Source organism: Oryza sativa, chromosome 10 (assembly GCF_034140825.1).
Source record: "Oryza sativa Japonica Group chromosome 10, ASM3414082v1".
Taxonomy (NCBI): Eukaryota; Viridiplantae; Streptophyta; class Magnoliopsida; order Poales; family Poaceae; genus Oryza; species Oryza sativa.
The window spans coordinates 6,490,132-6,561,797 of record NC_089044.1 but is presented as its reverse complement, the minus strand read 5'-3'; the positions used below and the strand labels follow the sequence as shown (position 1 = coordinate 6,561,797).

The window sequence follows — 71,666 nt, the reverse complement described above, 5'->3', positions numbered from 1 at the left end:
TGCCATGCACCGGGAATGATGACGACCTCAACAATTTAATAGATAATGTGTTTCCGATGCTTGATGCTAATCTAGCCGACCCAAACTATATCACATCTCGGGCCATCTTGTCAACACGAAATGAGTATGTTGATCAAATAAACATGAAGATGATCGATCGTTTTCGAGGGGAGGAAATGTTATACCACAGCTTCGATCGTGCCGAGGATGATCCTCACAACTACTATCCTCCTGAATTCTTAAATTCGTTGACCCCTAATGGATTGCCTCCGCACATACTAAAGCTTAAGATCAATTGCCCCGTTATACTTCTAAGGAATATTGATCCTGCCAACGGACTCTGTAATGGGACGAGGTTGGTGGTTCGAGGATTCCAGAGAAACACTATCGACGCTGAGATAGTGCTTGGTCAACATGCTGGGAAGAGGGTGTTCCTTCCTAGGATACCCCTATGCCCCTCCGACGATGAGATGTTCCCATTTCGTTTTAAGAGAAAGCAATTTCCGGTCAGACTTAGCTTTGCCATGACCATTAACAAGGCGCAAGGCCAGACCATTCCAAATGTTGGCGTGTACCTCCCTGACCCGGTGTTCTCTCATGGTCAGTTGTATGTTGCATTGTCTAGAGCAACAGCAAGAATGAACATTAAGATCCTCGCGGTACAAAGCAAGGACAAGAGCCATCGTTCCATGTCTCGTGGGACGTACACGAGGAACATTGTATATAGAGAGGTTCTCACGTCATAGAGGTACTGATTTCTGAGCTAGCACCACTGTAGTATGTTGGTTTGAACAGCAATCCTCTGAGCTAGCATGCAAGTAGCTAGCTTTTGTCGTACCAGCACTATATTTATGTGCTGATGTTTGTTTTTACCTAATTTCAGATGTAAGATATGTATTAGCACTTAGCTTTCTACGCACTTATGATTTCCTGTAACATAATCACATAATTTGTATTATTCTAGAAATATCAGTTGAATTCATAGCACTATGGAAATGTTTGTGTCATGCGATGGTTTCATTTGTGAAGTGGTTCACAATTTATGTCTAACCGGTTGAGCAGCCCATGATATGGCCAGTGAGAAAAACAACCGGGAACCATCTCGAATTACCCCTCCCCACCTGACCTACTCAAACTAGCATGACCAGTCCACCCGTTCTATTCAAAGCCACCTTGGAAACACCACAAGAGGGATGGTATGACATTGAAGACACGCACCAACCACAGGACGATTCGAAATGAACCCTGCAGATCCAGAATCCCAGAAAATCCAGACTCGCCCCTTCCCAAGCAATGTTAATGGGAACCCAGCTGATGGGATACAGGAACCACTGACAAAATAGTGCCTATAAAAAGAACCTAAGGCAACTTCAAAAAGGGCACACCCCCCTCTTGAACTAAGCCAGTCAAAAAAACCTTAGCCCATGGAAAACCCTAATGGGTATGCCCAACAGTTGAAGTACCTACTCCAGCAAGTAGGGTACTTCCAGGAGCCGGTCTATTGTTTTGAGCGGATCACCCAAGGATCCTTGGAGATCTGGAAGGTGAAAATCTTCCTCCGCTACCAGGGAGATGGAGAAGAAGTGCTCACTTTCCAGATTCGCCATCCCCGGATCACCCTTGCAGCTGCTATTCGGGATGTGTTCCGTGAAGCCCTCCTACGGCTTTGCGGGATAAGCATTCCCTTGGATGTAGCCAACAGCTTTGGCATGCACCCGTACCACGAAGAAGATGACAGCCGGTGCCGCCTCCGCCTGACTGGAGAGCCTGAAGGGAGCAGATGCACCCTTCTCTCCGAGCTAGCCCACACCACCGAGAATGCCTACGAGCAAGCTCTTGAAGAACTTGACGAACTTCGGGATCGATATGCCAATCTGGAATCCCGCTATCGGCGCCTAGCTCAAGAGCACACAACCTTACTTCTCTGCCAGGTGTTCACGATAGCCCGCTACATCGAGAGCGGGAGGATGGGCAGGATCCGTCGGAAGCGTCCGTTGGAAGTTGATCCCCTCTCGCCCCCACCATCTCCATGATAAGGGATGTGCATAGGCCCTGTTTGGCACTACCCAATCCAGTATTAGTAGTTCCCTTCCCCTTTCTAGAGATGTATTACCTGGTACCTTGTTGTAAAAGAAAATTGAATATGGAGTAATGCAATCTCTTGCCCCCATGACTTAGTGGTTCAGAAATGGTTGTCCATAATCACCCTTACGCCGAAGTGCCCTTCTAACATTAAATCATTTATCGAGTAAGAATGGATTATCCCGCCGAATAAAGAGGATGCCAAACCTAAAAGCGCCTAAGAATGTTGAGAAAAAACTAGAAATCCCACATTCACAGGCAACACAAATCAGGCACATGTGTAGAAAGATTAAAGTAGAGATTATGCAAGTTGATACATAAGGGATACATGCCAAGACTTGGCAACCATTTCATAAATTATCTACTCCAGTAGCGCTTTAAGAGTAGAAACAAAAACAATCGGTGCCAACACAATGAAGAGACAAACTGCCTCGCATAAGTAATCAGAGTGGCCATCATCGATCAGATCTCGCCACCATTTCCAGAGCAAGACCAGCGGGCGAACCATCCAAGCTAAGATGGTGAAGATGGTTGCCCCGACAAATCGCATACTGGAGCACACCCAGCGCAAAACAATGGCCACCCCTGCCAGGAAGGTTTCCCCTCGACGGGAACGCTTAGGCACAACTGCTCCAGCGCCCTCGCCAACGGCAGCGCCACCCGTCACTTGCACCGGTGGAATAGCTCGCCGCTGCACCTCGATCTCCGCCACCTTCGGCCCCGACCGCCGGCGAAGTAAGCCCCCGCCAGCCCTCCTCTCCATTTTCCCCTCTCCTCTCTCTTGCCCACGTGCTCGACAAAAGCAGGCCAAAGTAACCACACCCGGACCCCCCTCCTCTCCCCTATAAATACGTGCTCAATGAGACGCGTACCCGAGCGCACGAGGCAATAGTAAGTATGTGTATAAACCAGTGCAATGGCTAAGTAACCGCTCTCAACCTTGTTTATTGCCATGGATAACTGTTATAACCACCGAATGCAACCATTATTGGACCACATTGAACAATATCTAGACCTATCAACTCCAGTATCGACGCCAAATAAACACCTAAGATCTTCCACAGAAACAGAAGCTACACCTGAGTTCAAAAATTTTAAGCGCCAAACAGTGGACCCTCGTGATAGCCAGCAAAGAAGTGCTAAGGACACCAAAACCATCGGCCAGTGCTAAAGTGAGAAGTCATTGCGTACAGTCCCGAAGATTACCCCCACATTGCTGTACAACTCTCTGTACGATATAAGATTAATTAAAATTTAAAATAAAAAATAAAATATATTTCCAAAATTAGAAAAAGAAGAGTTCAAATAAAAATGCAATTAGAAATAAATAAAATTCTGAATTAAAATTAAGTAATAATGGAAGAAGAGTCCATATAGAACCCACTACAACATTAATTAAAATTCAAAATTGCAAATATAATAAATTCCAAATTTAAAATTTAAAATTGAGAGCCTATAATTGAACTGAATTGTATACGTACAAATATAGTGATATCACTCCATTACAAAACTTATATTTATCATCGATTGCCACACCCATTTAATAAAAAGAAACTTAAAATCTCCTCCTTATCCCTTCCCAGAGTCTATCATCCACCGTCCTCTACGACTACAAATCGCGCTAAAAAAAAAAGAAAACGAAAAACAAGGGCCACCGAAAAAAATCGCCAGCCCCAGCGCATCTTCTCCTTATCCCCCGGCCGCCAGCGCCTCAGCGCTTCTTCTCCTCCTCCCCCGGCCAGCGCCGCCGTTCCACTTCCTCCGGCCGGCGCCCCCTTCCTCCTTCCCCGGCCAGCACGCGTTTCCCAGCCGACGCCCCTCCCTCTTCCGTGGGCTTGCAGGATTTGGATGAGGGAGATCTCGGAGGCGATGGCCCGGTCGAGCAAGGGCGACAGCGGGGCCAGCAGCGCGCTCCCCCTACCGAGCCGACGTCGTTCCCTCCGCCCCTCCTCCCGTCCTCCGACCGTCGCTTCCTTTGCTGTCGGCGGCTGCCAGTGGGGCGGAGCAGTGGCGGACAAGGGCGACGTGGAGGCGCAGGGCTCGGAGCGGCGGCGGATTGTGGGGACCACGTCGCAGCGGAGCACTCGTGCACCAATCGAATCCAGAGGCCATGTCGTCGTACTGTGAAGGACCTCACAAGTCACATTGGTAGTACTTGCCTGCAACAGGATCCATGAGCGTACAAGTCCTCTATGGAGTACTACATCACTCTCTGAATCCAAGGTAAGATCAGTCTCATCCATTCCAGTGCACGCTCCATTCAATCCCCCATCTCTAACAATTTACCCCACACCCTCCGTTGATTGGAAATCTAGCAGGTGTCTGATTCGCTGCATTCAATCCCCCTCTCTAACCACACACACTCCTTTGATTGGAAATGTAGCAGGTCTGATTGGAGAAGAGTGGTCTACACAGCATGTCTCTCCCTCTCTTAAGACTTGATAGATGATACTACCAAGGAGTACTGCTGGCTGGTATGACAGGAGCACGGGTTAGGGCAGTAGACCTCTCTCTTCATGGGGAAAGCACAAAATCGACCTATTATTTGGTCACAATCTGGGAGAAGAGGATGGCGGGCTTGGATTCTTGGCGGGTGGAGTTCAAAACTTCAAATATTCAAATATTTTCGGCTACAACTATATATATTATTTGCTTGGCACACTGCATTAGCTGCCTCCTAGGCTCACTGTCATCTTGTTCTATAGCTCATTCGAGGTACAACTCAAAAACCCCTTTTCATGTTCAGATGTAGTGGCTGTAGTAGGTGTAATGCTCCCCCTTTTCATGTTCAGATGTAGTAGTTGTAGTAGGTGTAATGCTGTAGTTTAGGTAATGGCAGTGCTGTAATTTAGATGAGTATAATGCTTTTTAGATTTCGTTCACTTCACCGTTTCAAAAGTTTTAGTTTGCAGGGATTTCTTGAATTTCAGCCTGAATTGCACTTGATTTAATGATCATGAGCCTATTGCAAAACAGTTAAGAGAACTTCATGAACGTACAGTAGTTTACATTATTTAATCAATGGCATTCTGCTTGATCCTATAAGTTTCCAATTCCTTGCTACAAATGGTTAAGTTATATGCCTCTGTATAATCCTTATCGTTTGCTGTAGCAACACATCTTTGTTGGTTTTCAGAACATTTATTTTTTGCCATTTAGGATGGGGTCGTTGAAGCGTAAAAGAGTAGAAGCACTACCTGTTCCAACATTCAGTGACGTACATCCTAGGGGCAGTTGGAGTCTAGGTGTTCGAGTATACCATAAGTACCATGTTGAGAGATTTGCTCCTAGCAGGAAGAGGCTCAACTTGGTTCTATTGGATGAGCAGGTCATGGTCTTGTATATATTTTGAGCTTTGATATGTTACAGTGCAATGATTTCTGTATGGCATTTGACTTTATCTATTATAAATAGGGCACAAAGATGGTAGCTATCATTTATGATGACCAAGTGGATCGTTTAGATCCCCTACTTCGAGAGGGTTCCGCATATTATGTGTCGAGGATGTCCATAGAGCCAGCTAGTATGATTTTGTATCAGTGGCTTGCAGACCATGCTTTTGTGTGTGTTTTCACACGTGATACTACTATTACTGAGATAGCAAACATGCATGAGAAGATATTACCATTACTCCCTCCGCTTATGCCACTTGATCAAGTTTTCGAGTTTACTTACCATAATGACATTTATGTTGGTAAGTAGTTCAACTAACCACCCAAACAAATATTAATTTGTGACAAATAGAAGTTCTATTAACACAATTTTCACATGTGCAGATGTTATTGGAATGGTCATCTTTGTAAGCTCTATAGGCTTTGTGGAAGGCTACAAGAAGAGGATCCCATATAGGAATATTCTTATAATTGATGGCAGGTATGCACATACTTTTTTTTTTTTTTGGGGTACATGTCTTTTTGTTTCTACCTTAATTTCTTATCACTATTTGCATTTGACATGTTTATTTTTATGTAGTTTCAAACCTGTGATGTTAGTTATTAAGGATAAAATGCTTACCGACCATTTAACTAAATGGGCGAGATGCTCTAATGAGCAACCTATCATTGTAGCAACAATGCGTAGAGCAAAGCGTGAAGAAGGTAAGCTGATGTGTCCTTGTTAATTTTATGTTCATCGATCTTATGATCAACAAAATTATGTAATATAATTGTTGTACCTTTTATTTCAGACCATAGCCTGCACACTACATGCTTCAGTAGGGTGCAGTTTGATCCTAATGTTGCAGTTGCACGTGAATTAAGGAAGAGGTAAATAGATTTTTGACCAAAATATTTATTTTATTAACTATTTTCACTTATATAGTTTATTATGAATGGTTTTGCAGCCTCAGTATGGAGCTTACTGGGAAGTCTTCTCCATGATACATGAAGGGAGATGGGAAGTGCATCCGTATCTTTTGGGGATTATTTCTAGCTATATGCTTGCTGGAAGTATAAGATCCCGTTCGGTGGAAGCTATTTATAGCAATGATGCTTGCTAGAAGTAGGTGGTAATCTTGCTAGAAGTAGCATGTTTGCTAGATGATGGTCAATGCTCTGTTGCATTGGTGTTGTAACTGTATTATGGGACCATTTCGTGGTGACACATGTATGCCTCGCTGTAGCGGTTTACATGACATCTAGCTATTATTGTACGTTGCCCATGCTTTTGTGGACTTCAAGTAAGGAATATATTGCCATGCTTTGTTCTCTATTTTGGTATACATGTATTTTACTGTTCATGTTTATACTTTTTGATATTTCAGTAGATTTTCAAACTTTGCTCCTCTTGATACCCCTGGAATCCCTGGAATTATTATGTGTTGTTTTATTATATTTGTATCACAATATTTCACTGTATCTGTTGCTGAATATGTAAAGATCATTAGATCAGATGTAATTGTTGTTTATGCTAAAATAATATTTTCTGTTGCGATGAACTGATTATTTCTTATCATCTCGCTAAGATTTAAAGTTGCCCTAATTTTTTTCCCATTGCAACGCATGGGCATCCAACTAGTCAATAGAAATATTTCTAATTCGTGAGTGCTTAGGAACATAACAATATTTTTATATACTGTTAGTCTTTTACATTGTCAGCTTCTATGGCCTGAAAGGGAGAGATAGAGAGTGTGAGTGAGAGAGAGATTGAGAGAGAGGTAGGGAGAGAGTTACATGTGATCTATCATTTTTTTTTTCAAAATGATCAGTTTGCAAAGTTTGTCAAATGCGTGCAATTGGGTAATGTTTTAGAGTTGAAGCTTGTTACTATGGTTTAGATCTCATTTCCTATGTCACCTTGATGTTTATATGGCACATGGCTATATGAGGTCCACATTTGCTGGAAGACATTCCCTTGCTTCAGATGATACATACAAATACTTCCTAAGTTAGCATTAGAGATATTGGATTGCATGTTCAATGGAAGAGATAAGTATGATCTCTTAGGCAATATAAGATTATTTAGAGACTGTGTCTACCATAAACTCAAAAAAAAATATTCTTTTTATTACTATTCTTTCCATTTTTTCGTCGTCATGCAACCATGTTTTCATATTATAGATGATAAGAGTCGCTGTTGAGCTGTTGTTACCTATAGCAATGATGTTAAGTCTATTTTCTTTCTCTCTTTCATGTCAATAAATATCCGTATTAGCAACACCAATAGACCTTTATTGACAACCATTGTTCATGTCCTTATTCTCTTGGTCCACTATTGTTCCAACATTCAGGGTTTGTGGAATTTTCTGTTCTTTTTGTTTATTCTCTGACCATTTCTGCACTTTTGTCTAAACCCAGTGGCAAACAAAATTACTAGCATGATATGCCCTAGTTCACTGCAAATTTCCTTGTACTTATTTGTGAGGGATGCATCTAGGAAAGAGTTGGATAACTAACAGCGCTTTGTTGAGGGATATATGTTAGATGTTGTACAAATGATTAAATGATTTGGATTGAAATATTGTGAAAATGAATTGAGAATGATAATTTAGCATGTGTACGTTTAGTTTTAGAATGAAATAAATTGTAGATATAATTACTATATGCTTCCATGTTGAGCTTTGTGTGCTTAGTGGGTTGATGTGTCATGCTTGCATGTTAAGCTTGAGGTGTTTAGTGGGCATTAGCTTTATAAAAAGAAGAGATCAGATGTTGCATCTACTTATTTATTGCTTGGGACTAGAGTTCTTAGAGTCCCTGTACATCTATAAGCCTAATAGGAGGTGGAGAGTATATTTGTTTTGTTTTTAATATTCTGATATATTTTTTTAATGAATTTGGTCAAATCTCAAAGAATTTTGACTTAGCACACACCCAAATATGTAATTAAGACTCATAGTTTGCCCTATGACTTATAAGACAATACCAATTTTGAATTTTAAAACTCGATTTTAAAGTTAATTTTGATGCTTTTTTGATGTAGTTTCTTTTTCAGTTTTGGCTTTTAAGGCGCTAAGAACACATAGACAAAAATTTTACTCACAAATCAATTTTTGATCACTAATAAGCCGTCACAACTTCTAATTAGCCGTAAGCAACCGATGGGGCCTCTTGTTTTTATGTCCTATAGTCCCATGCCGTGGAAGCTTGAACTACTTGATTTGTGGATCGGTATGGAACGGGGTATTTTTAAACTCTCAAGATGCTTGTAATCTCCGGTTTATGTTTCCAAAGTGGACTCAATACACCCTTAAAATTTTCAAACGGGCCATTGGATTTACAACTTCACCAAATTTTGGTTGTCTGTAGCCCTTTATTTCCATCCTCGCTGGCCAACCTGAGCTCTCCTGAGGCTCTAATGGTACTTGTATTAAAACTAGCCCCGAAATCAACATCGGTAACTAAACACAGAGAACTCTATAGAAGATTCAAACCGATGACAACACCGAGGCATCATATGTCGTAACGGAATTTAGCCGTATCCTACACAAGTGCATACCGCGATTGCACTACACGAATCTCTCTCGAGTGCTGAAGCACCCGCTGACACGGCGTCGTCTGCTAGGAGTCTGGTAATGTGATATTGATACAAGAAGAAAGATAGGATCGTGCTCATGATAGTCCAAGATCGATATATTTATTTGTTGGTAGAGAATTGGATAGTTACAATGGCATACATAGATTGGATGGCAAGTTTTAATAATATATATATTATTTATTTAATACGGATTCTCGATATGATCTATGGTTATGATAATATGATCTACCTAATCATTGGATGGATCTTTCTGATTAACGTGAGAGCTCGTAGGAAGTACCCAATTAGTATAAGTATATAATATATAGGTTAATAGCTAGATAGATAGAGATTTACATTATAGTTTTATTGTTAGTTATGCTAGTGAACTATTCTTTATAGCGACCATACTGTGCGACTGGTCATTTGGATGTATTTTGCACAACATCAATTAGATTGTACACAACAATATAAAAAATATCCTAGAGGAGGCATTGACTGGCATGACCGCATTGTGCCAGTAGAGGCCTCCCTATTTCTTCTGAAATTTCAACTTAATCCTGCTTGTATAATCCATGGTTTCAACTCGATGCTGACTTTAACTCGTGCCACCAAAAATATGTTAACTGCCCTGCCATGTCTATGTATTACATTGAATTTTCATGAGTAGGTGAGGAGCTGAAAGTTTTGTACTCCTGCCAGATTTTGTACTGACATGTCAGTTTTGGAATTCACAAAGATTTGAATATGATGATAAAATGAACAATTACAGACAATCTTTCTAGCTTGCGAGGTATTGCTAAATCAGCTATACAACTTATGAGAGCTTGATTATATCATGAAGCAAACAGAGGTCTTATTATTATTGTCCATACGAAGATGGATGGAAATACAAGGTACTACATATTACCGCCTCACACGGAAACACATACTTATTTCTTATTCATCTTGACTAAAGTATAAGGTAAATCATAAAGCTTCAACACAGAAACACAGAAGAAAACTCTACTAAGACATGGTCGATGGATTAACCAGGATGCATCCTTCTTCAGTTCGTTGCTTATTTTGTATTCCTAGTATTGTCATGAAATTCATCTTCTGTCTTGTAGATCACTCAGGAAGATCTTTGTCAGGAAAAAGTAAGTCCTCATCCTTATGCTTGCTCTTTTCCAAAGACTCATTCAGCGGAATGTTTTCACCAACAATAGCATCTTGTGAAATAAAGTTTTTCTGCTCCTGATGTAGCTGGGGTATATTGGCCTCATCAAGAGTACGAAAACTATCACCATGTCCAGCAGGAATGGGAATAACATAGTTATCTTCTAGGGAAGGACATGCATGCTGGGAAGAGAAAACTTGTGCTGTTTCGCCTTTCGGGCTATCAATAACAACTTTACTACTAGTAGCACCACCACCATTAGGAACTCCATAAGAGCTGTTGGTCATGCCCACCTTGTTGGTCGGCACCATCACTTCCTTCAGTGGGGATTTTTCTTTACTTGCCTTGTGAATAGATTCTCCTTGCATCATCAAAACATGTGTAGATGTTGTGTGCTGAGTACCCGATTGACCTATAGGAGGACAAACAGGAATATTGGGTGGATGGTTAGCTAAATCTGTGACCTGCACTGCTTGGGGAGGATGGCAGAGTGAGGTCATTTCATCTAGCTTATGGCGCTTCCAAGCAGAAACCCCTATCTCTGGTATGTTGCTTCCTAGCGCCTGGTGGCCATGGACTACATTAGCAAGAAAGTGATAGGATTCTGTGGTGGTGATTGCCTCAGCAATATCTGTGCCAAGTATGATTTCACGATTGTGTGAGTTGGCGCACACCCAAGCACGAAGGATGAGCTCCTGGACGAAAAGTTCACAAAGTTTTGTTACAAAAGCTGGGGTATCAGCAGATAACATCATACCACCCTCCTTTGCATGGATGATATTCTTGACACGGGAAATCGGCAGTATAAGCTCTTCGTTGCCTGCGGATTCTTCGATCTGTTCCTGGCTCATCCTCCAGAACTTCTCCATGGCATGTCGTTGTTGTGCAAGCAATTGCAACCTTGAAAATGTATCATCCTCTTGATTGTCCTCCACCCCGTCCTTTTCCGGGATCGGCATGCCTTCACACCTATATTTTGAAGTATGGCAAGAACAGAACATTGTTAAGTACTTCATCGAATCAACATGTTATTACACGCCACAAAAATATCTAAATTGAATAGAAACTAGATTTTTCTCATCTTGCAAACTTAGATAATAGCAATATGTACACTAAAATAGAATAACTAATAATGCATCTACTTAGGAATTAGAATAACTTTATCATACTAATAGAGATGAGTGACCTTTCTTAAATTGAGATGCTGAAATAGGGGAGCAACTATAGGATGATTGATGAGAGAATGGGAACCAGGAAAACCGGTTTATATAGAACTACAAGGTAGTGAAGATATTGTGGGTGCCAACTAGATGCACTTTAATTGATGAAAAAAAGTATAAAGGTTAGTTGTCTCTAATTGTTTCCTTGCGGGTTTGTCGCATGTGTTTTGTTAGCCTTCTTTGCATCTTTCCTCTTATACCACTGCATATCTAGACACTTGTACATTGATCTAATGGCGGAATACTAATTTTTTGCATCAACCCGCCCCTGGTGATCTAACCCTCCGTGCCATGCTTTGATGACTCTTCCAGCTCATCCTTACCAATGGATGGATACATCCTAACAGATGGATTTTGCCTGCATGCCAGAAAGAGCCTTCTGGAAGGCTCGGGAAACGGATAGTCCGCTGTAAGTTAAGCATAGTAGGGGATTATCTATGTCGTGTTGTGTAACAACATAGTTAATAAAGTAGTGTGCTATAATTCAAATGTTTGTGTCATATGATAAACCTTGTTATAAGACAAAAGAAATATAAAACTATTGCATTTTCCCCTTTCCTACTTTAATTTGTCTTTGTTATATGTTATATTTGTTTCCAGTAAGGACTATTTGGATAAGCCAAAATGCTGATAATCTTGCTGTGTAATTGTGGCGCAAGAGTTTTATTTGTAATCCTCTATTACTATACAATCGCAGCCTACTAATTAGCATTAAATATTTTCTATCTTGCACCACAGTCTTCCACGTAAGCATCAAATAAAAAATGTCGGATTCACTTCTACCTCAAAAACACGCTTTCAATTTTTTAACAGCTTTCTCAGTACTGGCCCAATTCTAAGACCTTGCCAACAGCCCAGCTAAACTCCTGCAAAAAGCCCAACTCACCCACACCCACATCATCGTTAAAAACAAAAAAACACCAGAGAGAGATGCACTATTCCTCTGTTTGTCGCAATGCATACCAGGAATGTATAACCATATATGTATAGATCATATTGTATCATTGTATTCCTTGTATTCTCCTCCATTTGAGGATCTTGTACCTTAGCTATACTATAACAATACATGGTCATCCCACAACATTGGGTGTGTGGTGTTCCTCTAATTCCTTCTACATTGTATCAGATTCCAGGATATTTCCCTCTCTTTCTGCACCTTCCTGGTTGCCGCGCCTACACTGTCGCCTCCGTAGCCTCCGTTGGTAGAATGCCGACATTCCAGCACTCCTCCGTAAAATTCTCGAAGGAACTCCGATATTTCAGGGCACTCCTTCCTGAACTTCCCCTCACTCTCTACTAAGTTAACAAATTAAATATGAAACTGTCACGTCCTGATAAATTCATCCCGAATTAAAAATCATTCCCTAAAAGGAATAATAGAATTAATTAAAATTCGAAAAGAAATTGACAAACACTAAAATACGTACCAGAAAAATTCGAATGTGGCCCGGAGAATTTTTGTTAAATTCTCCTTGGTCTAAAAGGAGCCCTCAAATTTTACTTGAATTTTCAGAGCACCGGAAATAATTATTAAGCAACAAAAACAATTATCAAAGTTTATTAAAAAGAAAACCTAAAAATAAATCCTCTTCCTCCTTTGGGCCAAGCCCAGCCCAAAGTCCTCTCTTCCCCCCCCCCTCTCTTTCTCCCCCTCCTCCCTTTGGGCCCCAAAGCCTCCCTCCATTCCTCTCAGCCCGGCCGAAAGTCTGTTTATCTCCCCCGTGCTACAGTGCTCCTTCTTCCAGCTCAGGCAGAGCCCGAGCTCTCCAGCCGTGCCGTGCACAGTGCCACCGCCTCCTCCTTCCAAATCTCGCCTCCCCGTTGCTCCTTTTTCCAAATTAGTTGCGGGAATGGAATCCTCTCAATCTCCTCTTCCTTTCCCCCAACTTTCCCCCTTTAATCCCGCCCCCAATCACCGGGATTTAATCCCTCTTCTTTGACCACCATTGATGCCGCCGGCCACCTCCTCCGGCGCCATTTTCGGCCTCTCCCGTGACCGGCACTCCGTCCTTGCCCTATAAAACGAAGCCCTCCTCCTTCCTTTGGTCCATTTTGCTCTCTCCCGAGCCCCTAGCCACCTCCCCATCACCTTCCCCTCTCTCCTGTGCCGACGGCCATCTCCGGCCGCCCCTGCCGCGGCGCCTGTGTGCCGGCCGGCCGTGCCGTCGCCATCCGCGACGTCGCAGCTGCCTCCTCTTCCTCGGCTTCGCCTCCGTTTCGCGGGGAAATCACCGGAGACGCGTCTTCGCCGGCAAAACAGTGGCGTTGCCGCCACTGTACCGCCTTCAGTCGCCCCGGTCGCCGCGTCAGAGCGTCGGCCGATGTCGCCGTCTCCTTCGTCGACGTCGCGGCGTCGCCCTCCACCCCGGCCTGCCCTCGGTTTCGCCGGAACGCCGTCGCCCGCGCCGCCTCTCCCTCGGTCTTGTCGGCACCCACTCCGGCAGCCCCTTCCGCCATGCCAGTGCGCCGGCCGACGTCGCCGTCTCCACCTCTGGCATCGCAGCGGCAAGGTCGTCCTCGGCATCGCTTCCCCTCCATCCAAACCCCTCCGCGGTCCATCATCGTCGCCTCTGTTCGTTCTCGTCGTCGACGTCCCGTCGGTCGCCCGGCTCGTCGTCTCGCGGCGTCGCCTCCGTCGTCGGATTCGCAGCGGCGCGTTCCACGTCGTCCCCGTCTCCGTGCAGCTGCTGCCGGCTGCCCTCGTCGCTTCCTCGCCGGCCCCGGTCGTCGTCGTCTTCGTCCTCGGCTCCGCGTCGTCAAGCGTTGCACCGGCCGCGTCTCGCCTTCGTCCAAGGATCGCCGCTGAAGTCGTCCCCTCGCCGTTTGTCTCCGTCGTTCCCGGCCGCCTCCGCCGCGCCCGTTCGTCGTTGTCGTTCCCACGCCTCGTCGCATGGTGGTAAGGATCTCTCCTCTCGCTGCCCCGTCCTCGTCCTTTCGGTGTCGCCCGTGCCCGTTGTGCGGTTGTCAGCCCCGGTATCCGTGTATCGGTATCGGTAGTCGTTCGCTTGTCCGTGTAGTGTCCGTGTTAGTGTGCCCACTTGGTAGCCGCGTTGTTTCCTCGTGTGCAACCCGTGTGGTGTCTAGTGGAGTCCGTTTGTCGGCCACTCGCCTCGGTTGACACACGGGGTCCGCTTCCATCGACCCGTGGACCGTCTCTGTGTACCTGGTCTACCGCGGTCCTTTAGGTTGACATGTGGGGTTCGCATGTCAACAGCGCAGCCTTCCTGTCTTTTCCAGGCTAGCGCTTACACATGTTTTATAGTCGCAAAGCCTAATTATAATAATCCGCAAATCTCCATATAACAGCATTAAACTTCGGATGATCATATCTTGGTCATACGAGCTCCGAATCGACCCGTTCAAGTCTCTTAATGTTTGTTATAACCTAAAGAACTGTGTGCTTTCTTTTTATGTGTTGTTATTGCTTCTTTATAGGCTTGTAGCTTTGCTTGTGTGCTTCGCGTAGCTTCTGTCGTTCCGGAGGTTCCCGAAGCGTGGTTCGTGGTCGTCGCCGAAGGTTCGGAAGGCCGTTCTCTCTGAGCAAGGCAAGTCACATCATCCTTGAGCATATTGAATCCCAGTTTATAAAATTATTTTGATTTAAATTAATGCATTATCGCTTTATTTAAATTCCTGCGTTATCACTGTTTTATTTAGCCATGCCTATTTACCTTTGTTATGACCTTATTATTATTGCTATTGTTATTATTACCTTGTTCACCCTAGAATAAACAAAACCCCAACTAGTGGACACTCTATTCATGGTTCCACTAGTATGAATTTAGGTAGATGCTTCGCTGTTTAATTAGGCAACATTAGGTGGTTTTATAACTTTAGACTTGGGGAATTCTCATATCACTTGGATACTATGGAATGGTTGGCTTATTGTGGAATTGGACATACCCCTCTCTTCCTCTTTCAAAGCCCCTAAAACCTGTTTTTCGGTGGGGTTTGGGTGCATGCTAGTTGTGGGAAGTAGCACCCCGGCCACTATAAGGATTAAGCTCGGGCCACTGTTGCAAAGCACTACCGTACTTCCACATGTCTAGTGGGTAAGGTTTAGTTTGTGGCTCAGTCTGGTTATAAACAAAAGTACACGGATGGAGATGGACGAAGTCGGGGGTCGATGGACATCTCTAGGACAAATGAAGGCTACACGAGCTGCGGCCCGGTAGTCGAGATGTCATGGCACAGGGCCGGTGTCCTGCTGCTAGGGGGCTCAATCCTGCCTGCCTGTCCCGGGGGTTCCGGCCGTAGGTGGGGTTGGGTCGGTACTCTTGTCTATGGCTAGGATGGGTTGGAAACTATGTCACGTCTTCCGTCCGTATACCGTGGTGGTATGTGGCACGTGGTTACACGTGAGGAAGATGTGTCTTGTGGGTAAAGATGTACACCTCTGATCAGAGTATAATCTATTCGAATAGCCGCGCCCTCGGTTATGGGCAAGCCGAGCAATGTACCCAAGTTAGTGTTTTAATTCTTAAAATTTGCTCAACAACTAAAATGTGGAATGGTTGGCCTGGGATGGCTAGGGACGAGCTGGGACCCAGGGTCGGGTTGCCAGTTCGGTCTAAATCATCGTAGGCCTTGGGTTAAGGCAGGTTCGTGCGGGTTCACGACCTTGATTAATAATACTGTGTAGCTTTAGGATCGTCTTTTTAAAATGGCTTTGGGCAACTAAGTGACTTTTAAATGCTGTTTTCTGCAAAACTTAACCCCTATATCATTACCCCTTGTACCCCCTTGCATTAATCGTGCATCCGCCGGTGTGGCTTGCTGAGTACTGTGGTTGTACTCATTCTTGCTCTATCTTTCTCCCCCCTTCAGTAAGAGAAGCTTTGGAGAAGAAGTCTTAGGTGGAGTCTTGGCTTATACCCCAGTTGAGCGCCTGTGAAGATGGAGCCGTAGGCCCGCTAGTCCGCTGCTGTTTATTTTTTATTGTCAGGCCTTAAGTGCCTTTGTAATAATGTAAATATTATCGATATAATAAAGATGTGTCTTTTATATCATGTTTGTATGGTGTACCCCGGCTTTTCCTGGGACGGGGATTAATACACTAGCGTTCGGGAAAATGCAATTTTCTCGGTCGCGACAAGCTGGTATCAGAGCCATCTCGACTGTAGGATAAGCCAAGTGGATAAAACCTAAGGACATATTTTATAAATAAAACTATTTGCGAAAGTTCCTTTTTTCTCCTTCCCCTAATGCTATTTGCAAAAGGTTTACTCCCTTCTTCCTTCTTCGAATTTCCACTAGTACTAGATGGTTAGTTTTGCGAAGAAGAAGATGTCGCCAATTGTTTGCCGAAGCTCCGGAAGACTGCAGGATCCGCTAGCGAAGCGAAGGAAGCAGTGAAGCCAGCTGTAAAGCAGGAGTGAAGATCTTGGAGAACCTGTCGCAGAACCTAAGCCACCCTCTAGGGTAGAGTCGTTAGTCGTGTGTTTCCTTGCTTGTGTGTGTAGCGCGTGGTTTTCATCAGTGGGGTGTGATGTAACCATGCTAGGTTGTTTGCTTAATCAACTTGCAGAATAAGTGAAACAAACAACACATCAACAAGAAGAGTTAGTTCCTTTAAGGTCCTGTCTCTAGTTCTGGTCTATTCTTTCCTAGCTTGTTTCCTCTCTCACCTCAATCCCTGTAACAGATGTTTAACAGAGAAAAAGGAAAGAATGTCAGAGGGTATGCCTCCAGTAACTCAAGTTTTCAACTCAATCCACCACTGGCCTCAAGAGAGTTAACAAGGGCACACCCTTGGTCCATTCCGAGCATGCTGCTTGGTTCACAGCTACCATTGGTTGGAAGTCAAGACCAAAATCAGTATGTGTTTGATCGAGCATTTGCCACCCAGGTCAATGAGCTTCCAATGCCAGAAGAGCATGTCCCCTTTTGTCATGATTGTAGAGAGTAAGGACACTATGCCCTGAATTGTCCATGGGTATATGTCAAAGAAGCCCCTTCCTTTGGTTTAGCAGGGCAGACATCGCTAAACCAGCCTCCTCACACCAAGTCAAGCTTGCAGCCTAGTGTGCAAAGTAGAGAGCCCAATGGAGAGAATCCATTGAATCCTGGGAAATGCTTTCCTCCTAGCCTTTCGTACCACGTGGGGTCACGTACTAAGCAAGCCAAAGGCAAGAAGAGTAAGAATCAGAAGAAAAAAGCACCGATGCGAACTGAAGAAGAAGTACGTAAGATGACTATAACCAGCACCGAATGGCCTCCAGCAGGGATAACTATTCCTAGACGTCAAAGAGGAAATACCTTCCGAGGTGCACGAAAGTTGACCCAGCACCTCCTAAGCCATGGCGGCAGAGTATCTGATAGTGAAGGGTCAGATCAAGTCTCCTCGGATTATGAAGATGAGTCTCTCCGACATCTCGGCGAGGAAGAGATGGAATCAAAAGCATGCCCCCGTTGTGGAGAAATTGGACACGTTGCTAGCATGTGTTTCACACTCTGCCCTCATTGTGAGGAAGACCATCCACCAGGTGAATGTCCCACCCGCAAGGTCACATGTTTTCTGTGCGAAGGTACAAACCATGTGCCCAAGGATTGCCAACTCAGTGTGTTGTTGACCAAGACCGCAGAAATCCAACGAACAACCCTACGATTGTCTCGTCAGTTAGTCAGCTCCAACAGCAACATCGACGATATCATCCACAGCACCAATGCTCCTCTTGCTGCACCTGACTCTGCAATAAATCATAGCAATAATACCTTCAGCACCAACCATTCTCTGCACCGACGGCCTCAGCAAAGAATTGTCATCGATGGAAGAAGTTGTGTCTCTCCCCGACCTACTCCAGGCCGAGCGAAGGGCAATCAACCTCAGGAGGATGATACGAAGCAGAAGACCGTTATTCGCTTCAACCAGCAATCAGAAGGAAGCTTCTCCTGTGAATGATAACAATATGCAGTCCTATCACATCATCACAGAACCAATCAAGGATGCAGTCACTAGAACAATGCCAGCTATATCTCTCCAGAATCAAAATGAGCAGCCATGTTTGTGGTTTTCAGTTCGCTACTTATCATTGTGTAATCGAAAGTTTGCAGCAATCATGTAATACATAAATATATTCATGTCTATAAACAGTGAGCTTGCTATGCTTATGGATGATTCATGTTGAGGATACAATGTACCGATGTTAAGCACCTTCCCTTTTTGTTTAAGGCAGTGCCTCGTATTCATGTAATATGGGAGAAATGTGTAATAAAAACAAGTTCTATGAGGACTCTTTCAGAAGATGCTGATATGGGATTATGTGTATAATTGTTTACTGTCAAAGGAGACCTAGGGTCTCATTTCAGAGGAACTATGTTCTAACCTCGAGTTAATAACCAACCTGATGATGGAAAAGAAAATCAAGCGATTAACCAAAGAGACATTTGTTTGGACTAAGAGTTTCAGATGTGTCTTTTTTGGATCAAAGGCAATGGCAGTCAGTATAGCTTTTGGCGAAACACTTCAAGGATTCACTGAAAGGCAGTAGACCAAAGGACCTCATCGCCACCAGAAGTGTCCGCAACCCACATTAAAGAGTACCACCTGTTAGAGATAGGCCGAAAGATGATTGATAAAAGATATTGGCAAAGAGGTTCTCTAGCAGGAAAGATGTAGGCCGAAAGGTGATTGATAAAGGATAATCAAAAACATGCTCTGCATCACTCAAGGAAGACCCCTGATAGTAATCGCCCTGCAACAGTCACCTTGTCATTGAGAGAAAAAAAAAGTCGTGAGTAAGCAAGATGACCTAGGTAAAAGTGTTTCTATGAAGGCAAGGAGTGAAATCTTCAACTCAGTATCAGATGCTACACGGAGTGAAAACTGCAAGCACCGGTTACCAGGCAATGCCATGTCTTGGGAGATGATCCAATGGGAAGGAACTCATCAAGGTCAAAGGAGTAAAGGAATACGTTGAATGCTAAATAATGACAACCTGAAGATAATAGTGGGAAGTAAACTGAATGTAAAGAACCAAGTGATATGTTCGAAGATAGTCTACAGAGGTCAGATTAAAATCACATCTAACAACGAAGCTTCAAATTTGGCAGGATAACGATCAAACAATAAGAAGTTCAGCAGTAAAGTCATTTGGGAAGACGTCAAAGCATGTCAAGTGGGATAATTTGGTTCCCTTGGGAAACATAATTCAAAGGCAAAGTTATCGACCCTCACAATGAATAGAGGAAATATCTAGCACCGGAGACCAGGAAAGCTAATATGAGACAATCAGTGGCAAGTTGTCAATCATGGTATTCTTAGTAAGCAGGATATCATAGTCTAAAGCATATGGTGGTAAGTTAGAAGTAAATGACAAGCATGGTATTCTCATGATGACAAGCATGGTATCCTAGTAATGACAAGCTGATATCGGCGCAAAACGTGAAGTGGGTAACTTGTATGAGGTTGACGCCAAAGATATGAATTATGAGAAGTTCTGGAACTGAAGCCCCATCTTCCAATGCCGCAGCCTAGTCGAAGTCAGCTAGAGGTGCAACCAGGGAAAAGTCATGTGAAGAGAAGATTCCATCTATAACAGGAGATCGAGCCAAGCAGTCCAGAGTGGAGAGGTTTTGCTAGGCAAGTTTGTTATAGAAGACGCGACGGAAGAAGTCAGATAAGAAGAGAAGCCCGCCCAACCTATCTTCTTGCTAGCCTCCTCGAATCTCGGGGACGAGATTCTTGTAAAGGGGGTGGATTTGTCACGTCCTGATAAATTCATCCCGAATTAAAAATCATTCCCTAAAAGGAATAATAGAATTAATTAAAATTCGAAAAGAAATTGACAAACACTAAAATACGTGCCAGAAAAATTCGAATGTGGCCCGGAGAATTTTTGTTAAATTCTCCTTGGTCTAAAAGGAGCCCTCAAATTTTACTTGAATTTTCAGAGCACTGGAAATAATTATTAAGCAACAAAAACAATTATCAATGTTTATTAAAAAGAAAACCTAAAAATAAATCCTCTTCCTCCTTTGGGCCAAGCCCAGCCCAAAGTCCTCTCTCCCCCCCCCCTCTCTTTCTCCCCCTCCTCCCTTTGGGCCCCAAAGCCTCCCTCCATTCCTCTCAGCCCGGCCGAAAGTCTGTTTTACCTCCCCCGTGCTACAGTGCTCCTTCTTCCAGCTCAGGCAGAGCCCGAGCTCTCCAGCCGTGCCGTGCACAGTGCCACCGCCTCCTCCTTCCAAATCTCGCCTCCCCGTTGCTCCTTTTTCCAAATTAGTTGCGGGAATGGAATCCTCTCAATCTCCTCTTCCTTTCCCCCAACTTTCCCCCTTTAATCCCGCCCCCAATCACCGGGATTTAATCCCTCTTCTTTGACCACCATTGATGCCGCCGGCCACCTCCTCCGGCGCCATTTTCGGCCTCTCCCGTGACCGGCACTCCGTCCTTGCCCTATAAAACGAAGCCCTCCTCCTTCCTTTGGTCCATTTTGCTCTCTCCCGAGCCCCTAGCCACCTCCCCATCACCTTCCCCTCTCTCCTGTGCCGACGGCCATCTCCGGCCGCCCCTGCCGCGGCGCCTGTGTGCCGGCCGGCCGTGCCGTCGCCATCCGCGACGTCGCAGCTGCCTCCTCTTCCTCGGCTTCGCCTCCGTTTCGCGGGGAAATCACCGGAGACGCGTCTTCGCCGGCAAAACAGTGGCGTTGCCGCCACTGTACCGCCTTCAGTCGCCCCGGTCGCCGCGTCAGAGCGTCGGCCGATGTCGCCGTCTCCTTCGTCGACGTCGCGGCGTCGCCCTCCACCCCGGCCTGCCCTCGGTTTCGCCGGAACGCCGTCGCCCGCGCCGCCTCTCCCTCGGTCTTGTCGGCACCCACTCCGGCAGCCCCTTCCGCCGTGCCAGTGCGCCGGCCGACGTCGCCGTCTCCACCTCTGGCATCGCAGCGGCAAGGTCGTCCTCGGCATCGCTTCCCCTCCATCCAAACCCCTCCGCGGTCCATCGTCGTCGCCTCCGTTCGTTCTCGTCGTCGACGTCCCGTTGGTCGCCCGGCTCGTCGTCTCGCGGCGTCGCCTCCGTCGTCGGATTCGCAGCGGCGCGTTCCACGTCGTCCCCGTCTCCGTGCAGCTGTTGCCGGCTGCCCTCGTCGCTTCCTCGCCGGCCCCGGTCGTCGTCGTCGTCGTCCTCTCGTCGTTCCCGGTCGTCGTGGCGTTCGTCCCTCCGTCGAGCCGTTCTCGTCCGTCGTCCGCGTTCGTCAAGCGAGCCGCTGCAGCCCCGTCGTCGTCTTCGTCCTCGGCTCCGCGTCGTCAAGCATTGCGCCGGCCGCGTCTCACCTTCGTCCAAGGATCGCCGCTGAAGTCGTCCCCTCGCCATTTGTCTCCGTCGTTCCCGGCCGCCTCCGCCGCGCCCGTTCGTCGTTGTCGTTCCCACGCCTCGTCGCGTGGTGGTAAGGATCTCTCCTCTCGCTGCCCCGTCCTCGTCCTTTCGGTGTCGCCCGTGCCCGTTGTGCGGTTGTCAGCCCCGGTATCCATGTATCGGTATCGGTAGTCGTTCGCTTGTCCGTGTAGTGTCCGTGTTAGTGTGCCCGCTTGGTAGCCGCGTTGTTTCCTCGTGTGCAACCCGTGTGGTGTCTAGTGGAGTCCGTTTGTCGGCCACTCGCCTCGGTTGACACACGGGGTCCGCTTCCGTCGACCCGTGGACCGTCTCTGTGTACCTGGTCTACCGCGGTCCTTTAGGTTGACATGTGGGGTTCGCATGTCAACAGCGCAGCCTTCCTGTCTTTTCCAGGCTAGCGCTTACACATGTTTTATAGTCGCAAAGCCTAATTATAATAATCCGCAAATCTCCATATAACAGCATTAAACTTCGGATGATCATATCTTGGTCATACGAGCTCCGAATCGACCCGTTCAAGTCTCTTAATGTTTGTTATAACCTAAAGAACTGTGTGCTTTCTTTTTATGTGTTGTTATTGCTTCTTTATAGGCTTGTAGCTTTGCTTGTGTGCTTCGCGTAGCTTCTGTCGTTCCGGAGGTTCCCGAAGCGTGGTTCGTGGTCGTCGCCGAAGGTTCGGAAGGCCGTTCTCTCTGAGCAAGGCAAGTCACATCATCCTTGAGCATATTGAATCCCAGTTTATAAAATTATTTTGATTTAAATTAATGCATTATCGCTTTATTTAAATTCCTGCGTTATCACTGTTTTATTTAGCCATGCCTATTTACCTTTGTTATGACCTTATTATTATTGCTATTGTTATTATTACCTTGTTCACCCTAGAATAAACAAAACCCCAACTAGTGGACACTCTATTCATGGTTCCACTAGTATGAATTTAGGTAGATGCTTCGCTGTTTAATTAGGCAACATTAGGTGGTTTTATAACTTTAGACTTGGGGAATTCTCATATCACTTGGATACTATGGAATGGTTGGCTTATTGTGGAATTGGACATACCCCTCTCTTCCTCTTTCAAAGCCCCTAAAACCTGTTTTTCGGTGGGGTTTGGGTGCATGCTAGTTGTGGGAAGTTGCACCCCGGCCACTATAAGGATTAAGCTCAGGCCTCTGTTGCAAAGCACTACCGTACTTCCACATGTCTAGTGGGTAAGGCTTAGTTTGTGGCTCAGTCTGGTTATAAACAAAAGTACACGGATGGAGATGGACGAAGTCGGGGGTCGATGGACATCTCTAGGACAAATGAAGGCTACACGAGCTGCGGCCCGGTAGTCGAGATGTCATGGCACAGGGCCGGTGTCCTGCTGCTAGGGGGCTCAATCCTGCCTGCCTGTCCCGGGGGTTCCGGCCGTAGGTGGGGTTGGGTCGGTACTCTTGTCTATGGCTAGGATGGGTTGGAAACTATGTCACGTCTTCCGTCCGTATACCGTGGTGGTATGTGGCACGTGGTTACACGTGAGGAAGATGTGTCTTGTGGGTAAAGATGTACACCTCTGATCAGAGTATAATCTATTCGAATAGCCGCGCCCTCGGTTATGGGCAAGCCGAGCAATGTACCCAAGTTAGTGTTTTAATTCTTAAAATTTGCTCAACAACTAAAATGTGGAATGGTTGGCCTGGGATGGCTAGGGACGAGCTGGGACCCAGGGTCGGGTTGCCAGTTCGGTCTGAATCATCGTAGGCCTTGGGTTAAGGCAGGTTCGTGCGGGTTCACGACCTTGATTAATAATACTGTGTAGCTTTAGGATCGTCTTTTTAAAATGGCTTTGGGCAACTAAGTGACTTTTAAATGCTGTTTTCTGCAAAACTTAACCCCTATATCATTATCCCTTGTACCCCCTTGCATTAATCGTGCATCCGCCGGTGTGGCTTGCTGAGTACTGTGGTTGTACTCATTCTTGCTCTATCTTTCTCCCCCCTTCAGTAAGAGAAGCTTTGGAGAAGAAGTCTTAGGTGGAGTCTTGGCTTATACCCCAGTTGAGCGCCTGTGAAGATGGAGCCGTAGGCCCGCTAGTCCGCTGCTGTTTATTGTTGATTGTCAGGCCTTAAGTGCCTTTGTAATAATGTAAATATTATCGATATAATAAAGATGTGTCTTTTATATCATGTTTGTATGGTGTACCCCGGCTTTTCCTGGGACGGGGATTAATACACTAGCGTTCGGGAAAATGCAATTTTCTCGGTCGCGACAGAAACTACAATTTAGTTGTACTCTCTGGAGCTCAAAAGTTGTGTGTTGAAGTGTGTTAGGTCTCCTACTTTCATAGCTGCCAATGATGGTTGGAATGGCGGTTAACCCCTCAGAACCATCATTGGGACTCCACTGGAGCCATCCACGTGTAAGGTGGAGATGAGGTGGGCCAGGATGGATTCTCTAGCAGCTTATAGGTGGGCCCCTATGGCGGTTTGGTCCCAATGTAAGTCAGTTTCGACTGACTTGTGGTCCGTCCAATCCTTGTACTCGCACATGATTGGTCAGAGGTTCATTTTTGTCGCATGGCAGATATATTTTCTCCTTAAATGACCTGCATACATATATTTACCAAAATTAGTTGAAGTGGTTAGTAGTAAACTCCTACCACTATGTTTTGAGAGTATATTTGATATCTTTTATGTAGGTGTTAACGGTTAAAGTTTGCACTTAACGACCTTCAATGACACCCCAACACTTATCTTCAACTCGTCCCTGAGTAAAGCTCATGAACCTACTAGAGTAATGACTTTTTGCTTCATGACATGACATACCAAATATTCCAAGACATACTTGAGGCTGTAAACATTGATGTGTTTACCATGCCATCTTTAGGCGATTGAAGAACGTAACAGTCCTCGAACCAAGTCCCCTCTACTACTTCTGATGAATTACCATAGGATTTTCTTTGATGTTTATAAAAACATAACTTTTACTGTACTTCTCAATTGACTCCCTCAAATCACTCAAAGTGTTTATTCCTCACCAAGGTATTGATGTTGCATTTTCTCATCCTACCTTTCTAATTAGGCTTATATGGATCTCAGGGTAGGGAATAAGAAATGACATACTTGCATCAGATATATAGTAAAGTCAAACAGAGGATACAACAAGATAACTAATCATATAACCATGACCAAGCTTGTGCACCTATGTTTATGGGTAGAAATGAAAAGGGTGAAAAATCTACAATAAAAAATGGGATGGTGACTCTTTTTATCTCTACCTTTTTTTCATCGTGCTCGAGTTTGATCATTTTCTTTTGAGCAGAGTTTTTTATTTTAGCTCATCTCTCATTTGGCATGGATCATGGGAGGAGAGACCACAAAATTTTTAGAGTCTTTATTCTGTGGATACATTGCTTAAAACATAGAAGTTTAGCATATAGATATGGATGGATTAGTTTTCTTTTTGGCTAATCCTCCAGTGTAGAGAAAAAGCAATATTTTTGGTGTCTAAGTGCACAAGACTTTGCTCATGAGAATATGAAAAGAATCTAAGATGGTCACAACCATTTGGCAAAACTCAAAATGATAGCAAGCAATTGAGTACCAACTTTCCGATAATGTACAAGGTTTCATCATTAAGATCGATATATGGCTTTGGTAGGAAGGGAACATCAATGAAGAGTACGCAAAGATATTTATTTTCTTTTTATAAAATCCCAAGGATTCATTATTAAGAGCAAGGTTCATATCTGTTGACGGTCGTTAGCGATCAGTTTCGCACGTCAATATTACCAAAATAAAGTAGAACTAAGTTTTGCTTGCAAAGCATATTATGTCAAAATAAGATATATTCCACTAGCACTAGGCTTTCTAACCTCTTGCAGAGAATAAACATAAAATGGAGGCGATTCGACAGTAAAATGGACGATCAATCAATCGGACGCTGTCGAGGATCAGACTTAGAGGAAGATGGGCCAAGAATTCAGAAAGAACACAACCAATGGGACAAAACTCGCAAGTCTGCAGAAACCAACAGAAGAGGAGGCCGCCAGCCGAAATTGGACTAATTTTGGCCCAGCCCATGGTTCGGCCGAACCCCCTTGAGCTCCGTTGGATGCAGGGGTTGGTTTGGACGGTGTGGATTAGCTCCGAATGATAGTTGGAGGGTATTTCCGACCATTCCAACAGTCACAACCGTCATTGGAGAGCTATATAAGGCCTTCACCTCCTCACCTCTTCCACACATCTCAAGCAAGAAGCTTCATACATTCTCTCAAGTTTAATATAGTTTCTAGAGTATAGTGGAATAGAAATAGAATATAATCTTCAGTCCGCAGAGTTTTTGGAAGAGTTCGGGTAAGACTCTAGTAGCTTTTCCTTCTTTTGTAAGACTTGTACTATTTATAGAATATTCTTCTCAATATATTCTCATTTTTGGGGGTTATATGCTGCGGATACGTCGAGGAGGGCTACTGATGGAGACAGCTCAGTATGGGTATTCCTCTGCGCGTGTATATAATCCTAAGTTATTTTTTTAGGGAGGGTACTCCTCCGTATTTAGCCCCAGTTGGATGGGCTTGACGGGTTGTTGTAAGAAACTCGGCAACCAAGGGTGGTCTCTCGAAACACCAGGAGGGCATCATAAGGGGGTATTGGCTATACGGTTATATAGTAGATAATATTGACTAAAGTGTATGTATGTATATTAGAAGTATAGGAAATGATCCTTTTCTTATTCTTTCCACTTAGCATAGAATTAGTAAGTATGAGAATAGTGAATGCTTCAGCTTTGTGTCACCCTACCCTTTGAATTGAACTAACCCCTTCTTAGACTTTGATTATTACAAGTAACATATAAGTATTAGCTTGGTTCTCTCTATTATAATTTTCCCACGGGATTAAAAAAATACGATACCCTTGGAATACTCTCGGGTGAAATGCTACAATTATCCATGTGCTTGCGGATGAAATCTGTAACCATAATATACCACGAGTGGTTTTGCACCATTGCTGGGAATTATATTTCTAGTAATATCGTTAAGAAATACCAACAAGCATTTCTAGCGCCGTTGCCGGGGAAGATTTATAAAAGAGATTACTAATATTTTATATTTATCTCTGTATAATCACTGTCCTTTTGCAGGCTAACCTTGGTTATTTTCGCTTTTGCTGTGAAAATAGGGCAGTGTATGACTAGTTTCAACTTGCCGGAAAATTTCAAAGAAAATCAAAAAGTTTTCTTCTGGAGTGTTAAGCCGCGCATCGTTCCTCCGCAGAAATCTCTCTCGGCAAAGAAATCAGCGTCACCGAGCTTCAAGTCTATGGCCGAGAAGACCCTTCAAGAGTTCGCTGCTCCCTCAGCTGAGAACGTGCCCGTTAGGCCACAAATTAACTTAGGAGACACAAACTTCGATCTGAAGTCGAGCCTCATCATGATGGCGCAGGCTAGCCCGTTCTGCGGCAAGCCTAACCAATATGCCAGCGCACACCTGCAGCAATTCCAGGAGATATGTAGCTCGTACACTATGAAGGGTGTCAGTCCAGACGCGTCAGGATCCAGCTGCTTCGTTTCTCCCTCCTGGGGAAGGTGAAGCAGTGGTTCTATGCCAACTGTGCTACAATCAACACCTGGGACAGATGCTCTACGGCATTTTTGTTGAAGTTCTTCCCGATGGGTAAGACCAACGCCCTTCGTGGAAGGATTTCTGGATTCTAGCATACGAGGGATGAGTCAATCCCCGAAGCATGGGCACGACTTCAGGAGTATGTGGCCGCCTGTCCTTATCATGGGATGGATGAGTGGCTGATACTCCAGAGCTTCTACAACGGGCTCACTCCCACGTCTCGTGACCACCTAGACGCGGAAGCTGGAGGAGCTTTCTTCTCTAAGACAGTTAGAGGAGCCGTCGACTTCATAGAGAAGATGGTCTCCAACATGGACTGGAGCAAAGAACGACTCCAGACCCGTAAGTGAGGAATGCACACCATAAAGGAGACCAAGATGCTCGCTGCAAAACTGGACCTCCTCATGAAACATTTGGACGACCACGAGAAGAAGCCCCAGGGCACTGTTAAGGCATTGGACTCACATGTAACGTGCGAGGTCTGCGGCAGCATGGGTCATTGTGGAAATGACTATCCGGAAACACGTGAAGAAGCGATGTACATGGATAACAACACAACGGGTTCCGTCCACAGGGAGGTCAGGGGTGAAACCAACCCCACCCATATTTCCAAGGAGCCAACAATAACGGTAACCTTTCTAACCAACCTTCCTTGAAGGATCTCGTCTTTGCACAAGCCAAAACAACTTACGCACTTAGCAAAAAGCTAGCTGCTAATGACAAGATACTAGAGAATATAAACGTCAAGCTAGATGGCTTTGGTTCTGCATTTCAGAACAAGCTTAGTTTTAAAAGATGATTGAAACCCAGCTGGCGTAGCTTGCTGCATTAATTCCCGCTAATGAATAAGGGAGGGTTCCGGAGCAACCGGAACCTTATGTTGAAAATGCTAAGGCGATTACAACGAGGGGAGGTAAGTCCACTCGCAATCTGCCATATCCTAACCCTGCAGGGACCGGCAACAACAGCAACAGGGAAGCACCATCTAGTGACACAACTGAAGAAGAGGTTCAGTCAAAGAAGACCGTGCTGCAGGAGTATTGTGACACGAGACCGCTGCCACTCCCCCAGAGATACAAGAAGCCGTCGGTGGACGAGTAGTTCGCTCGTTTTGTTGAGGTGATCCAAAAGATTCACATTCACGTGCCGCTGCTAGACGTCATGCAAGTGCCCACTTATGCACGATACCTCAAGGATATCCTCAACAAAGGCCACTACCGACGACTAAAGTGGTCAAACTAATGGAGGAATGCAGCAATGCCATACTCCACAAGCTCCCGGAAAAGAAGAAGGGTCCAGGGTATCTCATGATCACCTGCTCGATCGAGACACAGAAATTCAACCAGGCCCTCTACGACCTTGGAGCAAGCGTGAGCATCATGCCCAAGGATGTCTTCGACAAACTCAACTTTACAGTGTTGGCACCAACACCAATGCGTCTGCAGCTGGGCGATTCATTGGTCCATTACCCAACTGGCATAGTGGAATACGTACCGGTCAAGATACGGGATTTCTTCATCCCGGTTGACTTCGTGGTGTTGGATATGGAATCTGACAAGGAGACGCCAATCATCTTGGGGCGTCCGTTCGTTAGTACCGCAGATACTAACATTGATGTGGGAACGGGAAGCATCCGTTTTTGTATCAATGGGAAGGAAGAAAAGTTTGAGTTCCAGCCAAGGACCGAGCAATGCTCCATGGTGAGGATAAAGTATGGGCCAAACCCGCAAAATATTCATGTGGTCGAAGTGGAGCCACCCAAGACAGACAGCCTAGTAAAATTCATGCAGAATTTCCTGGAGAAGGGAATGCCGGTAACCAGGTCCCTTGAGAAGAAGACGCTGGTAAAATCTAGTACACCGGCTAAGAAACAAGAGAAGACGGCTCAAAAGAAGCCGCCACCTGTTGACGGTCGTTAGCGACCAGTTTCACCCGTCAATACTACCCAAATAAAGGAGAACTAGTTATGCTTGCAATGCATATTTATGTCAAATAATATAGGCAAAATTTGCTACAGGACACCGAAAAATTGCGGTCTTTGCTGCGAGACACCCGAAGATCGTGTATTTGCTCGTGGACACTGTAAAAAAGTGGTAATTAGCTCCTGGACACTCCTCCCATTATTTTATTATCTCCGGTCAAAATAGAGAGAGAAAGAGTTGTGTAATTACCAAAATGCCCCTGTACAGTGTTCTTTCTCTCACTTCTTTTCTTTTCCCCTTCTTCTTCTTTGCAGTGGAGTAGAGGGTGACGGCGGCCGGCCCGAGCCGGGACGGCTCGGCCACGGCAGGGCGGCGGCGGCGGCGCATCGCCCATGGCACCGCCGGTGATGCCCTCCGCATCGGCGGCGGCGAGCTCGACTTCTTCACGTCGCGCTCCCGCGCCGCCCGCCTTGCCGACCTGATCACCTTGCCGTGGCCCGCCTGCGTCGTCGTGTCCAAGCACGCTGCCCGAACAGCACGTCATCTGCTTCATCGAGGAAGCCGCGCACCGCGTCTGTGAGGCACTAGCAACGTCGTCGAGGCTGTCCGCCACGTGCGCTCCATCATGGGCGAAATCCGCACGCTCCGCGACATGGACGACGACGAGGTCTTCGCCTACGCCAAGCGCATCGCCGCGCCCTACGACCTCGTCATGCAGACCAAGCAGCTGGGCCGCCTCCCCGTCGTGCTGTTCGCGGCCGGCGGCGTCGCCACCCCCGCCGACGCCGCCCTCATGATGCAGCTCGGTTGCGACGGCATCTTCGTCGGCTCGAGCATCTTCAAGAGTGGTGACCACGCGCGCCACGCCCGCACCATCGTGCAGGCGATCACCCACTGCAGGTCGTTGCGTCCAAGCACGCTGCCGCCTCGTCGTCCTCGCTGGCACACCTTCGCCGTGGAGCTCTGCCCGGTGTGCCGTGACAGAGAAAGAGAGGAAGAGATGAACGGAGAGAAAGAGAGGAAGAAGAAGAACGGAGAAAGAGAGATTGACAAGTGGGCAAATTTGTCTTTAACCAAAGTTTCTCTCTCCATTTTGACCGGAAATAATAAAATAATGGGAGGAGCATCCAATAGCTAATTACCACTTTTTTACGGTGTCCACGAGCAAATACACGATCTTCGGGTGTCTCACAGCAAAGACCTGTAGCAAATTTTGCCAATAATATATATTCCACTAGCACTAGGATTACTAACCTCTTGTAGAGAATGAACACAAAATGGAGGAGAATCAACAGTAACACAAACGATCGATCAATCGAACGCTGTCGAGGATCGGACTTATCAATGAATGGGCCAAGAATGCAGAAATGACATGACCAATTGGGCCAGAATTCATAAGTCTGCAGAAGAGATCTAGAGAAGAGGCCACCAGCCAAAACTTGGGCTGGTTGGGCCGGCCCATGGTTCGGCCAAAACCATCGTGCAACCGTCCGATGCATGGTTTGCGCTGGATTGTCCGGATTGCTCCGCTATGGCGGTTGGAGGGTATTACCGACCATTCCAGCTGCCATAACCGTCGTTACCAAGATATAAAAGGAGCTCTCATCCTCCATTACAAGACACACCTCAAGCAAAAACTTCATTTCATCGCTCAAGTTTAGTAGTCTCTAGAGTATAGTGGAATAGAAATAGAATAGAATCTTCAGTCCACGGAGTCTTCGGAAGAATTCGGGTGTGGCTCTAGTAGCTTTTCCTTCTTATGTAAAACTTGTACTTTAGAATATTCTTCTTTATACTACTTTGGTATTGTATTAATTTCCGAGTATATTAATACCAACTTTACTATATGTCCAAGTTATATTTATTATAATGTTAGCTTATCTGGGAGATGCAATGGTGTAGGTATAATGATCGTGTATACGATGACTCTATGTCATGATGATAATATTAGAGTAGTATTTGGTAATTTAAGCATGGTGTTTGTTGACGGTCGTTATCGATCAGTTTCGACCTTCAATATTACCAAAATAGAGGAGAACTAGAGATGCTTGCAATGCATAAACATGTTAGAATAATAATATTCCACTAGTATTAGGTATACTAACATTTTGCAGAGAATGACACTAAAGTGGAGGAGAATCGACATCAACACAGACGATAAATCAATCGGACGATGTCGAGAACCAGACTTATGTGTGAATGGCCAAGAACTCAGAATTGACACGACAAACTGGGCCAAAATTCACAAGTCTGCGGAGAAGAACAACAGAGGAGGCCACCAGGCAAACCATGGGCTGGTTGGGCCGGCCCCAAGTTCAGCCGAACCAGGGGGTTCGGCCGAACCTCCCTCATCGCCGCTGGATGCAGGGTTTCTTCTGGACGGTGTGGATTAGCTCCCAATGACGGTTGGAGGGTATTTCCATGATGAGGACATAACTAGCTCGGATATGACCATGACTAATTTATATATTCATCAACCAAAGGTGCATATGTTCTATGTTAGATTTACTTATTATATATTTGAACAAATGTTGCTACACAGTGAGTTTCGTGTGTTTTCGTTTGCAGAGGTACTTGCTTGGGAGAAGGAAAAGAAATCGAGCATAAGGAATACTTGGATGATCAAAGAAGTTGATTGGGGACCAAACCAAGACCTTCTCCAAGTCTATTTCTACCTCACCATGTCACTTTTGGTCCATAGAAGACAAGAGATGAAGTTCTACACGTTTTTGATTCGGATTCGGGCCTCCTGACAGCATCAGTCTACTTTCAGATGGTTTTGGTCCCACGTCAAAATTCCTATCGAGCTGCCGGGGATCTTCAAAAAAAGGAGAGGGCTACACGTCGGACGTCCGATGCTTTAGGGAAAAATCGGATGCTGACGTCAGCATGACGTCAGCGCCCGATTTACGTGCAAAACTACTTTTAAACTAATTTTTCTCTTAAATTACTTATCCAAATCATGATCCGATTACACCATTAAATTCGTTGCAATTAAATCTTCAATACAAGACCACACATGGATATATTCCGATAAAAAGAAATTTTAGCTTATTATTGAATTATCTTTAAATTTTTAGCTTATTCCACCAGTTATATCGAAATTGTTTCACTAAGTAGATCGAAAATGTTTCACTTGTTTAAATCTGGTGTTGTTTCACCTTATATAAAAACAATGTTTCAGCAAATAGCGAAAGAATGGTTCGGTTCACTGCAACATTAGATCTATACATAGTGAAACATTATAAGTACACTAGGTGAAACATTTTTCGGTGAAACAAAAAATGAAACGAATTCCCTTAACAGGAGGTTTCCAAAATATGTGGGTTTTTTGTTGCAATGAAATATTTCAGTTCACTGCAACATTAGATCTATAGATAGTGGAACATTGTGAGTGCACTAGGTGAAACATTTTTTGTGGAACAAAAAATAAACCAAATTCCCTTAATTTAGAGTTTCCAAAATATATGGGTGATTTATTGCAACGGCGTGTTCCACTGCAACATTTGATCTGTACACAGTGAAACATCATGAGTACACTAGCTGAAACATTGTAAAACTACTGGTTAAAACATCAAAAGAGACCACATGCAACATTAAAAAAATCAATAAAAAATTAAAATATTTTGTTGTCAAAATATAATTATGTGTGGTCTTGTTGTAAAGATTTAATTGTAACGAATTTAGTGGTGCAATCAGATCGTAGATTAGATAAATAGTTTACGATAAAAATTCTTTTCAAGAAATAAGAAAAGAAAAGATTCTTTGCATGCTGCAGTGGCAGGAAAAAACAACGTCTAATTTTTCTCCAACCCGCCGGTGGTTCGGGTGTGAGCATTTTCACGAAGAATGGGTTAAATCAATAGTGGGCCCCACCTAACTTTTCGTCCGATATTTTGTTTCGCTCCGGACGCTCGATACGAAGCGTTTTCGTCAAAACAAGCCACATATCTCATCCAGTCCCAATCTGATTTGGGTTTTGGGCCTCGTAATTGTGTCGTGGGCTTAGCCCAAGGTGGTGTGCACCCTAGGGCAACACTAGGACGTCCCTAATCACATTTATTCAGTAGCCGTCATCGTTTAGAGTTGGGTTTTGCTTAGATTATTATGTGAAGAATAGTTTCGCCGCTAGTTCGGTTTGTGGAACCCCAAATTCTAGTGCTTAATCATTCATATGCAATTGTGTTGCAATCTATCTTGTTCTTGCTTGTGTTCTTCGATTCGCATGAAGGGATTAGCCTTCTCGGCAAGGTCAACTGGGTTTCGGCACGGTTGATAACCAGAGGAGACATGGTGCTGCGATTGCGGGGCTCAAGAGCGTGCACGTTCAACAAGCCGGATCAATTTGTGTCGTGACTCCACCCAAATCGTTGTTTATCAGAACCTTTCAGAAGATCGGGAACCCTAGTGCACATCAAGTGGTATCAGATTTAGTTGAAGGCATCTGAGAACAACCAAGGTAATGAGGAGGAAGAGAAGAAAGACGAAGAGCAAAAAGATCTATCCATAGCTCCATGCATGCTTGAGGAATGTTTAATTGACCAAGCGCTTACAATTTCTGAAGATGAGAAAAAAGGTAGTGACAATGGTGCTACAACTGCTCAAGGTATGCATACTTATGATGTGCCAAATATGTCCACTACTTGTGCTACATTAGAGCAAAGCATAGTGGAAACAATTGTTGAAATACCTTTGTCACAAAACAATTTGCTTGATGTTTCTTGTGATAAAGAAGAGTTGTGCGATGCTTCACTTATATCCATGCCACAACTAGTGAATGAACATGTTAGTTCTATAGTACAGCCACTGTGTGTTGAGTTTAAACATATTATTCACATTGCTAGTGAGAACGAAGAGATTAAATTGCTATCTTCTTTAAATACTTGGGGTTAAATTCAATTTGATGATCTTTGTCCACTCAACTGCTAAGAGAAGAAATTATTTGCTAGATTTGAATTGCCATGCCCATCTGATGTGATTTTTCATATTATTGGCAATTACGATAATAAAGAAGAATATAATGTGCATCGAGTATATATATGTTCGAATTTGACTATACCTCCTTTTCATAATGAAATGCATTGTCTAGAGGACCTCATGCGTATAAGTAATTCTCTATCTATTTCCTCTAGTTGTTCAAATGAGTTACAGGTTGGTTTGCAAGAAGGGGAGTGTTGTGGTGTTTCGACTACAAAGATTTTAGGATCCAACCATATGTCCATCAAGAAATGGTCCTCACCAGATGTTGTGATAGATAAATATAAGTACAATACGCTCCATGATAAGGTGAAACCGAGGACGGTTTCCAATCAAGAAGGGGAGGATGGTAAGGACATAACTAGCTTGGATATGACCATGACTACTTTATATATTCATCAACCAAAGGTTCATATGTTCTATGTTAGATTTACTTATTATATATTTGAACAAACGTTGCTACACAATGAGTTTCGTGTGTTTTCGTTTGCAGAGGTCCTTGCTTGGGTGAAGGAAAAGAAATCGAGCGTAAGGAATACTTGGACGATCAAAGAAGTTGATTGGGGACCAAACCAAGACCTTTTCCAAGTCTACTTCTACCTCACCACGTCACTTTTGGTCCATAGAAGATAAGAGATGAAGTTCTACACGTTCTGGATTCGGATTCGGGCCTCCTGACAGCATCAATTTCGAACGGTCCTAGCCGCTGATCTAGAAGGAATTTCGGGGCCCATGAGTACTTGTTGGAAAGCTTATGGAGTCTACTTTCAGATGGTTGTGGTCCCACATCAAAATTCCTATCGAGCTACCGGGAATCTTCAAAACAAGCCACGTATCTCATCCAGTCCGAATTTGATTTGGGTTTTGGGCCTTGTAATTGTGTCTTGGGCTTAGCCCAAGGGGGTGTGTGCCCTAGGACAACCCTAGGACGTCCCTAATCACATTTATTCAGTAGCCGTCATCGTTTAGAGTTGGGTTTTGCTTAGATTATTCTGTCGAGAACAGTTTCGCCGCTAGATCGGTTTGTAAGACCCCAACTTGTGAGCTTAATCATTCATCTGCAATTTTGGTTGTTTTCTATCTCGTTCTTGTTTGTGTTCTTCGATTGGCAAACAGGGATTAGCCTTCTCGGCGAGGTCATCCGCGTTTCGACACGGGTGATAACCAAAGGAGACATGGTGCTGCAATTGCGGGGCTCAAGAGCGTGCGCATTCAAGAAGCCAGATCTATTTGTGTCGCGACTCCGCCCAAATCGTTGTTTATCAGAACCTTTCGGAAGGTCGGGAACCCTAGTGCACATCATTCCGACCATTCCAACCATCACAACCATCATTGGGAGGCTATATAAACCCCTCGCCTTCTCACTTCACTCACAGACCTCAAGCAATAGCTCTCTCATTTCTCTCAAGTTTAGTTTAGTAGTATCTAGCTGGTGGAATAGAAATAGTGTTGAAATCAGGTGTCCGGAAGCCTTCGGAAGAGTTCGGGTATGGCTCTAGTAGCTTTTCTCTTCTCTTTTGTAAGCTTTGTACTTTTATTAGAATACTCTTCTAAATATGAGTACCTACTTTATACTATGTTCATGTTATACTGAATATATGGCTAGCTTATCTGGGAGATGCTTTGGTGCGGGTATAATGTTTGCTTATGCAATTACTCTATGTCATGACGACGATATTAGAGTAGTATCTGGTACTTTAGACGTGGTGTCTAGACTACGGGATATCGTTATTTAGGGTTATATATTGCGGATGAGAGGTGGGCCGCTAATGGTGACAGCTCAGTACGGGTATTCCTCCGTGCCGGTATATAATCCTAAGTTAATTAATTTCCTGGGGAAGGTATTCCTCCGTATTGAGCCCCGGTTGTATGGTCATGACGGGCTGTCGTAAGGAACTCGGCAGTCAGGGGTGGCTTCTCGAAGTACCAGGAGGGCATCGGATAGAGGGTATTAGCTAGTATATCGGTTAACTAGAATGTATGTATACTATGTATATTAGAAGTATAGGAGTAGATTTTCTTTCTCTTTTCTTTCCATTTAGCTTAGATGAATTATTATGAGAATGAGTAGTTAATGCTTGTGTGTCACTCTACCCTTGGATTATCTTAACCCCTGCTTAGAATATGATTATCATAAGTAATATATAAATTATTAGTTGAGTTCTCTCTACATGATCTTCCTATGAGATAAAATAAATACGATACCCTTGGAATACTCTCGGGTGAAATGCTATAATGGTATATCCGTACGCTTGCGGATGAACTCTGTAACCATAATATACCAGAAATATTTCTGCGTCATTGCTGGGAATTATATTTCTAGCAATGTCGTTAAGAAATACCAACAGTGTTTAGATTATTGGATATCATTATTTAGGGTTATATGCTGTGGAAGCGAGGTGGGCTACTGATGCTAACAGCTCAGTACGGTTATTCCTCCGCACGTGTATATAGTCCTAAGTTAATTTCCTGGAGAGGGTACTCCTTAGTATTTATCCTCGGTTGGATGGTCATGACGGATTGTCGTAAGGAACTCGGCAATCAGGGTGGCTTCTCCAACCACAAGGAGGGCATCGGAAAGAGGATATTAGCTATAATGATATGACTAGGATGTATGTATAATATGTATGTATACTATTGTCACGCCCTGAAGTTTCCCCCTTCTTCTTTCTTTAAAAATTTGTTAAATAAATCGTCCAAAGAGATGGTTCAAATTAACCTAGAGCTAATTCCCTAATTAATAAATGCAATTAATAATTGGAAATGGCATTGTGGGATTTTTCTTGGGTTCCACATGTCGCAATTGATTAACAAGATTTTTAGTGGAATTTTCAGAGCCTTGGAAATAATTTTAACCAATTAAAAATGAGCAAGTGCAATATTTAATCCCAGGAAAAATCCTTTCTTCTTTTTCTTTTTTCTTTTCCTTCTTTTTCTCTTATGGGCCGCCGGCCCATCTCCTCCCGCGCCCTCCCCCTCCTACCGGGCTGGCCGGTTCCCTCTTCCCCTCCCGAAGTCCACCCGGCCTCCCCCTCACTCTCAGGTGCTGACAGGTGGGGTCCACCTATCAGCCCTTCCCCTACCTCCAGCCGGTTGGAGCCAAGCTCCAACCGCCGGCGCCCCCACCTCCCCACGCCGCCCGCCTCCTCCGCTCCACCTCGTGCCCCCACTCCACACACGCGCCCGCGTCACCGCCCTCTGCCGCCCCACTCCCGTCCACGCGCGCGCTTGCAAGGGGCGGGATTCAATTTGAATCCCCCTCTCTCTCTTCCTCCCCACTCTCCCACGTCGCCAGCAAAATAGGGAGGTTTCCCGTCCACGTCTGCCCCCTCCCGCACCTATAAATCGCTCCTCCGAGCCCCCTCAACCTTTTTCCGCTCTGGCCGCGCTCGCCCGTGCACTCCGCCGCTGTCCCCACGCCACACCCGAGCTTCGCCGCCGCCGCTGCCGCCCATCTCCGGCCGCATGCCGCCGCCGCTAGAGCCGCCGCCGTGCTAAGCCGCCGCTACCATTAGCTTCACCGCCACAAATCTTTCCCGGCCGCTGCCTTGCGTTGCCGGAATCCCACCGAGGCCCTATTTTCCTCGCGTCGCCGGTGAGTCCTCTCTCCCCTCCGACTCCGGCCGACATTGGTGGCCGCCGTGGGGTTTTTGCTCCGCCCTAATTCCTCTCCTCCCCTCCTCTAGGTGTCGCCGCCGCCCATCCACCCCTCCACTCGCCGGGTCCTCGTTGTCGCCTTCGCCTTCCGCACCGGTCGCCGCCGCCCCTCCGGTGAGGAACCTGCCCCCTCCCTCCTTCCCACTCCCCGTACGCGCCACTTCCCGCGCCGCCGGTCACCGCCGGTGACCAGCACGCCGCCGCCGCTCGCCATGGCCGGCTGGCCGTCTTTGTGCCGAGCCGAGCCGTGCCAAGCCGCCCCCCGCGCCGTCCGATCGGCCTCCCGTCCGATCGGCCTCCCGGCCGATCTGGACCGTCGGTCCCGTGGACCGCCGCGGTGGACCACCCATGTGGTCCCAATCCACGGTGTACCGGCGCCCTTTCAGCCGCTGACAAGCGGGGCCCGCTTGTCGACACAGCCCCCCCGGATGACGTCAGCCCTGGGCAATATCGCGCAATAAATAATTAAGGACTTTTTCTTTACTAGTAAAAACACAGATTATCTTCTAAAAATCATATCTAATTCATCCGAGCTCCGTTTAAGTCCATTCAAGTCTTAGTAAATTCATAAAAATCCCTAGAATCCATTAAAAATGGTTTTGTTTCCTGTTTCAGTAGTCTTATAGCATGTTTTGCTTGTGTGCTTTGTTTGTCGAGTAGATTTCGGCCGTTTTGTCGATCCGCGGTTTCTCGAAGACGTTGCTGAGATCTCATCAGTGCGAGAGCAAGGCAAATCATGCATTACAATTGATCATATTGTACCCAATTTACAAATATCCTGCATTTCTATTAAATGTTGCATTCTTTTACAATGTCATGTGGGATGGTTCCTATTACTCATCCATTTATTGTTTACCCTATGCCATTGATAACTTGGGTATCAAAATGACTAGATGTTGGTTTAGGAAATGCTTAGCTATGCTTAGCTCAACTAGTACACAAATGGGGATCATATTACTATATAGACTTTGACTATTAGCATAGCTTTGGATTAGTGCCACCACAATGGTGTTAGTTAATTAAAATACACTGAATGGTGGGTTGTGGGTGCATGGTTTTGCTGGTCGCACCCATGGCAATTAAGGACCGGTTCACGGGAAACCCTGGGAGACTTACCGTGCTTACCACAAGCGGGAGTGGGTAAATGCTTGATTTGAAGTACAGCTCGACCCTTTCCTAGGCACCGGTGGCGAGGGTGGGCATGATGGAGTTGGGTCGGCGGGGGTGTCCGGTTGTCCAGCTGCCGGATTCACCGCGGCGCAAGACGGGACCGCCCACTGCCTTTTGAGGGGTGGGGGTGAAACCTTAGCGTGGTGTGGATGGTTAGGGGAGGGTTATGCAGAGGGTCTTGTCACGATTACCCCCTTTGCAGTATCATGGTGATACTTCGGGCATGGCGACATGTGTGGAATCGTGTCTTGTGGGTACAGTTGTACACGTCTGGCCAGAGTAAAACTATTCGAATAGCCGTGCCCGCGGTTATGGGCGACCAACCAGATTCACCGTGATTAGTCTCACCCCTAGTTTAGCTTAATGAACTGGTGTAGTTTAAGTGGTTGGTTGGGCCTGTTGCAGCGTGGTGTAGCGTTGGACAATGATTGGTTAATATTAATTAATTACTACAATTGTTTTACTGCTTTCAACTACTGCTTTTAAATGCCTGCTTTATGCAAATGAACCCTTAGCCTCCTTTGGATATATCCTGCATCATACCTCCTCTTCTGGTATGACTTGCTGAGTACAGTGGATAGTACTCAGCCTTGCTCTCTTTTCCCCCACACCAGAGCTGAAGATCTTCCTAGTTGGAGCTGTCTTATTGAGGTTGGTTTCGTCGCTGCCGTCAAGGATTGCCTGTGGAGTGGAGTCGCCCCGCTGCTGAAGTCAAGCTTCCAAGTCTAGCTCGTTTTACCTTTTCCGCTGCATTTGTAATCTTTTATATTTTTGTAAGATGTGGATCTGTGTGTCAACAATTATCGTTTGTGTACCCTGGCTAGTCCTAGACAGGGGTTTAATGCACATTCAGCTTAGAAATCCTGGTTCGTGAATTTCTGGGCGTGACAACTATAATTATAGGAATATGATCTTTCTATATTCTTTCCACTTAGCTTAGATAATCATGAATTAGAGTATAAATGCTTCTGCTTAGTGTCACTCTACCCTTGGAATTATGTTAACCCCTGCTTAGACTTTGGTTATTACAAGTAATATATAAATTATTAGTACGGTTCTCTCTATTATAATCTTCCCACGGGATTAATCAAATACGATACCCTTGGAATACTCTCAGGTGAAATGCTACAATGGTATATCCGTGCGCTTGCAGATGAAATATGTAACCATAATAAACCACGAGCGTTTCTGCGCCATTGCTGGGAATTATATTTCTAGTAATGTCGTTAACAAATACCAACAGTCACCTGTGAGCTCGTCCATGGCGGCTAGAATTCTTTTGAACTAGGTGATTCCCCGCGCTTTACTGCAGGAACTAATTAACAATTTTCACTATATTTTTTCGACAATTGAGCTAGGAGTTAGAAGAATAATGAAACATCAATAATTATCAGAACTTATGATAAAAAAAAATAATACCCGCACTTTAATGAGTGAAACATATTGATAAGTATATAGTAAATATTGTTAAAATGATAGACTTGTTAAAATATTACGAAAATCATGTGAGGGTGTGATAATTGAATATGCTTGTATGCTGATTTGTAGAATTAAATAGATTGTAGATGATATTGCTTGATTGCATGAGATTAAATATGTAATTATTGCTAGTGGGTGATGATGTGGCATGGTTGCATGTTGAGTATAGATTGAGGGACACGCTTGGGAGGGTTGCATGGATGAATTTATTTTGTCTGTTCTTCCATTTGATGCAGTGGTGATTTAGACGATTTCATTTGAATTTCATATTTGATATGTGGAAATGGAATGATTTGATTTTAATTTCGTGTTTGATACATGAAAATGGGCCGTTGCATGCATGTGGTTTTTTTTGTCTATGGCCACTCTAAATGTGTCCTTTTTAGATTATTGGGTGGCTAATAACTAACAAACAGCTAATATTCTAATAACTAACAAACAGCTAATATTCTAGAGAAACAAACAGCTAACAACTTATTTTATGTCGACTTATTATAACTAGCTCAATAATCAAAATTACAATTATATTAAGCTTAAACAAACAGGCTTATGCTGGCGGTTATCTTAACTAGTTGCCTACAAAAATTAGACTTTTGCACACGGTCAGCTTAATGTAGCCGCGAGAGAAAAACATTTTCACTGTCGGCTGGGCTAGGTCGCCCGGCAGTGTAAATGCCTTTTTGTTTGCGGCTGGTGGCTGCTAGTGAAAATGATGTCTTCTCATTGGCCATTAGTCACTGGTGGAAGTGCTGGTCACTGTAGAAAACCCAAATTGACCGCAACAAATCCATTTTGTAGTAGTGTTTTCACAGTTTTGGTTTTTGCGTGCTTCAATCATTCAGGCTTTGTTCTCGCTGTGTGGTCCTACATTGTTGTTATCATGCCATGTACCGCTTCTTTGAATTTTGTCTAAATTAATGTGCATTTGAAAAAGTTAATTACGTCGGTAATACTTCAATGTGTGGCGGAGGCCGGGACGGCGAGCGGCGGCTTCACCGGCGTGACGACGAGACGAGGACGGATTGAAGAAGGGCGGCTCCCGTGCGCGCAGCCAGGGTACCGGTCCGGCCAGACCCCAGTGGCGCGGGAGTGGAGGAACGGCGTCGGCGTCGGCTTGGTGTCGGTGGAGGTGGTGGAGGAGCGGTTGATGGTGGCGGCAGCGACTCCATCTCCAAGGGAAGATCTCATGGCTCGCCGGGCAGTGTCACCACTGCAGTCCAACCGTGGTAGGCGCAGTACTGCACCCCCTGCACAAGGATCCGGCGAGGTTCTTCGGCAACCGGAGGCGGAGGAGGAGGCGCAACAGGGACGGGCGGGGGAACCACAACCGGAGTTGCGGTCACACGGCGGCGAGGGTAGTAGCAGCGGCCACCAACCCTAGCCCTGCCTCTGCGGGATCCCCGCGCGTACTCCTCATCGGTCGGCGAAGAAGATGACGGAGCCGGCGTACATGCTGATGGCAAGGGAGGCCGAGAACGGCATCCATGATCCAATGAAAGGTAGGCATCGTACCTTCTCTGATGATTCTTCTGTTCGCTTTTCTGTTAGATCAAAAGCGATGTTTTTTCCTTCTTTCACTTCGCGATCTCCTTCGCGAGAGCGAAAGTGCTGATAACGTATTGTGAATAGAATTGATTGAGCAAGAGAGATTGAGTGAGAGAGAATTACACACAAGAATGTAGGGAATGAAGTGAGCGATTCTTTATTGATAACAATGGTTACAATATATAGGGGGGAGAGAGGCGGTAATAGAAGACGCGATGGTTTGGGAACCATCGCGTCCGTTACTAGAATCGCCGTGAGGCGAGAAGAGATGTGGGGCACGACCAACCGTCGTGTCCCAGAGTTGGTTGCTGCTCTATCCATATAGTTGGATGAGATCACCTAAATATTTCATAACAAGGATGACTAGACTAGCTTAATTTGTTGGTCTGGTCATTATACCACATGGTCTACTACAGTTATCGTTTCTTTCGTACGGCATGGTGTCCAGCGGCGCCTGTGTTCAGTGGGTATGTCAAGAGAGTAGGTCACTTGGTGCTCTTGAGATTGTCATCATAAAATAACAGTAGCGCGGTGGCTGCTAAAGCTTGTTATTTAATTGACTATTCCAAATTAACTTAATTCGTTAAGCACGTGTACTGTCAGAGAAAGCGAAGTGTTGGGAGATGTTTTAGCAAAACATTGATCCATATTAACTACTGTAGCTGAGCTGAAATAAAAACTTAAGCACGAATCAATGCATAGAAAGATCAATATAGATTTGTATTGATCGTGGAACCAGAATTAATTTTAGGTATTTCCTTGATGGAAAGGTCTATTTTAGGTCCAGCTGATTTTGTTGATGATCAGGAAATTAAAACCTTTTACTCGTTGTATCTTGGCAGTTAATTAAAGCTAGCGCCAAGTAGACATATATTTTGTTTAGGGCTATATGCACATATTGCGTTAACATCTTTTCCTTGTAATTTCGGGCGGTGGTAGTATTTACTGGCTGTATCGAAACTAAAAAGGCTAAACTAGCTAGCTAACGAGATATACTTCAGGATATCCATCCACGATCGGGCGCGACGGGCACGGGTAGTTCCTACCCATACCCGTGCCCGTAAGATTATTTGTGCCCGTGAGTATACCTATTACTACATGACGGGTAACGATGGTTGCCCATGCCCATTGCCCGTGGGCGCCTTATGCCCGCGGGCGTGCCTGTTTACCCGCCACAACAAAAGCAGTAGTGGAACAAAAAATCTACAAGCTTCTAAGTTCGAATCGAACTTAAAATATCAAATATTCTCCGCCTCGGTGTCGTATCTCTTCTCTGGCGGCGATACAGTAAGGGGAGAGAAATAATAAGGAAAATAAAAGGGAAACCGTAAAAAACAAAGAACGTGGCTTATGTATTCTAGTGGATTTTGCTCCTAGCCTACATGTAAGTTAGATTTCGCGGGTAAACGGGCAAAGCGGGCATGCGTAGTGATTACCCATACCCATGCCCATTTACCCATCGGGCATAGCTTTTGACCCAATAAGATACCCATGGGTATAAAATGGAGAACAAACCCAACCCTAATAGGGATTTTACCCACGGGTAAATGGGCAAACGGGCACAATTGCCATCCCTACTAACGAGATATACTTCAGAATATCCATCCACGTTGTCCCGGCGGCTAAACTAGCTAGCTATATATATAACGAGCTTGATTAGGTGTATCTGGCTGATGTGTCACTACCGAACGATAAATAAGCTATAATAAGGTGTTGTCGCAGCTTTGGTTTATGTCTAATCATGCATTATTTAAATGCATATCCATGATTTCAAATCTTTAAGAGATTGTACTGCGTTCCCAAGTCAGCTAGCATGATTAATTTGAGCTTTGCATTTTGTCCAGTATATATATATATTGTAGGTGGTTTGAGGAATATTTGGCATGTTTCTGCGTAAAATCGAGGGATCGAGGGAAACGGTAACAAAAGGAGATCGTGCTTTATGTAGAAGCTGATTTTGAATTTCTAAAAATAAGATAATTTGAAGTAACATAATTTTGAAATTCAATCGATGGGTACTCGAAAATAATGTTACTTCAAATTTACACTAGTAGAAAAACTATTTTTCCACATGCCACCTTTTTTCACAAGCGGCCCTTAAAGAAAAGCATATGCGTAGATACTTAAGGCCGCCTCAGGTCGATGACCACCTACGAAAACCTATTTTTAATTTACGAATGAATCTCTAAGAAATTTGCTCGTGAAACATGTCTATTTATACGGGCAGGTCCCTATGAAATTAGCCTATAAACACTAATTGAGATATGGTTTTACATAAGAAATCAATCTTGTAACTCCATTACCTAAAGCGGTAAACTTTATATAAAAATTATAACTCTCTACGAGATTTATTACCACTTTGTTGCTTAAAGTGTTTCTATTTGAGATGCTTTAAGGGTTAAAATATTCATGTTTTGTGTAAAAAAAAACCACTCTAATATGAAGTCCACCTATAAAAATAAGAGGCCAGAAGATGAAGCGAGAAGGAGAAGAAAGGGACAAAAAGACAAAAGGAGAAGAAAAAGAAAAGAAAAGAGGAAACACAGGAAAAAAGAAAATTTCGAAGTAGGTCCCACTTGTCAGTTGGACCTAACCCTCGTTGAAACCACCAATGAACTACCGTGGTATTTCACGATGGCGCATGCAGCAGGTTAAGACCTATTTGAAATATTTGAACTAGTGATCGATGGTGCCCTGGACGAATTCGGGATCTGTAAAATGCATTTTCAAAGGCTTATAATGCATCAGCTGTTGATGTGCATATATACCAAGAAATTATTTATTATTAAGATCATTACATGCTTTATTGTTCACGGACGTCGATCCCAGAGTCACAAACATCGATGAAATGTACTGCGGCAGCGACATAGCATGCAGTTCAACACGACTGTGTACGAGTGAGTGGTCGTCTACTTGGCCGCGGCGTCGAGGGTGAGGAACGGGCGCTCGCCGTTGAAGTTGCCCGGGGGGTCGTAGTTGCAGGTGATGAACACGCCGCGGTTCGCCGCGCACACGACGCGGGCGCAGCCGATGCGCACCGACTTGCGCCACACCACCTGGGTGTAGTGGCCGCACACCTTGCCCGGGTCGCACGTGTTGGTGTCGTAGTGGTAGTTCTTCTTCTCGCCCACCCACGACGCCACCGCGTCGGCGGCGCTCCAGGCGCGCCCCGCCGAGCCCCAGAAGATGTTCTCGCCGTACGGCCCGCCGGAGTGCTGCAGCCGGCAGTCGCCGGCGCGCTTGGCCGCGTAGCTCTGCGCGAAGCTGGCGACCTTGGGGTCCCAGCTCACCGGGCCGACGCCGTCCGCGCGCCGCGCGCTGTTGTGCAGGTTGACGTAGTCCTGCGGCGTGTTCTGCGCCGAGGTGGTGGTGGTGGCCGCCATGGCCAGCGAGATGGCCACGGCGAGCACGGCGGCGAGGCTGACCTTGGAAGGTGCCATTTTCTGTCTCGTGTTGTTTCGTGGGATGAACGGAGTTGGAAATATGGTGCTTATTTATAATCTGTTTGTGTGGAAAAGGAGTCGGTTAGGTGTGATGGCGGCAAAGAAAAAATGCGAAAATTTGCGAGTGGCTTGCTACAATTGGGTGCGTAATTGCCTGCATTTTCTTGTCCATGCATGACTCCATGTGTATAATTTTGAATATGCAGATTGCATTATCCAAGTTCCACAAATTTAATTAGTATATATATATTGGTCATGTTGAGTGAAGTTGTAAGCAATTGACTTGAATTTTTACACTATGGCTGTGGATCGTCGTGGCTTGATTGGATGGCATAGTTGAAATTTGAATACCCATCCACTTCCACAGGGAAGGAAGCAACTACCTACCCAGAGAATAACTAATAGCTCCACTATACGGGGATATAGTTATACCCTGCTTGAAAGATTAATTTACACTAGTCTCTTAATTATGGGCTTCCGTTGATAATAACTTCCAAGGGTAATTATGTCAGTGTTAACGATAAGGGGTACCCAATACTCTTAGAGTTAGACCCGACGGAGCCCACTATATACCAATTCTTAATACAGAATCATGCCTCATATACGAAAGGTATTTCAGACAAAGAAGTTGAAGAAGAGTTCTACTCGGACATTACAAGGATTACTCGGATCGTATCCATACTTGTCTTCCTAGTTCTTGGAGCACCCCGAGAGTTTAAAAACAAGACTCCATAAGAGAAGAGGGGACATGCCAAGTGAGAAGAAAGATCTAGACAGATATATACAAGCCAACATACACCAGGATAAGTCTAGACAAACTTAATTTAGAGCCACAAACACCAATATGAAGGATCCAGAGCTTGTGGTCTAAACCCAATCAGATGTAGTCGATGGCTAGTGTGGTCTTCTTCCTTGAATATTAACTTCCAATCTCCCTGAGTTCATATTTGCGGAAGAAGGCTACACTAGCCGTTGATCATATCTGAGACCTCCATGCTGCTATACCACTCAAGGTCAAAGCACACTGACGTGCGTAATCATTTGATTCGTGATGTGTTAAGTTCTCGGAAAATGCGGCTTGAGAAAGTCTGCACCGATGATAATGGGGCTGACTTGTTGACCAAGGTGATGACAATGGAGAATCTCAAGGTTTGTTGCCAGCTCATTGGTATGACTACCGGAAGGCAGCCAGGTGCTCCATGATGTCGGGAGGTGGAGTTTGTTAGGCTAAACTCCATCCACATAGAGCCTTTGCTCTCAGCCCATTCTAGTCCAAAAGTCTTACAAATATGAGCTATTGATACATGTCTTCATCAATGATGAAGATTGCCTCATATTTTTGTGGTGCAAACGAAAACCTAGCCTCCATTGAGAGAGAGAGAGCAGCAGCCATTGGAGAGAGGAGAAGCAACTAGCAAATTAAACACAAGAGAGGGGGAGGAGAGTGGAGAAGAAGAGTTGCAGATTGTTCAGCTTAGTGGTTGTTACCCGATCTTTATCAAATCAGTGATTGGAGGCTCAACCGTGGTTGGATTGGCACCAAACTTAGTGAGGTTTTTCCTCACTTAGAGCACTTCAATCTTATCAGTTCGTGTGAGGATTGGTTGAGTAGAGCACTGGATTTGAGTCGGGTTGGGCAGAGTAAGACCAAACCGAAGAACCGAACCGAAAAGACCAAGACCGAAAAAACCGAGACTGAGAAATTCGGTCTCGACCAGTGAAAGACTTAAATCTGTTCGGTCAATTCAGTCAGAGCCCTCGGTTAACCGAAATGACCGAATTGGGCCCAATAAGCCCACTAATTTGCTAGAAACCCTAGAGGCAGAGAGGTGCCCTCCGGCTCTCGCATCCATCCAAACCATTCCCATCCTCCTCAGTTCACACCGTCTTCTCATCTCCTTCGTGCTTGCCTGACTACATCGGCGTGCGCCGCCTCCCGCCTCCGCCTCCACCTCCATCGCCTTGCACCGCCTCTAACTAGCCCACCTCCGCCTCCATTGTCATGTGCCGCTTCAAGCTAGCACGCCTCCGCCTCCATCGTCGTGCGCTGTCATGCCCGGAAATTCACAAGTAATTTCCGAACTTATTTGTGCATAAAATCCTCGTCCAGGAATCAGCCGAGGTACACAAACTGACAATTCAATATACAAATCCATCACAACAATAACGTTGCATACTTACAAAAGAAAAGAAAAACAGCAGCGGAAAATAAAATCTAGCGAAGCTCCGGCTCCACTCCCACAGGCAGCTCAACTGGGCTATAAGCCAAACGTCTTCTCCTTCTGGATCCTTTCTCTTCAACTGAGGTTTGATTGATTATTGCAAGGTGAGTACATGGAATACTCCGCAAGCCACACAACAAATATGCAAGTGCACAAGGATACCAAAGGATGGCAATAATATAGGCTCATTTGCAAAAGCAGTATTTAGCAAATATTTAAGAGTAGTAAAACAGTAGAGTAATTAATCATCAATTTTAATCAACATTGCACAGCACCCCAATGCTGCACAGGCCCAACCATCCTGAACAACCATACCCGGTTGTATAGATCTAACTCCAAACCAGGAGCTAAGCAATATTATTACCAGTTATAGCATCAATAATTATTGTGAGAGGTGTGAGACAAATCACGAAAAGCATTGCTCAACCCGCCCATGACTGCAGGCACGGCTATTCGAATAGTTTTACTCTGGCCAGAGGTGTACCACTGTATCCACAAGACACAGCCTCAACATCATGTCTACCATGCGTCGCGATACTGGAAAGTACCCAAATAGAGGCTGTGACAATACCCTCTGCACAACACAACTCATCACAGTGCACCGTTCCTGTATCATAATCACCCCCTCAACAACCAGAGGCATAGACTCCCCAGCGACCCCCACGGACTTCTCGCCACTTCTCAGTCTGGCGCCCCGCAATGAACCATGCTAGACAGAAGATAAAGCCGTTGCTCACGCTGGCTTGTGGTTGGCACGGTTAATGTCTCACAACAGTAGCTCGCGAACCGGTCCTTAATTGTCATGAGCACGACCTTCAAAACCATGTGCTCACAACCCACCATTGTCAATTTTTAATTATCAATTAATTATCGTACCACGATTAACTATCGTGAGCTACCATTAAATATAACCATAAATAATAATGTAGTATGATTCATCCCATTAATGAGCTAATGTTTCTAAGCATGGCTAAACAATTATATATATAGCATTTACCTGAACCAAACCAATATATAAGGTTCAAGCTAATCAATTTATTACCCAAGGTATCAAGGAATAGGGTATTCAATGCAAATTGGCCATAACAAAGAAATAGGTTCACACCACCCGGTGAAATTCGAAAATAAATGCACAGTTGAAATAAATAGAGAATTTAAATATAGGATCAACATGTTCAAAGGATTGTGTTTAGGATATGTGTGACTTGCCTTACAATAATCGGTCTTCAATTAATCTTCTGAATCACTTCCAACGCACTCCCGAACCTTCGCAACGATGGAAACGACAAGCTAACATGCAAAACGAAGAAAAAGACTAATAAAAACCAAATAAACAGTACATAAAAAGTAAACAAGCATGTAGATCATGATTTTAGATAAATTTAGAGACTTGAACGGCCTCATTCCGACTTCATATGAATTAGTTATGAATTCTACAAGATTAAACTGATTTTAGCCTTGAACAGAAAAGGATTTACGATTTAATTTAGGGAAGGAAAACGGGCTTTATGACATTATTGATGACGTCATCGCCGGCAAGGCATTGAACCGCAAGGCCACAGGTGCTAGGAAACTCGGCCGGACTATCTGAGAGCAACACCGCGGAGAGGACGACGAGATGAACTCACCAAGGGGTGGGACGACCACGGATGGTGACGGGAGACGACCGACGACGAGCTCCGAAGGGCGGCGAGGTTCTGGTTGACGACGACAGTGGTGCTCCGGCGATCTTCAGCGGAGGGAAACCAGCGGACGGGCTTCGCCTTGGCTCTATGATGCCGAGGAAAGCAACGACGACGTCTAGCATCCACGGAGTTGACGGCGAGGCTCGGACGAATTGAAGGAGGAGTAGATCGGCTTCACGTCGACGAGGGGCTTCCAGCGGGTTACGGAGAAAAGGAACCAGTGGCCGGGCTTCTTCTCCTCCTTGCGAATCCAACGACGGCGACGGCGACTGAAGGTGACGTTGGACGGCGACGGACGGAGAGGATGGAGATCAAAACACAGTGGCAATCCACTGGTTCACGGCAACGGGCAACCTCCGGTGGAACTCGGCACAAAAGAACGGGCGGCCGGGGCGGAGATCTTCACTGCAGTCCCGGTGGTGGCGACGGCGACCAGAGGCGGCGGCTACTCGGCGGTGCGGCTCGGATGGAACGACGGCCGACGCTTGGAGAGAGAAGGCAGCTGCGGGGAGAGACGGCTAGGGCACGGGAGCTCGAGCTAGGGGTTGGAAACGAGAAAGGAGGTCTTGCGGGTTCTATTTATATCCGGAAGAGGGAGAGATCGGCTCAGACCCGAGAGGATTTGGTGGCGGATTGATTAAGGTTCACCGGTTTGGAGATAAGGTTTATCTGACTGATTTGATCTCGAATCAAAGGGATAAAATCTTATTCCTTAGAGATGAAACAGAAGAGAAAGATAGGAGGAATATTTCCCCTCAACTAATTCAAGAAACGGCCGAGAGAAGCGGGCAAATCGGGCAGAGGAATTGGCAGCGTCACACACGGCTCGGCGGCTGCACTGGGAGGAGGGGTGGGGGGGGGGGGGGCTGATACGTGATCAGCCACGCGCGCGCGGAGGCACGCGGTCAGTCGCCCCCCTCCCCCCTCTAGTCTCTCATATGTACTACTATATACATAAGTATATAATATGTATATACTATATATATATACGTGTATATATATATATATATATATGAATATATTTCAATGCATAAAAAATATATACACACATACACAAAGTTTATATACGCATAAAAATAATTAAAAAAATAAAAAATACATCATGAATAGAAAGTTTGTATACGCGTAAATAAACTTTATATATGTATATACAAACTTTGTATATGCGTATAGAAAGTTTGTATACGTGTATATAAACTTTATATATGTGTATACAAACTTTGTATATGCGTATAGAAAGTTTGTATACGCGTATAGAAAATTTGTATGTGCGTATACAAACATTCTATATGTACGAATACAAACTTGGTATACATACGAATACAAACTTGGTATTTATACATCTTGAAAAAAAAGGAAAAAAAGCCGAACAGAAGAGAAACCGGAAAAATAACAAACTGAACAGAAAAAAAGGAGGAAAAAAACCAAATAGAAACGAAAAAACCGGTGAAAAAAACCAACCTAACAGAAACGAAAAAAAGGGAAAAAAACAAAAAAAAAACGAAAAACTCGCTTCTCCCTCCGGCACGTCGCCGCCACCTCTCCGCGCGCGACACGTGTCCAGTCGCGCGGAGAGGGAGTCACTCGACTGATCGCCCAATAGCAATCTTGGCTGCAGGGGCTCTGTCCAAGCTTGAAGACGACACTGTAGCAAAGGGGAGGAGTATTAGACTTTTTGCTGGGCTAAAAAGAAATTAGAGGGTTAAGAAATAGACTTCTCTGGGAAAGAAGGAGACGGGAAGCAGAGACAGGCAAAGAGGAAGGACAGGCTGAGGATGATAGATAGACTTTTCCAGTTTAAGCCCGAAAAGGAAAAGGGGATTTTTAATTACTTTTCCAATTAAATTAATCACTGAAATGATCTTTGAATTGTTAAAAATACTTCCAATGCTCAAATAATTTCAAGAAAAATCATGAAACTAATTGGACACTCAAAGTACTCAACAAGATTATAATCAGACCATTTAAAGACTAATTTAATATTTAGATAATTTCTGAAATGCTCTTTGTATTATTAAAATTAGGAGTTGAGCTATGAAAAATCCGAGAAAATTCCAGAGAGTATAATTAATCATGGAGAATTTAATGAAAATTAAATCCAGCCATGCTTTATATTTAGGAAATTTTATTTCCCACAATTAACTTCACTTGTAAATTAATGAACATTTAATATAAATTCTAAAAATAATTTATTAAATAATTTATAAATCCTGAAACGAAAATCAGGATGTGACATGCGCTGCCTCCAACTGGCCGGCCACACCCCAGAGGCTATATATTCAAACCATGCTTTAATGAAAATTAAATCCAGCCATGCTTTATATTCAAACTTTTGTTACGGTTAGTTCGGTCTATGACCGAGACCGAAAAAAACTAACCGAAGACAATTGCTTGGTCTTGAGCTTTGTTGGAGACCGATCGGTCTGAAGATTCTGAAGACCGAATTTTCAAAAAGACGGAGAAACCGAACCGAATTTCTCGGTTAGACCGAATGCCCACCCCTAGATTTGAGTTGTGGATTGTCAGCTTGATTGACTGCAGTTTCAGCTTGTGCAACATTTGGAAAAAAATGTTAGTTTGAGAGGTCAATGGTGTCTGATAAAGCTATTTTTGACAGCTTGGAAGGGACTCACAGAACCATCATTTTTGCCAAGTTTCATGCAATTTGCTTCTTGGTTTGGGAGATTTTTGTTGAGAATCAAAGGGGACAGAATATATTATTTCTCTACATGTTAGTTGCTATAGTTGATGTTGATGGCACCAAGTATTTAACTTGATGATATAGTTGCTGTTGTGATATGCCCTAAGATGTTCTAGAGAAGACTCCATTTGTACCAATTATTGCTTATAGTGGAAGCTTGGAGTGAACCGTTGGTCCCATGGTTTTTTATTTCTCACACCGAGGAGGTTTTTCCACGTAAATCACCGTGTCTTGTGTGCATGTGTTTATTTCTGTTCCACTATTGATTTGCTAGTTGAAACCATCCTCAAAGCTCATGGCAAGATAAGTGGTTGATTGTGTGATATATGTTTGCCAGTTGGTAAATTGGAGTTTGCACATTGAAGTGATTTGGTTCAGCCCCAACAACAAGCAGAAATAATATGCAACTAATGACGGTTATAGTTATATTGGAGAAGAACACATGAGTGGTGGACATAGCTTACCAACTAGCAAACATGACCGATTTGTTTAAACACAGAAAAATCATTGTGTCCGGGTGCAACAATTATACTTTTAAAAAAAGTATAAAAATAGAATCATGCTTAGAACACGTGTTAACATTATCATTAGAAGCTACAGATATTCGAGGTGGTTATGACTTACGATTGTCATCGAATACTTTGCAAAGTCAAGAAAGTCAAAATTGTTCTATCCAGATTAGTGAAAGAGGAGTATAACATAAAAAAAGGATGGGATGAGAATATCCTCGAACATATTATAATGTATTATTGAATTGTATTTAAACCCAAAATTTGGTAGCCTTATTTTTAATTCTTGAGTTAATTTCAGATCTGGCAAAATTGATCCAACTCAAAGAATTAAGAAGATAAGGGATAAACGTGCACACCAACGCTCATATGTGAGTGTGAAGATGTGCAGCTGCGTGTCCAATGGTTGATTCATCTTGTCTCATGAATGTGCAAGCGTCGCGGTGTAGCACAGACATGGGTGACCTTGTATATGACTGTGTCGTGTGAGCTCAAGATCACCTCCACACTTGTTTTTGTACCTAGGGTGCTTCGAAGATACATGGACAAAATAAAAGTGAAAGCAAATGGGACTCACCTGGTGAAGCCCGGTGAGTCAATTTATTTTATTAATCTCGTTGATATGCGCAATTACATGAAGGAATGAAATAAACAAAAAGAAATAAAGAAAATGATTAAAGTAAGTCCTAGGGGTGGGCATTCGGTCCCCCGCCAACCTCTTAATGGGAGGTGGAGAGAGATGGCACCTGATTGGCAGGGAGATATGAGAAGCCTACACCTTCAACTTCTCGCAGGGGGACAGGGATGGAATGAGCACCTTCCCATGTCCAACGGGTGTGCTCGCTTCCACGAAGCAAAGTGGTCGCTTCGGCAGAGGGCAAAGTGGTCGCTTTGGTGGAGGGCTATCTAGCAAGTAGGACGATGTGTCCATACTCGGACAGGGGTTGTTCTCATTTCCATTGGGCGCTGCCACAGGGGTCACAACACCACCGTTAGCATGGGATGGCCTGAGTGCATTGTTAACTTGGAACAACGGGACACAAATTATCATCCATGGTATGTCAAAAAGAGGGAAGATGACCTCATGGAACATCTTGCAGGCATGCTTGGCATCGGCGGCATGGCATGACATTGCTTCCACCATGGCAGGACGTACTCTCGCAATCTTGAACTTTGGGAAAGGTTCCATGTAGTCAATACTCCATACATCAAAAAGTTCCACTTGAAGGTTCTATGTTAGGGGCATCACATCACGAGCGGTGATACCTCCATGCTTCTGGTATCTTGCACATCTCCGAATGAACTCATTTGTGTCTTCATACATTGTAGGCCAAAAGAATCCACTCTGTCAGATCTTTGCCTGGGTGAGGAATGCACCATAGTGGCCTCCTTAGGGTGCCGCATGGCATTTTTCAATGATTTGGGTGCCTTCAGCTGTTGGTACACACCTCCTGAGTAGTCCATTGGAACACTCGGTAAATGCCCGACTCATCCCATAAGTGCCTTCGGCTCTCATATATGAGTCATCTTTTATTCTTCCCCCGTGGCACATACTCCACAACCATGAAGTTGACGATGTTTGCATACCACATGTTCGAGTCCATCAAACTTTAAGCGCATGTCGTCCCGTAGAAAATCATTTATCGGTAGTTCTTGCATGTTAGTGACATGCATACGCGACAAATGATTTGCTAGAGAGTTTTCTACTCCCCTTTTATCTTTAATTTCAAGATCAAATTCTTGGAGTACAAGAATCCACCTAATTAACTGAGGTTTTGCATATTTCTGAGTGAGCAGGTATTTAAGAGCAGCATGATCAATATAGACTATTACCCTGGCTCCAACTAAGTAAGATATGAAATTATTAACAATTGCAATAACTACGGCCAGGAGTTCATTTTTAGTTGTGGCATATCTTAATAGGTGAAAACAGCAAGCTTTTTTTGAGGAGAATGAACCCTTTCTGCTGCACTAACAAGGACCATTGGATAGAAATGGTAGAAAAAATGTATACCGTTAGATCATCAAGCTCATCAATGACCGTGAAAACCATTGGACCAATCAAGACTTCAGGAGGCTTCTAGAACAAAGGTGCCCAATCTTTTTAGCACTATATATATGTTTGCTTAACTAATCTTCCGATGAAATAGAATAAATGAAGCTTTAGCCATAAATTTGCATTGAATTTATCTGCAGGTTTATATCTATAATGTACGAGAGCTTACACTGTTATACTCTTTTGCTTGGTATATATTGGAGCACACATCAGCTAAGCAGCGTCCACTCTATACCAATTTTATTTTAAAACATAGTCGCTCGCCCTACGAACGCATACAGGTACACCCTACACCTAAGAAATATATCTACCTTTAACATTTAAAATTTATTAGAAAATAAAGCTACTTCTGCGTGTAATTTATTCGCTTATTTTTTATGTCAATCAATTACAACTTTCATCCATTTAATTTTACACCGCTAGCTACTTCCTCATTCCCAAAATAAGTATTTCTAGGACTCAAATTTCTACACAGTTATGAGCATTTCTATGACATTAATTTCAACGCATGGAAATCCAAGCAATTTTAGCCAATCAAGTATTTACAAAGATCCAACTGAAGCTTTTCAAAATTTAACAGTAAGTGCCTAAAAGTGATCATTTCTCTCTAATGTAAATCTTTACTAAATAAACTATAAATGCCTATATATAAAAACGAATGGAGTATATTTGAGAACGGAGAAAATAATGTACTTTGGGAAACGTCCCTTCAATGTCATGAGATCAATGGCCTACTTATAAAGGTAGGTTATGCAAAGCGCGACTAAGTGGCTAGTTCACTAGGGCTTACAATAACAATTTTATTCATCTAATTGTTGTATTGTTGCTAAAAATTGCATAAATACGATCATTAGAGTCCTCTTTTAATACTGCAAAATTCTCTGTATCACACTGACGAAATTTAAAAAGAAAAATAGCAGCGATGGAGGAAAACATGTATCTTTCCTTGTTTACCAATCTCAAGCAAAATTTGCAAGTTCAAAATCTCCCTCCAATTGTAGTTATGCTTTGGAGAGAGAAAACTTCGGGTTGGAATAGAAGGAGCTCAAGCAAAAGTACAGTACATAGGTCGATCATCACAAACGGGCCTCTTAACAGCTTGCCTACGATAATGCAGTTAAGAGGCCCGCCTGCAATATACCGTACATTATCGGAGCCAGCCTTCTTAACGGCCCACCTGCGATAATGCATGTTTGTAGGCAGGCATTGACCTTCTCTAAGCTGACATTATCGTAGGCGAATGGTGGTACAGACCACCTGAAGACTGGAGGGGGACTCATCTATAAAAAAGTAGTAGCGACTGCCACATTGGCATTCTGCATGGGCATTTGCTCATAAAGGTGATATCAAGCCAGTGCAAAACAGTTTTGCACATATGTTTACATATTTAAGCAAGCGTATATTATTGGAGACAAGAGCTCTTAAGATTTAAGATGAATGCTTCTTCTTTCGCATCTATGTGAGCATTGTGTATTGTATATGTCGTGATAATTAATTTTGATTGGGGTGTGAGCGACATCTAGGGCCATATATGTAAATGTATGTTAGGAAACCGACCGGCCCATGAAGGCCTAGCCCAGGTTACACACTAATGGGCCATCACTAAATATGGAAGGTGAGAGAGGGAGATGGCTATAAATAGATGAGTAGAGAGGAGAATTGTACACTTGAGCAATGAAAGGATAAATGAGAACATGGCCACACCCTCATATCTTGTGTCTCCAATTCTTATAGAATTATACAATCTCTCTTGGACTACCTCGGTAGCAGGAGGGGTTGCATAATACGTTATCAGCACAACGTTCTACCGGAGACCGAGGAAGAAGAAGGATAAGAAACTCTAGAATCCGCTTTGCATGTTGTAGATTGAATTGCAAAATCGGATTCCTTGCATCCTCCTCGTTCCATTTTTTGTGGTTTTCGATGGATTCCGTCATCGCCGACTTGGAGTCGCCGGCGAACGCCGATTGACGGAGTTCCACCACTGGCAACCGGCTGCACCATGCACGGCGCCGGCTGCGCACCGCACCAAGCGCGCAGCGCCCTGCATAGCCGCTGCACAACGCCGGCCAAGCCGAGCCCACGAGCTTGCCCATGCACGACAGCCGAAGCGCATGGCCGCTGCTCGATCATGCCATTCATGGGAGAAAAGAAAGGAAAAATGAAGGAGAAAAATGGTAACCGCGCCGACATCTTGTTGTTGAGGGTCGTTATCGATCAGTTTCGACCGTCAATATTACCAAAATAGAGGAGAACTAGTAATGCTTGCAATGCATAAATATGTTAGAATAATAATATTCCACTAGTAGTAGGTATACTAATCTTTTGCAGAGGATGACACTAAAGTGGAGGAGAATCGACATCAACATAGAAGATAAATCAATCGGACGATGTCGAGAATCAGACTTATGAATGAATGGGCCAAGAACGCAGAATTGACACGATGAATTAGGCTAAAATTCACAAGTCTACGAAGTGAAGCAGCGGAGGAGGCCACCAGCCAAAATGTGGGCTGGTTGGGCCAGGCCGAACCGAACCTATGCCAGCGCCGATGGATGCAGGGTTTTGAGGGAACGGTGGAGATTCACTCCCTATGGCGGTTGGAGGGTATTATCGACCTTTCCAACCGCTATAACCGTCATTACCTGCCTATTTAAGGAGTTCACTCTCTTCACTTCAACACACACCTCAAGCAATAGCTCTCTCATTTCTCTCAAGTTTAGTTTAGTAGTATCTAGCTGGTGGAATAGGAATAGAGTAGAAATCAGGAGTCCGGAAGCCTTCGGAAGAGTTCGGGTATGGCTCTAGTAGCTTTTCTCTTCTCTTTTGTAAGCTTTGTACTTTTATTAGAATACTCTTCTAAATATATTTATGGTATTGAAATACTTTCCGAGTATATGAATACCTACTTTACATTATGTTCATGTTATACTGAATATACGGCTAGCTTATCTGGGAGATGCTTTGGTGCGGGTATAATGTTTGCTTATGCAATTACTCTAAGTCATGACGATGATATTAGAGTAGTATCTGGTAGTTTAGGCGTGGTGTCTAGATTACAGGATATCATTATTTGGGGTTATATATTGCAGATGAGAGGTGGGCCGCTGATGGTGTCAACTCAGTACGGGTATTCCTCCACGCCGGTATATAATCCTAAGTTAATTCCCTAGGGAGGGTATTCCTCCGTATTTAGCCCCGGTTGTATGGTCATGACGGGCTGTCGTAAGGAACTCGACAGTCAGGGGTGGCTTCTCGAAGTACCAGGAGGGCATCGGATAGAGGGTATTAGCTAGTATACCAGTTAACTTGAATGTATGTATGTATATTAGAAGTGTAGGAATAGATTCTCTTTCTATTTTCTTTCCACTTAGCTTAGATATTTTAGTATGAGAATGAGTAGCTCCTTGCTTGTGTGTCACTCTACCCTTTAATTTATCTTAACCCCTGCTTAGACTATGATTATTACAAGTAATATATAAATTATTAGTACAGTTCTCTCTACTATGATCTTCCGACGGGATTAAATAAATATGATACCCTTGGAATACTCTCGGGTGAAATGCTACAATGGTATATCCGTGCGCTTGCGGATAAACTCTGTAACCATAATATGCCAGGAGTATTTCTGCGCCATTGCTAGGAATTATATTTCTAGTAATATCGTTAAAAAATACCAACAATAAGCATTGAAGAAAGAATCAATGAATGCATTTTAGGAGCTTAGATCGGACACTTGCATAATATTACATGAAGAAGTACTTGGTCCCGAACCAACATAGAAAGAATAGAATAAATCAGGAAAGAATTGAAGAAACAAACTCGTTCATTTTGAATTTGAGTTTGATTTGAAATATTAGGCAGAATCCAAATCGTGCTAACGCTTGCAGCTAAAGGCATGTGACAGATGGAAGTTTAGTACATCAGTTCAACCGCACTTAGAAATGTTCATAGTGCATGGCTTTGGAATAGTCGATTACCGCCAAATAGGACGGAACTCCCAAACACAAGTGTGTCATAACAGCAGACGAATACCTGGCTAATTGAACTAAACCGAACTAAGCATCGCTGAACTATTCAGTGCCTCGGCATGGTTTTTAGAGATGGTTACCCGCGACAGCAATCGCAATTTAAAAACTGTCACAACCCCCCCCCCCACCATTTATGAAATTTGAGCAACATATGTCGCACATATGCAAATGAGTTACGTGAGAAGCAAACTCACTAAGCACATGAGCCCCAATCTCTTCTACGTATATGAATTGCATAGAAGCAACGAACTAAGTCATGTGTAAGTCTTGCAAATTTATCCACTAAATTATTATTTACATCTTCTCTTGTATTGGTGTGTCCGAGAAATCGGAATAATGAGACTTAGAGAAATGCAAAATTCAGGGGGAGAATTTTACTAACTCATTACCAAATCTTGATATAGAAAATCAAGTACCCAAAAATCAATCTAGAAAAATTGAACGAAGAATTGGGTTTTTCCTTGGATAAGTTTTCCCAGCAGTTTCTTATCAAGGTTTTTAATGAGGCAATTCGTGCGACATTGCAAGCGTATGCTATGTACTAAATTTTTCCCACTGGGTTTTTATGGAGTTTTGATTAAGCATAGGCATCACGCAGTGAAGGCCCAAGGGGAAGTGTTAGGAAACCAGCCAGCCCATGAATGCCCAACCTAGGTTACACACTAATGGACCATCACTAAATATGGAAGGTGAGAGAGGGAGATGGCTATAAATCTATACTAATATAAAAAAGAGGAGTTAGCCTCCTCCAATCCTACCTGCCAAATCACCCGGATCAATCCCTAGCGTCCATCTGCATATCTACTTATCCGTACCGTCCATCCGAGTATCACCTATTCATCCGATCCCATCCATCACAATGCCGTCACCTGCTCTAGCGCTATCCTCGCCCCGATGCCCGCCGCCGCGCTATCCCCGCGTGCGCCCTCGCGCGATGACACCCCGCGAGTCCCTACGGCAGCCGCTGCGCTTTCCTACACCCCCTCGCATGCCCCCGCCGCGACGGAGTGTGGATCCTCCCCCGTGCAGTGAAGGTGCCCTACTAGGTCGCTGTCGTCCAGTCTGCCGACCATATCCCAACCCATCGATGTAAGTATTGCAAGCTCCCCTTCATTTTGGTGAATTTAATTTGTAGTGTATGGTGCAAATCCGAGGGTTAGGGATTGGATCATAGTGCAAATCTGACGGTTAGGAATTGGATTCGTATGGATGAATCCGAGTACTGTAACCCCAACCATTTGTTTGTAGATTTGCAGAAAAAGTTAAAATCAAACTGGTAAATATTGTAGATTTGACGATGTTCTTGCATTTAATCTCCTCCCCTGGTTGTGTTATGGTACAGATCTGAAGCTATTGTAGGTTCCCTTGTGTCCTCAAGGAAAATACGTGTACTCCGTAAGAGCGGAAAATTCAGGCTTGCTTAGCCACCCAAGACGCTGCCCCCTGCCTACTCCATCTCCAAGGAAGCGCCTGGGCCACTGGTCTGGTTGGCTAGCGAGGTGTATTTCAAGCATCTACTTGTGACGTTAACAACTTTCAAACCTGTGCTGATTGTGGCAGTCAGGGAATTCCTGCATCATACAGCGAATGTGCCTTTATGGCTGCTACACTAGCTAGCTACACTTCCATCTTATAGTTTTAAAATTCGTTAAATTAAATTGTGCCAAAGTAGTGTGATATTACTTGGATTGATGCCATTTATCATGGATAGAAATCAAATATATCATGTTCCAGTTCATGAAACTTTTGCAGGATGGAGAGCACAGAGGAGTGACATGATTCCCATCCTCATTCTTTGGAGAGTTTGATAGGTATGTCACACTCCATGTGCTCTATGGCTTTGTATGTCACAGATCTGATCAATCTGCTCTTTGATATCCTAGGAGCATATATTAAATTAATCTAGACTGCATATATATTAGATTGCATAATTCCTGAAACATAATTTCAGCTGCTCATATGATTGTTTGGCTTTCCCCTAGGATAAAACTTTGTACTTTAATTAGCTGGAATCTGGCCATACCCTTGAAGAGGACAAGGGAGCTACACACAAAAAAAATGTATTGGCAAGAGATGCTTTGCACTGGACAAAGCATTGATCTTCTGTTTTCTTAAGGTAAATACTGTATGAGAGTCCTACGGTGAATATATTTATATAATATATAACTCACAGAATTACATATGTAGTATGAAGATTTAGCTATTTGTGCCTGAATGTAATTATCTAACCATTGGAGTAAATCGATTAATCAATCCTTTTTGTTGCTAACAAATTGATTTTGGGTGCTGGTATGATTTGATTTTAGCAACATTATTGTTTGCTTTACGGATAACATTAGCATCTATATCAGGAAATTGCCTACAAAATGCTTATACAAATGTGTTAATCATTCTGCATCTCTTGACATGAATGCTAATTTTTATTTTTACGCAATCCAAACATTTTTTTTAATCGAGGGACCTTGATTAATTGCTTCAGCTTGTTGTGAAGGAAACACTATCTGGATATTGAATTTGATTGGAGATCAAATGAAGGCAGTGATCATGATCCAACACTTTGACTGTCAAGGACAATGTGTTGCCATGTGTGCAAGTAACAATTACTTCATATTATATTAGAAGTAGTTCCTGCTACTGTTTAACTAATTAGTGTTAACCTAATCATATTTCTTTTGTATGTTATTTTGCATGCTTCTATAGATCAGGAGTTCCGTCATGATTCATGAGGTGCAGGGAATAACTCAGAGGTTTTTCTATACATAAATCTTAGTCTTTACTCTTTGCCCCTATTGTTGCTTGTAGAATTTTGCAAGGTTCTGTTTTAGCACCAATGTTTTTTAATTAATACTGTCAAACAACTCCCAAATATGTCATGTAGAAAATCTTCTCTCAATCAAGTTTTATTTGTAGAAGAACATGCAATAGTTTTGACAAAAATAGAAGACCATGTGAATCCTGAAATTTCAGAGAAATCTTCAAAGATTCAAATTTGGAAAATTTGCAAACAAATATAATGGTCAATCCCTGGTTTCGGACAGTGGAGCTGGAGAGTACATTTATCACCAAAGTTGTATAAGTGTTTGTTTCAATATCTGGATTTTTTTTCCTAATTGTCAGCACCATATATCTAAACCTTTTATCGTAGAAGGCTCAACCACTTATTCTATTTTATGCACCACAGGATATTTTTCTCTTGTTTACCCCTGCAGCTAATTTTTGTGTCTATTCTAATCATGTGAAAGAATTAGATTTTTTTTCTTAAACTAGAGAGGTTAGCCTCTCCCATTTCTATTAAATAAGTGAATATTTTACAGGAAAACAAGGGCATCCAGGTTGACAACAAGAAAAATAAAAGACTGGTTTTATTTCTTCACAAACAGGTCCAGGAATTCTATCTTACTATAAAGTTATCCCCCACTAACTCCTTAAGTTTAACATGCAAACGTGCCACATCATCCTCCACTAACAATCATCACATTTAAACATCATGCAAACATGCTATATCTTTATAGTTTTTATAATTTAAGAGCTTTTCAAATACAAACATATTAAATTATCATCCAACATAATTCACATAATGTTTCAATGTATATCTTTATTATGTTTTATGATATCCTATATATTTATATAGTTCATCCTCACTTAGTTAGTGCTTAAATGATTAATCTATGGTCCAAATTATCTTTCTCCTTTTTTTCTCTAATTAAGTCATATCACATCAATTGTTTTTAAGCCTTTAGATGATTAATCTACGGTCCAAACTATCTCTCTACTTTTCTTCTTCCATAAAGTCACATACCATCTTACTTTTTACGTTTGAATCATCATTCTACATACTATTTAAATTTAAATTATCATAAACCACATTAATTTACTTAATCTGATATTATCTAGCTATCTTACACGTTATTTTTTTTATCGTTATCATACTAAATTCCCGCAGCAATGCGCGGGGTTTCACCTAGTTAGATAGAAAGAAAAGACACATTAAGATAGCTAGAAAAGAGTTTTAAATTTGCATATCGGTCCATCTAACAGTTTCTTGTATTATTGAATGTCAACTATCCCTGTCAATCTTTCTCATCGTTTCTTGTTATCAAATGCTAATCCATTAATTTAATTTCAGTTCTTTAACTCATTTCCAATAGCCCACCTGCTGATAACTAGGATTACTGGGTGCAAATAATACTATCTGGACCACCTTTAATGATTTCATTTACTTTTTAGTTCAAATTTGGCAATATATTTCTTCCCTGATGGGAATCATGTGCCTTTTTTAAAGCTTACACCAAGGTTCTTAAACTGGACTGTTCATTTCACTTCTGCAGTTTATTGGTTTTATTTTCTGCCATCATATTTTACATTTACATGTAGGAATGAAGTAATGGCTACCACTTTTTTACTTGTTTCTATATGTATGCAGCCATGGCTTTCTTTACTAACCTAGCTGTGGTATAGATCCAGGTAGCTTTATACTCACATATTGCTGTCTTCCATAAACCTTTCCATTTGCCAGCCAATGTAATGCGATCCTTTTTCTCTATCATGTTTTCTATCTGAAGTTTTATTGTGCTCCGTATTTTTCCAATATTGTTATTCCTTCAACAAAATCAACTGATCCACACATTACTTCCAACACATACTTCAGTTTTTTTTCCAGAAACAGGATGTGGCTTTTTTTACAGTATTTCTGTTGAAGTCAGATTTCATAAATCAATTTAAACCAGCATTACGATGGGTCACCCTCGGATGGCTGGGAAGTTAGCTAGAAGCCGAGATTGAGCAGTATTTTTTGGCAGTAACTGCTAGGATGATGGACATGTGCAGTGTGAAATCCCTTCCAGTGCCCAACTGCTAGGATGATGGACATGCTCATGGGATACCCCGTAAGTCCATACCAGAAATGCATAGTTGTCATTTCAATTTTTAAGATGTTTCCAGCATGTTCACACATGACATCTCCTTTTTTGCACTTCAGTTAAGACAACGACGTCGAGCACTATTCCGATAACAATTGACTGGAGTACTATTATGAGACAATGTCCTAAGAGTAACTGAGATATAAACCTCTATGGTTTGCATACCATATAAACTTCTACTGGTCACACGATAGAAGATATGCACTTGCTGTTGATTATGTAAATGTTATATACTGAAGTACTATTTTGAGCACTTGCTGTTGATCAGGTAAATGTTATATACTGAAGTACTATTTTGAGATATTTTTTATAGAGTAAAGTGCACGGGCGATCCTTAAACTTGTAGGGGTGTGTCATCTAGGTCCCTAAACTCTCAAAATGCATATCCAAGTCCCATAAATTGTTATAGTATGTCATCTAGGTCCTAAATCACCACAACCCCTTTAGGATCTTATGTGGCGTTGATGTGGCATGCCACGCAGACATGACGTGGCATTATTTTGACTAACAAATGGGACCCATTTAATTTTTTTTTCCTTTTCTTCTCCTTCTCTTTTTTTCCTTCTCCTTTATCTGTGACCCGAGCAGAAGAAAGGACATAAAGAAGAATGAGAAGAAAACGGAAAAGAAAATGAAAAAGAAGAAGAAGAAGAAGAAGAAGAAGAAGAAGAAGAAAAGAAAGAAAATAAAGAAAAGGACACATCACGTCCATGTAGCAAGACACATCATCGCCACATAGGATCCTAGAGAGGCTATGTCGATTTGGGACCTAGATGATACACTTTGACAAGTTATGGGACCTGGATCTACATTTTGAGAGTTTAGGGACCTAGATGACACAACCCTACAAGTTGCACTTTACTCTTTTTATACTTTCAGTACTTTGTATGTGCGGTGTGATATGCATATTGTTGGAAAATCAATGCATTAAACTTTGAGGACGTTCATGTATTGTGGGAAACGTGCATTGCACGTGCACGATTACTTGTAGATGAGTAAATAGATGAGCAGAGAGGAGTGAATGACAACATGGCTACACCATCATATCTTGTGTCTCCGATTCTTATAGAATTATATGCAATCCCTCTTGAACTACCTTGGTAGCAGGAGGTATTGCATAATAATGTATACCGGCCGCCTGTGAAAATCCTTAGTCTGAAAAATTGAATGTACACGGGCCCTGTACATATATGGGTTTCATTACTTTCCGCGTTCGTGGATCTGGAAAATCCAAAAATTTACAAACTGTGGAGAGTTCATCTCCATAGCTAGGTAGCGTAGCGTGCTATTCCCCTTCTGTCATGTTTACGTTAGTCTCTATCGCATTGTCCAAGTTAACTATAGCAACGGTGTTTTGCACGTACAGGTCAATACTCCATCCGTTTCACGATATAAGTCGTTCTAACATTTTCTATATTCATATTGATGTTAATGAATCTAGACATACATATAAATTTATCTAAATTCATTAACATCAACATAAATATAAAAAATGACTTACCTCATCTGTTTCACAATGTAAGACTTTCTATCATTGTTCACATACATATAGATGTTAATGAATATAAACACATATATATGTCTAGATTCATTAACATCTAAATGAATATGGACAATGCTACAAAGCACTGGTGGAGAAACCATCTTTCGTCGGTCGGCCGAATTCCACAATAGTCCCGGATGCAATAAAAACCGGGACTAAAGATGATCTTTAGTCCCGGTTCAAAAGGGTAACGGGTAACACCAACCGGGACTAAAGATTCAAATGTTGTCAGGGCATGTCAGGCCCCCCCCCCCCGGGATCTTTAGTCAGATCTCGGGGATCTTTAGCCAACCGGGACTAAAGTCCCACCCCTATATATATATCTTCTTCCTCCTCCAGCTGCCCGAGCAAGCTTCAAATTTTCTTCAAAAAAGAGGGGAGGTCATGCCAAAATTTCTAGTGAATTTATTTTGGTGATTACATACAAATCGGAGGTGCCTAAAAGGTTTGCAACTTCATCCTCCAATGTTTTTTTTGTCATATTACATTTGCAGCTATGTTTTGCACACTTTTTTGTCTCCAAAATTTAGTTGTAAGTTGATGAGAGAGAAAAATTGTGTGGGGAAGAAAGAATATATAGAAATTTAGTTGATTTGTTAAAGAAGGTTTTATAAAATAGTTGAGAAGGAAAACTCTAGTGAAAGTTAATCTTAAATAATAGAAAACAAACTAAAATGAAAATTAAAAGAAGTAAAACACATTAAAATTAGTTTAAAACTTTAGAAATAGTAAATAAGAATTATTTGGTGTAATATTTTATGATTTTTGTATGAATAAAGATATGGCATTATTGTATGACTGTCATTATTGTAAGAATAATTATTTGTGTACGGTTTTTTTCGACTCATGTAGATGGATCGGCAATGGATGTACGCTGACCGGCGGTCCAAAGAGTTTATTGACGGCATGCACTATTTTTTGAGAGTGGCCGAAGCTAACAGGCAAAGGGGTTTTATTTGTTGTCCATGCAATAAGTGTAAGAATCAGAAGGAGTATTCTGCATCCAGGACTATTCATTTCCACTTGTTTGAGTCGGGGTTCATGCCAAGCTATAATTGTTGGACATCCCACGGAGAGCAAGGTGTTGAAATGGAAGAAGATGAAGTGGAAGACGACAATATTCCGGACTTTGCTCAGTACGTTGGATTTGAAGGAAATCAAACGGGCGAGGAGGAAATAGCTGCTGATGGTAACGACGTTGCGGATGATCTTGGTCAGATGTTGCAGGACGCCAAGGAGGACTACGAAAGTGAAAAGGAGGCCCATAAATTGGACAAGATGTTGGAGGACCACAGAACTTCGTTGTACCCAGGTTGCGAGCAGGGGCACAAAAAGTTGGATACCACTCTGGAGTTCTTGCAATGGAAGGCAAAAAATGGGGTTAGTGACAAGGCATTTGGCAATTTATTGAAACTCGTCAAGAACATTCTTCCGGAGGGAAACAAATTGCCCGAGACAACGTACGAGGCTAAGAAGATAGTCTGCCCGCTAGGACTGGAAGTTCAGAAGATTCACGCATGTCCGAATGATTGTATCCTATATCGCGGTGAGGAGTATGAGAACCTAGAAGCATGCCCTGTTTGTAAAGCACTACGATACAAGATTAGACGAGACGATCCAGGAGAAGTTGACGGGCAGCTAACAAAGAAGAGAATTCCTGCTAAGGTGATGTGGTATTTCCCTATAATACCACGGGTAAGGCGTTTGTTCAGGAACAAGGGGAATGCTAGAATGATGCGATGGCACGCTGAAGAGCGTCAACAGGACGGGATGCTGAGACACCCCGCCGATAGTTCGCAGTGGCGAAACATCGACAGAAAATTTAAAGAATTTGGAAAGGACGCACGAAACATACGGTTTGGTTTGAGTACGGATGGCATGAATCCTTTTGGAGAGATGAGCAGCGGCCATAGCACTTGGCCCGTTACGATATGTATCTACAACCTCCCCCCTGGCTATGCAAGAAGAGGAAGTACATAATGATGCCGATTATTATTTAAGGCCCCAAGCAACCTGATAACGACATCGATGTGTACCTAAGACCACTGGTCGAAGATCTTAAACTGTTGTGGAAGAATGAAGGTGTCCCCGTGTGGGACGAGGACAAACAGGAGGAGTTTAACCTACGAGCGCTACCGTTCGTAACCATCAACGATTGGCCTGCACTTAGCAACCTATCCGGACAGTCCAACAAGGGGTACAAGGCTTGCACTCACTGTATGGATGAAACAGAAAGTACGTATCTTAAGCACTATAGGAAGGTTGTATACATGGGTCATCGTCGATTCCTTGCAGCAAACCACTCGGTACGGAAGAAAGGCAAGCACTTTGAACATAAGGCCGACCACCGTACGAAGCCTAAACATCGCAGCGGGAAAACAGTGTTTGCTATGGTTAAAGATCTTAAAGTAGTGTTCGGAAAGGGGCCTGAAAGCTAGCCTATAGAGAGCGAAGATGGTCACGCGGCGATGTGGAAAAAGAACTCTATATTTTGGGAGTTACCATATTGGGAATTCTTGGACGTACGCCACGCAATCGACGTGATGCACTTCACTAAGAACCTTTGCGTAAACCTTCTTGGCTTTCTAGGTGTATACGGAAAGTTGAAAGATACACTGGAAGCACGTAATGATCTGAAGCATATGGAACAACGCGGCGACCTTCACCCGGAACCAAAGGAGAAAGGAAGCCATTACTTGAGTCCAGCCAGCTACACTCTTAGCAAGGCAGAGAAGGAAAGTATGTTTGAATGCTTGGAGAGCATAAAGGTACCGTCTGGATACTCCATGAATATCAAGCGAATAATAAGCACGAAGGAGAAGAAGTTCACAAACCTAAAGTCTCATGACTGTCACGTGTTGATGACACAACTGCTACTAGTTGTAATAAGGGGTATCCTTCCAGACAATGTCCGGGCAACAATAACAAAGCTATGTGCATTCATGAACGCAATTTCGCAGAAGGTCATCGATCCGGAAAGATTAGAAGCCCTTCAGAATGAAGTAGTGCAATGTCTCGTCAGTTTTGAGTTGATATTTCCACCTTCATTTTTCAATATAATGACGCATCTGCTTTGTCACCTTGTGAAAGAGATCAGTATTCTCGGGCCTGTGTACCTACACAACATGTTTCCTTTCGAGAGGTACATGGGCGTTCTGAAGAAGTATGTTCGTAACCGTGCTCGTCCAGAGGCAAGCATCGCCAAGTGTTATGGAACAGAGGAGGTCATCGAATTTTGCGTAGAATTTATCGAAGACCTTCGCCCAATCGGGATACCTGAATCACGCCATGAAGGGAGACTACGGGGAAAGGGAACTCTCGGAAGGAAAGCAATAATGATGGTAGACAACAATTTATTCCGTAAAGCCCATTTCACTGTTCTGCAACACTCTTCATTGGTAGCTCCTTACATCGAGGAGCACTTGGCTCTAGTTCGCGCTAGGAACATCGGTAAGTCCGATGCATGGATTACACGGCATCACATTGATACTTTCCCCGCGTGGCTACGACAACATCTCATGGGTAACGAGTCGATCAACCAACAACTTGCCTTCCTGGCAAGGGGACCGTCTGGGTCGATCGCGACATTCCAGGGATATGAGATCAATGAGTACACATTCTACACGAGAGCCCAAGACATGAAGAGCACGAACCAAAACAGCGTTGTTCATGTCGATGCCATGGGACACGATGGAACAACTGCCACGTATTACGGTGCCATCGAGGACATATGGGAACTTGACTATGGTCCTCTCAAGGTTCCTCTGTTCCGGTGCCAATAGGTTAGGTTGACTAGTGGAGGCGTAATGATTGATGACAGTGGGATGACAACAGTTGACCTTAACAAGGTTGGATACTCGGACGAACCTTTTGTCCTTGCCAATGATGTAACGCAAGTCTTTTTCATGAAGGACATGTCTAGCAAAGGAAAGAAGGGCAGAGGGCCTGACGAGCCTAAGCGTCACGTGGTTCTCCCAGGCAAAAGAAAAATCGTCGGAGTTGAGGACAAGACTGACGAGGATTACGATCAGTTGGATGGGCAACCCCCTTTCACGGTGACGATTGACCCTAGCATCCTCCTATCAAATGAAGACACCCCTTACTCACGTAGCGATCACAAGGAGGGAACAATAGTGAGGAGAAAGTACGTGCGGTCAACCGTCACCGCCGATGTATTGCTGTAATTATTATTGTTTACACCCAAATTTGACACCTATGGACGAAATAGAGGAAAATTGCTAAAGTTTGGAAAGTGTCGGGTTTCTTCGCAGGGCCGGTCAGACCGCAGGTATATGGGCGGTCTGACCGGCTAGTAGGGCCGGTCTGACCGCAGGTATATGGGCGGTCAGACCGGCAGGGTCCGAGTCTGAGTATGTTTTCGTCGGGTCTCGGGTTTCCTTGCTCGGGAAGGCATGTTTCGTGTTTCCTTTGGTTTCTATCCCGAGTTGGACGTAGAGAAGGGCCTGTAGAGGGCAAGACCAACCCCTATTTAAGGGACAAGGCCGGTTCATTGTAAAACCCTAGAATATAATCTACTTGAATCGTTCTTTTACTATGTTTTCTATTTTACCCTAGTTTAGTCCATCTTTGTCGGTTTGCGCCGTAAACCGTCCGCCGCCGCAGCGAGAGTGCGACACCTCTTTGTAGGTTTGTCCTGAAAACCTTCCGTTTTGCCCACAAGACGGGTAGTTATCCTCATATTGATCTAAATCGGCCTAGAGGCTGATTTTGATCTCTAAATTGGCTCCGCTAGCCGGTTTAGCTGTTTTTCTACAAAACCCATCTTGATTTGGCCCTTTGGCGAGATCGAGGTGGTTGACGACTCTAGGATCACCGCAAGGCGTTTAGGTGCTGCGATCGTGCTTGTCGACTTGTCACAAAAAGTTGCCAACACGATTTTTGGTGACTCCACTGGGGAACGATCTAATCAGCCATATCACGGCCGAATTTCGTTTAATCTAGTAATTGTTTCGTCAAAATTAAGAATTTCGGCTAAACAGCCGAAATCAATCTACACTGTCATCGTTTCATCGAGTTGAGGCAACTTTCGGCCGTCTGGCCGAAATTGATTGCAATAGTACTGATCTGCAGCAGCCCGCCGCCTTCGACGCCATCTGCTTGTCGGCTACAGCTGCGATCTGCATCGACGTGTCTCATCTGCCGCTTAGTGCTTAGGGTCATCAAGTCGTAGCAACGTAGTATACAGGGGCATGCGCGTGTACCTGACCGAGGAGAAGCAGTAGCAGGGCCGGCAGAGTTTTGCGGTGCACGGCCAGAAATTTTGAGTATCAAATCTGTTCGGTTTGCTGTGTAAAAAAAGAGAAAAAAGGATCAGGCTATCACAGCCGATCTACTACTGCTCACGTACCGGAAAAAAAAAATAGCAGCCGATCTAATTTAAGATCGGTTGATCTTTGGTATATTTTGCTACAGTACCGAAGTTACTGTTACGTCCAGAAAAATCAACAAAGGCTAGTTTTAATTAAATTGGCTAAACACAGTAACATATCAAGACCGTATATTAATCTATTCGGTCAAATATTTCGGCTATGAGCTATATGGTCGGATTTAATCAAGGAATTTATTCATCAACTATGACGAGCGGGAACGGGTTCAACAATATTACTGCACAATACATTAGAACCGATCAAGGCGTCGTGAGAGGAAATGTTCTGCTACCACAAGTTGTAATTTCACCAAAGGTAACCTTCGATTCGCCCAACCCGTCCTTTGCTATTCAAAACGTTAATAATCATTGTGTAGATGCATATGCCACTTCTAGTTTTGCTCCTATACAATATGCTTATAATGCTAGGGGGGTTAATGGGTGATTATACAGCCGATTACACAGGAATCGGCTATATGCAAAACCGAGCTGACGGTATGACCGGTCGTGACACCGGTCTAACCGCATCCATGGCCGGTCAGACCGTGCCCACCATGGCCGGACAGACCGTGTACTACGCCGGTCAGACTGTGCCTACCATAGCCGGTCAGACCGTGCCCTATCATGGCCAGATCGCGCCTCCTGTGGCCGGTCTGACCGCACCACTGACCACCGGTCAGACCGGGCCATGGGCCGGTCAGACCGGTTCCTGGGAGTTTCTCCAGGTTTTCATACCACGACTAGCAATATTGATTTTAATTATTATTCATCACCTGTTAATACTGTTAGTCATGCTACTTCACATATCCCTGATGCCTATAATGATGTTGCTAGAGGGTATCCTCCCGATACTAGACAAGGCCAATATAATCATATTGCGCTGCAACAACCACCCCTTAGGCCACCGAATACACCACCAGATCCACATAGGCCTAAAAATATGGAGGAGTTGCTTAGTGACATTATCAGGGCTACATTTGGGGTTGAAGCGAAGGATCGTGCTAGGGAGAACCAAAAGCCATATCCTGATTTTTATGACGCTGTCCCATATCCTCCTAATTATAAAATTCCTGA

The 71,666-nt window shown here is 43.8% G+C and overlaps 4 protein-coding genes, 2 long non-coding RNA genes and 1 other non-coding gene across 8 annotated transcripts in view; 4 read left to right on the top strand and 3 right to left on the bottom strand.

Moving 5' to 3' along the window:
* LOC4348239 (uncharacterized) overlaps positions 1-2,033 on the top strand; it is a 5,865-nt gene extending 3,832 nt beyond the window's left edge. Inside the window, exons 4-5 of the mRNA XM_015758111.1 lie at positions 1-719; positions 1,455-2,033. The exon at positions 1-719 is cut by the window's left edge and continues 2,568 nt beyond it. Of these exons, the coding sequence (XP_015613597.1) occupies positions 1-719; positions 1,455-2,033 (1,298 nt within the window). The remainder of the gene's footprint in view (positions 720-1,454) is intronic.
* Positions 2,034-3,728: 1,695 nt separating this feature from the next.
* On the top strand, positions 3,729-6,792 carry LOC9266301 (uncharacterized). Its single transcript, XM_015758542.3, has 7 exons — positions 3,729-4,305; positions 4,466-4,797; positions 5,242-5,776; positions 5,859-5,955; positions 6,055-6,179; positions 6,269-6,347; positions 6,425-6,792. Exons 3-7 carry the CDS (start codon positions 5,506-5,508, stop codon positions 6,459-6,461), a joined length of 609 nt encoding a protein of 202 aa, XP_015614028.1. The 5' UTR covers positions 3,729-4,305; positions 4,466-4,797; positions 5,242-5,505; the 3' UTR covers positions 6,462-6,792.
* Positions 6,793-9,867: 3,075 nt separating this feature from the next.
* Positions 9,868-11,504, bottom strand: LOC4348238 (DNA polymerase epsilon subunit C). The gene is made up of 2 exons (XM_015757900.2): positions 11,382-11,504; positions 9,868-11,164 (listed from the first exon to the last, which is right to left on the bottom strand). The coding sequence occupies exon 2, from the start codon at positions 11,152-11,154 to the stop codon at positions 10,147-10,149; it is 1,008 nt and encodes a 335-aa protein (XP_015613386.1). The 5' UTR covers positions 11,155-11,164; positions 11,382-11,504; the 3' UTR covers positions 9,868-10,146.
* A 15,905-nt stretch (positions 11,505-27,409) lies between these two features.
* LOC112936719 (small nucleolar RNA R71) lies at positions 27,410-27,516 on the bottom strand. The gene has a single exon (XR_003239143.1). It is a non-coding gene; the product is annotated as a small nucleolar RNA R71 (small nucleolar RNA).
* A 17,344-nt stretch (positions 27,517-44,860) lies between these two features.
* LOC4348237 (pathogenesis-related protein PRB1-2) lies at positions 44,861-45,651 on the bottom strand. The gene has a single exon (XM_015757527.3). It carries the CDS (start codon positions 45,535-45,537, stop codon positions 45,007-45,009), a length of 531 nt encoding a protein of 176 aa, XP_015613013.1. The 5' UTR covers positions 45,538-45,651; the 3' UTR covers positions 44,861-45,006.
* A 14,007-nt stretch (positions 45,652-59,658) lies between these two features.
* On the top strand, positions 59,659-62,124 carry LOC107279133 (uncharacterized). Its single transcript, XR_010736897.1, has 7 exons — positions 59,659-59,833; positions 60,087-60,243; positions 60,497-60,555; positions 60,727-60,860; positions 61,224-61,337; positions 61,445-61,491; positions 62,059-62,124. It is a non-coding gene; the product is annotated as an uncharacterized lncRNA (long non-coding RNA).
* Positions 62,125-62,780: 656 nt separating this feature from the next.
* On the top strand, positions 62,781-63,943 carry LOC136353586 (uncharacterized). 2 transcript variants are annotated; one of them, XR_010736896.1, is made up of 3 exons: positions 62,781-63,265; positions 63,393-63,630; positions 63,723-63,943. It is a non-coding gene; the product is annotated as an uncharacterized lncRNA (long non-coding RNA). The 2 variants fall into 2 exon arrangements; XR_010736895.1 differs by lacking the exon at positions 62,781-63,265 and having other exon boundaries at positions 63,326-63,630.
* Positions 63,944-71,666: the final 7,723 nt, after the last annotated feature.

What these genes read in the sequence shown, in the direction of transcription:
- LOC9266301 (XM_015758542.3), top strand. Translation starts at nt 5,506, where the DNA reads ATGGTAGCTATCATTTATGATGACCAAGTGGATCGTTTAGATCCCCTA. An exon ending in ATTCTTATAATTGATGGCAG is followed by an intron (nt 5,956 to 6,054) that starts GTATGCACATAC and finishes ATTTTTATGTAG; the next exon opens with TTTCAAACCTGTGATGTTAG. An exon ending in GCACGTGAATTAAGGAAGAG is followed by an intron (nt 6,348 to 6,424) that starts GTAAATAGATTT and finishes ATGGTTTTGCAG; the next exon opens with CCTCAGTATGGAGCTTACTG.
- LOC4348238 (XM_015757900.2), bottom strand. Translation starts at nt 11,154, where the DNA reads ATGCCGATCCCGGAAAAGGACGGGGTGGAGGACAATCAAGAGGATGAT.
- LOC4348237 (XM_015757527.3), bottom strand. Translation starts at nt 45,537, where the DNA reads ATGGCACCTTCCAAGGTCAGCCTCGCCGCCGTGCTCGCCGTGGCCATC.